The sequence below is a fragment of the Hyperolius riggenbachi genome, chromosome 3, assembly GCF_040937935.1.
Source record: "Hyperolius riggenbachi isolate aHypRig1 chromosome 3, aHypRig1.pri, whole genome shotgun sequence".
NCBI classification, from domain to species: domain Eukaryota; kingdom Metazoa; phylum Chordata; class Amphibia; order Anura; family Hyperoliidae; genus Hyperolius; species Hyperolius riggenbachi.
Window position 1 is genome coordinate 510,493,473 of NC_090648.1, and position 72,089 is coordinate 510,565,561.

Sequence of the window (72,089 nt, forward strand, 5' to 3'; positions counted from 1 at the left end):
CGCTCTCGCAGGAAGTACTGTGAGAGCGTGATTGGACAATGTCGCTGGCTGGCTGGCTGCAATTCTGGAGGGGGGGGGGAGCACGGAAGGGGGGGCTCTAGGTAAGGGAGGGGGGAGGCTTCCCCCCCTCCCCGCCGCTCTGTTCTCACTTTCCCCCCTTCATGCGCTTTGCCCCCCTCCTTTTCAACACTGGGGCCCCCAGGAGGCGGGATGGCCAATGCCCCCCGAGGGAAAAATTGGCACTCCGGTGGCTCAGTCCGAGCCTTTGTATATATATATAAAGAGTACATGCAATCTACTTTACTACATATTATATGCCTGTTTGTGTGATACTGAGATTCACCCTTATTTGATTCACTTTTACTCCGAAGCAGGGATGGTCGTAGTCAGCCAACTTCACTATGCTGGAACTACGCGTAGTTTTATGCAATTACGCTTCGCCAAACTACGGCTTCGAAATCAAATATTCACTTTGTATGCATTTCGTAGAATACGCGTTAAAATACGCAATTACGCGTAGTGCGAACCGTAATGTATGCGTATGCTTAAGCCTGTATGCAGAAAATTTTACGCATTAATTCCTCTTTAGATGCTTATCCCGTGAACTCCTCTATGCGTACATTCCCCTTTCTAATGCGTAAATTTGTAAGCATACAATCGTACGCGAAAAAATAGACGCGAGTAATGCATACGTAGTTCACTACGCAATACACATGTTAACTACGCATAGTAAGCGTAAGCTACGCATAGCGGTACTTCGCTACGCGTAAATTTGTAAGCGTAGTTCTGCAACTTCACCTACAAACTACGATGCGTAGATGCAAACTACGATGCGTAAATTCGCACTGGCGTAGTTTCTGCTCATCCCTGCTCCGAAGTTTTCTCCTAGAAGATAAATATAATATAAAATATATAAGTATAATATAAATATATACTGTTTTATAACTATAATATGTAACGATAATACAACTTTTTAATCATCATTAATTGAAAAGTAGGCAAAAGGAGGGGGGGGGGGGGGGGTCAGTTGGCACTGCAACTCAGGACAGCTGGCGCTGAAATGGTGCAGGCAGGGTTCACACACACTCTATTCCTGCTGTGGTACAAACTGCGTGCTCAGATAAGAGTGAGAGGCAGTGTAGACAAAAATGAAGAAGATGAGAAAGGCAATCGGCACTACAAGTGCTTTATTCCAACAGCGACGAGGCACAGTATTGCCGTACAAAACAATGTAGTTAAAAGAGGTCATACCATCTAGTAGACTGTGCTGGTGCGGTGAGTGCTGGGGACAGGCCTAGCCTCCGTGGAAGCGCATTTATAGCGCGAAACGGCCGTCAAAGTAAACCTGAGATAAAGAAAAAAGAGAAATGATACATACCTCGGGCTTCCTCCGGCACACTTCAGGCTAATTGCTCCCTTGCCATCCTCTTTTGGCCACTGGATTTTCCACTACGGGTCCCAATACTTCAGGCAGTCAGGAGGACATAGTGCCCATGCACGCCCCATAGCACTCCCATGGCTGGGAGCTTTCTTGAGCCTACATTTGTTGTTAGGTGAACAGAGGCGCCAGAAGGATAAAAGTACATAAAATTTAAAAAAAAATTGCTGGGAGGAAGTGGTGGACTCGCCTCCGTTAAAGCAGACACCAAGGACTGTAAATATATAGATATACACATTTATTGAACATACCCCAAAGATGCAATGCGTTTCGCGGGCACAGCCCACTTCTTCAGGCAATAAGCTGGGGATAAACAACAGCAATTCAGTTATAGCAAGCAGAGCGCCTCTGTTTACCTACCAATATATTTGAGTCCACCCCAGGTGGAGGGGTGATCTACCCCCTTTCTTCCTATCTACAGAGAGCGACTTCTTAATCCTGAGTGAGGACAGGTCTAATCTCCTCACCTGCCTAATGAGTGGTTACCTATGTGGTAACCCGTGTTTGTGAGTATTACCATCTCACTGTTTCATTTATCCAATCAATTTTGACATACTACACCATATTGGGCTCTCGATTTCTCTTCAACTCTATATTTGTTGTGTTCCATTTAGCTTTTCCAACCAAGGCATGTGCCTGAAGCCTAGTGGATGTCAAGAGGCCCAGCTGCCACCTTTTTTGACTCCTTGGCCCCTCTCCTACCTAAGTTTACTAGAAACACCATGAAAAGCCAAAACAGCTAACTTGCCTCGGGCTCCATTTGGTCTTAGTCCCTCTTTGCCATGATGCCATCATCACAGTGCCTATTGAAGCTGCAGTGACATCATCTTGGTACCAGAAACTGTCAAGTCATCACTTCATGCAGACAGGGCCGGGCCATGGCAGAGGCAAGAGAGGCTCCAGCCTCAGGGCGCCGTGTATGAGGGGTCGCACAACTCACTCCAGTGGTGCAGTATAGCTGGGTACGTTGGAAATATGAGATAAGTGTATGTGTATATACTTACAAGGATAGGTTGCAAAACCTGCAACCACGTCATAGCCTGCAGGAACTTAAACCGTCCCTGCTTGGTATCCCAGGTCTGTTGCCGCAGACAGGGTCGGGCCGAGACATAGGCGAGAGAGGCTCCAGCCTCAGGGCGCAGTGTAGGAGGGGGGCCGGGCCGAGGCAAAGGCGAGAGAGGCTCCAGCCTCAGGGCGCAGTGTAGGAGGGGGCGCACAACTCACTCAGCTATCATTCCCCTATTGTGTTTGAAGCAGAGAGAAATAAGAAGAGGGGATACATGGCAGTGACTGCAAGCCAGATAACTAGAGATTAAGGTGTTGGGGGCCCTGGAGTGCCTCTTAGTGTAATAGCAATCAGTGTGTGACGGCTGGGGTGAGAGGGATGGAGGGGCGCACTTTGGCGTCTCAGCTTTGGGTGCTGGAGGACCTTGTCCCGGCTCTGCACGCAGGTGCTGGAGCGTGAAAGGCAGCCACAGACTTAGCAGGCCCTTTTCCTGTTCAAATAATGGCAATCCAGGATTTCCAGCAGTTGGGCGCTATTCTCCGAGCATCCTGCTGGGGGAGCTCATTTGACATGTTTCGGGTGATAGAAAATCTGTTGCTTGAGAGAACTTGGTATTCTTATCTAATAGCAGAGTCTCAGCTGTTCCCTGCACACACAGCCATCTTTCTTCATACAGTATATCTCTGTGCCGATTAACCATTCTTGGGTCAGCTTAACTAGCATTTCTTGGCTGAGCCACGTCAGATGACTTCGCACATATCGCCAGAATGTGATCTGAGTCTCAGTAATAAGCGGGATAAATACATTAGAACGACAGTGTAAGTGCCACAGCATTTCTGCTGTCACATGTAATGTACAGCCGAGGATCTCAGCATTGCTACTGCTACCCCAAAGACCCCAAAGACGTGTCCCAAGCAGGGGTGTAACTGTCTGATGAGGCTGTAGGATGATGTCGTTTATAATCCGTGATATAATCATGCCTCATCCAGTTACCAGTGATAATAAATATACAGGGATGGATTTGTATTTTTTACCATCATCAAAACATCAAAACATCAAAATGAACTTCCGCACACTCATGCAAATCCTCATGCGAATCCACTTACAAAAATCATGCAGCAATCAATGCTGTTCCTACAGCTAAGTTAAAAGCTGGGATCTTCGGTACAAGAATAAGTCTCTTGCGAAGTCCAACACCTCTTGCGTATAGGTAGCCCAGTGTCGCATGTGTCCTAACTCTGGTCCTGTAACTACCGCCCAAGGCCACTGTCAGAAGCTGTCCCCCCTTCAGTATAGGTAGCCAGTTGACCCCTCCCCCTCCTCCAGTATAGGTATTCTGATGACCCCTCCCCCTCCAGTTTAGATAGCCTGATGAGCCCTCCCCCTTCCCTCTAGTATTAGAAGCCAGATGACCCTGTATAGATAGCCTGATGACCCCCCTCACTCCAGTATAGGTAGCCAGGTGACCCTTCCCCACTCCTAGTATAGCCTGCTGCTCATCCTCCACTGATCCTGTGGTGCCCTAGGCCATAGCCTATGTGGCCTTGGCTTAAATCCGACTCTGTGTATATACAGTATATATATATATATATATATATATATATATTAATGGATCTAGCATAGTGCCCATTACCAGTACATGAACAGTTAACATTCCTTTACTACTGACCATTTTCTTATATGGAACATTCTTTAAAGTACGTGTAATATATAGAGATCTCGCGAACCTCAGATTTTCAGTTCGCGAGCCTTCGCGGAAGGTTCGGTTCGCGTAAAAGTTTGCGAACCGCAATAGACTTCAATGGGGAGGCGAACTTAAAAAAATAGAAAAAAATTATGCTGGCCACAAAAGTGATGGAAAAGATGTTTCAAGGGGTCTAACACCTGGAGGGGGGCATGGCGGAGTGGGATACATGCCCAAAGTCCCGGGGAAAAATCTGGATTTGACGCAAAGCAGCGTTTTAAGGGCAGAAATAACATTTGAATGCTAATTTGCAGGCCTAAAGTGCTTTCAAACATCTTGCATGTGTATACATCAATCAGGGAGTGTAATTAGAGTGCTGCTTCACACTGACACACCAAACTCACTGTGTAACGCACCACAAACAGCTGTTTGCGTAGTGACGGCCGTGCTGGACTGGTGCGCAACATGGCCAGAGTGTAGGCCGTGGCGTTTTTCAAGCCCATATGGTCGCCGGGCTGTGGTAGCTCAATGATAGAACAACAGTGACTGTCCAGCTGATCAAATTTGGTCTGACCACAATGAAGCAACGACCTTATTATCTTTTGTGTGCCACCCCCACCTGAGACACTCAAATAGCCGGTGGTCATTGCTTCATTGTGATGCGCAAGCCCCTTCACCGCGGCAAGGTAATGATCACGAAGGGGGATGGGCACATGTACATGCCTTTTGTTTTTTTGTTGCAGCCGCCCGCAGTGCAGCCAGAAAAATTAGCCAGGCATGTACATGCACCAGAAAAATTAGTGTAGCGTAAAAATTCAGGAATCCGCCTAGAGTCCTGGACCCTGTTGGTAGTGGCGGAGAAGGCAAACAGCCTGTAGTGTGTGTGGGGACTGACTTAGTCTTCGGTCGTGCAGTAGCCCTCCGTGATCCGTTCCTCATTCATTTTGATAAAGGTCAGGCACTGAACACTGTCATGACTTAGGCGACTTCTCTTCTCAGTAACTATGCCTCCAGCTGCACTGAAGGTCCTTTCTGACAGGACGCTTGCGGCAGGGCAAGAGAGAAGTTGTATGGCAAATTGGGACAGCTCTGGCCACAGGTCAAGCCTGCGCAACCAGTAGTCCAAGGGTTCATCGTCGCTTTTCGCAGGGTCTACAACCACACTCAAGGCCAGGTAGTCGGCTAGCTGCCAATCCAGGCGTTGGTGGAGGGTGGATCCGGAAGGACTATGGCGAGGAGTTGTACTAAAGAACGTCCGCATGTCCGACATCACCCTGAGATCGCTGGAGCGTCCTGTCCTTGCCTGCGTGGACTTGGGAGGAGGAGGGTTACTGCCAGTGGTACCTTGATTGCGTTGTGCAGCCACATCACCCTTAAACGCATTGTAAAGCATCATCGACAGCTTGTTCTGCAACTGCTGCATCCTTTCCGCCTTGTGTTGAGTTGGTAACAGGTCCGCCACTTTGTGCCTGTACCGAGGGTCTAGTAGCGTGGCCACCCAGTACAGGTCATTCGCCTTGAGTTTTTTAATACGGGGGTCCCTCAACAGGCTGGACAACATGAAAGAGGACATCTGCACAAAACTGAATGCAGATGTACTCTCCATCTCCTCTTGCTCTTCCTCAGTGACGGGATGCAACTCCTCTTCCTCCACCCAGCCACGAACAATACCATGGGAATGTGGAGCAGCAGAAGCCCCCTGTGACGGCTGCCGCGGTTGTTCTTCTTCCGCTCCCTCTTCCTCCTCCACAGAAACACCTTCCTCATCATCACCATCATCAGATGATACAATCGAAGTCATCACCATCATCAGAGTCTGACTCCTCTCCTTCCCCACACGACTCCTTTTCTTCCTCCTCCTCCCCCTTCTGTGCTGCCGCAGGTGTTGTGGAAACATCGGGTTCGGGTGTAAATGGCTCCCACGACTCCTGCTGCCGTAACTCTTCTCGTTCACGCTCCTCCACAGCTGTATCCACCACTCTATGCACGGCACGCTCCAGGAAGTAGGCGTAGGGGATCAAGTCGCTGATGGTGCCCTCATCACGACTCACCAGTTTGGTCACCTCCTCAAAGGGCTCCATGACCCTGCATGCATTTCGCATCAGTGTCCAGTTGTTGGGCCACAACATCCCCATCCTCCCAGATTGTGTCCTTGTACTATAATGATACAGGTACTGGGTGACGGCTTTCTCCTGGTCTAGCAGGCGAGAGAACATCAGCAGGGTGGAATTCCAGCGAGTCGGGCTATCGCAAATCAGGCATCTCACCGGCAAGTTGTTTCTACGCTAAATGTCCGCAAAGCATGCCATGGCCTTGTAAGAGCGCCTGAAATGCCCACACAACTTCCTGGCCTGCTTCAGGACGTCCTCTAAGCCTGGGTACTTGGACACAAATCTTTGCACGACCAGATTCAGCACATGTGCCATGCAGGGTATGTGTGTCAGATTTCCCAAATTCAACGCAGCAATGAGATTGCTGCCATTGTCACACACCACGTTGCCGATCTCAAGCTTGTGCGGGGTCAGCCATTGCTCCACCTGTTTGTTAAGAGCAGCCAGGAGAGCTGCTCCAGTGTGACTCTCCGCTTTCAGGCAAGACATGTCTAACACTGCATGACACCGTCGCACCTGGCATGCAGCATAGGCCCTGGGGTGCTGCGGCTGTGTAGCTGGAGAGGAGATCGCGGCACCAGCCAAGGAGGAGGAGGAGGATGAGAGGCCTGCCTGCAAGCCGTGGAGGTGTGACAAGTCGGTCCGCTGCGCAGTCAGGTACTCCCTGCTTGCTGCCATCGGTCATCAGGTTGAACCAATGGGCTGTGTATGTAATGTAGTGGCCCTGCCCGTGCTTGGCAGACCAGGCATCCATGGTCAGGTGGACCCTTGACCCAACGCTGTGTGCCAGAGATGACACCACTTGCCTCTCAACTGCACGGTACAGTTTGGGTATGGCCTTTTGTGAAAAATAATTGCGGCCTGGTATCTTCCACTGCGGTGTACAAATGGCCACAAACTTACGGAAAGCCTCCGACTCCACCAGCTTGTATGGTAATAGCTGGCAAGCTAATAGTTCCGCCACGCCAGCTGTCAGACGCTGGGCAAGAGGGTGACTGGCAGACATTTGCTTCTTACGCTCAAATACTTACTTCACGGACAGCTGGGTACTGCTGTGGGCAGAGGAGAAGGAACCGCTGAAGGGAAGAGGCGGTGTGGAAGAGGGTGGCTGTGAAGGTGCAAGGGAGAAAGTGGATGAAGACGATGCACCTGAAGGAGGAAGAGGAGAAGGAGGGTGGCTTGTCTTTTGAGGGGTGCTGCTTTTCCTCAGATGTTCTTGCCATAGCTGTTTGTGCCTTCTCTCCAGGTGCCTTCGTAAGGCACTTGTCCCTACGTGAGAGTTGGCCTTTCCACGGCTCAATTTTTGCTGGCAGAGACAACAGATGGCGTTGCTCCGATCTGAGACACACGCGTGAAAAAGTTTCCAAACCGCTGAGCCCCCCTGGGGTGATGGCGCTACGGTGGCATCAGCAGCTGACGTTGAAGGGCATGTTGGCTGGCTGGCCATAGCTGGCGATACATGGCGCCGGACACTGCCCCCAGCTGTTTCTGAGGACGAGCTCCCTCTGCTTCTATCATGGAGTCGTCTCCTCCTTCTCCTCTCTGACTCCTCCTCTGAACTGTCCCCCTGGTCATCTCCTCTACCGGGAACATACAGTATGTGGTATCCGTATAATCGTCATCATAATCCTCCTGGCCAGCTTCGCTTTCCTCAGACACCTCCTCAACTGCACCAACTTCAGGTGGTTCATCATCCACCTCCTCAAACGTTACGTCCATACTATCGCCACCTAACTCAGACGTATGAGGTGGTGTACCTGCGCCTTCTTCTTGTTGTTGCAGTAGTGGGTGTGAATCAGTGATTTCACCACCACCACCAAATAACTCCTGCGAAGTGTCAAATGCAGCAGATGTGGTGCTTGTTGTAGCGCTGGTGGCTGCGGGAGATGAGGTGTTCTGTGTTAAATAGTCAAGCACGTCCTGATCTTGGGAAGTGATGGCACGTGCCTTCTTCTGAGCACTGTATCACGAAATCACAGCAACACCACCTCGCACAGACCTGCCGGTGCCTGGTGGCCTTCCTCTGGGTCTGCCTCTACCTCTTCCTCTACCTGGTTTGTCCATTTTGTCCATCTCGGGGGGATGCTAGGTATATGCAGTGAGCTGGGTTCACTCAACACAACAGGTAGTTAGATGCAGTGAGCTGGGTTCACTGAACAGTAAAGGTACTTAGATGAAGTGAGGTGGGTTCACTGAACAATAAAGGTACTTAGATGCAGTGAGCTGGGTTCACTAAACAATAAAGGCACTTAGATGCAGTGAGCTGGGTTCAATGAACACAACAGGTAGTAAGATGCAGTGAGCTGGGTTCACTGAACAGTAAAGGTACTTAGATGCAGTGAGCTGGGTTCAATGAACACAACAGGTAGTAAGATGCAGTGAGCTGGGTTCACTGAACAGTAAAGGTACTTAGATGCAGTGAGGTGGGTTCACTGAACACAACAGGTAGTAAGATGCAGTGAGGTGGGTTCACTGAACAATAAAGGTACTTAGATGCAGTGAGCTGGGTTCACTGAACAATAAAGGTACTTAGATGCAGTGAGATGGGTTCAATGAACACAACAGGTAGTAAGATGCAGTGAGCTGGGTTCACTGAACAGTAAAGGTACTTAGATGCAGTGAGCTGGGTTCACTGAACACAACAGGTAGTAAGATGCAGTGAGCTGGGTTCACTGAACAGTAAAGGTACTTAGATGCAGAGAGCTGGGTTCACTGAACAGTAAAGGTACTTAGATGCAGTGAGGTGGGTTCACTCAACACAACAGGTAGTTAGATGCAGTGAGCTGGGTTCACTGAACAATAAAGGTACTTAGATGCAGTGAGCTGGGTTCACTGAACAATAAAGGTACTTAGATGCAGTGAGCTGGGTTCACTGAACACAACAGGTAGTAAGATGCAGTGAGCTGGGTTCACTGAACAGTAAAGGTACTTAGATGCAGTGAGGTGGATTCACTCAACACAACAGGTAGTTGGATGCAGTGAGCTGGGTTCACTGAACAATAAAGGTACTTATATGCAGTGAGCTGGGTTCACTGAACACAACAGGTAGTTGGATGCAGTGAGCTGGGTTCACTGAACAGTAAAAGTACTTAGATGCAGTGAGGTGAGTTCACTCAACACAACAGGTAGTTAGATGCAGTGAGCTGGGTTCACTGAACAGTAAAGGTACTTAGATGCAGTGAGCTGGGTTTACTCAACACAACAGGTAGTTAGATGCAGTGAGCTGGGTTCACTCAACACAAAGCTAGGTATATGCAGTGATGAGGTTGGTTAAGTAAACACAACAGGTACTGGGTAGATGCAGTACTGGGCAGTACAATGTGCAGCTCCCTGTCACACACACAGGTAGTCACTGAATGTGCTGGGCTGCTGGCAGTGGCACACACACTATTAATTAGCAAGGCTGTGCATGCAACAAAAGTGTCAGTTTGACACACAGAAAAAAGAAAAAAGTACAGGATGAGCTCTGAAAAGAGCTATTGAGGGGTGCTATAAAAGCAATAACAATCAGCCAGGAGAAAGCTAAGCAGCCAAGAACCTAACTAATCTGTCCCTAGAAGAACAAGTCTGCAGCAGCTGTCCCTAGTCTGTCTCTAGCAGGCACACGAGTGAGGCTAATGGCCGCCGCAGCCTGCCTTATATAAGGGGGGGGGGGGGGGCTCCAGGGCTTAGTGTAGCCTGAATGGCTACAATGTGCCTGCTGACTGTGATGCAGAGGGTCAAAGTTGACCCTCATAGTGCATTACGGGCCGAATTAGAACTTCCGCAAAAGTTCGCTTGGTGCTGGCGAACGCGAACCCCCAAAGTTTGCCTGGAACCGTTCGCCGGCGAACCGTTCGGTGCATCTCTAGTAATATACCTTGCTGGGCAGATGACCATAGCCTTATAAGCAAAGGTGTCGCTAGGATCCTAAAAGATCCTGGGTACTTTTGGGCACTCCAGACTTAAAATGGGTGTGGCCATGCACCATAATGTGGGTGTGGTCATGGGTGGAGCCAAATTTACATGAACTTACCAGCGGTTTAAGTAGACCTTATGCAAAATGTTGGATAAAGCCTCATCTCCATTAATACAAAAAATAAAAAAACAGAAATGCAGCATATCACATGAATAGGCAGTGTCACTTAAACATAACTGTAACGATTGTGGAATTCTCTCCGTGATCAGCGCACAAGACGTGTGCGCTGACACTGTGGAAATCCTCCACAAACGTATAATTGCAGGAACCCAGCAAAAGGTGCTACGCAACCGTAGAGGGAAATTCCTGTCGGCAGATGGCGTTGTGGAGTGCAGAGGAACCAATCCTCTGTACCTCCCTAAATGCCAGACAGGAATTGTACGAAGCGCAGAACCCAATCGCAAGAGAAGCGATTGCGAATGAGAACGAGCAAAGGGACAGGTTGTATGTGTGTGCACCAAACTAGTCGTCAACCCGCGACGGTGCACACACCACAGCAGATAAGAAGTAGGAACGCGATCGCGAGAGGTGCGATCGCCAGACGTGACACAAGGCTACAGCAAGGCAGAGCACGAGAGTAGCAAAGGCACAGCAAATCATACAATGAGGAGATACGGAAAATAACAAACGCTAACTGAACGCGAACACCGCACTCATTCGCAACAGTGCACGCGTTCATGCGCGGTCTCCACGTGATAAGCACAATAGAGACAAGCATGCCTAACTAACCATCGACAGACAAACATGAAACAGAGGACGCGAGCGCTTGCTTAACGGTTACCTCACCGAGCCTCCAGCAAGCGTTCGTAGCAGACAAGACAGACACACGAAAACAGGGACAAGCGAGAGCTAGGATCCACAGCACTAGCGAAAGTGGCTAGCGCGATCCAGGAAGACAGAACAGAAGGATCCACAGTACTAGCGCAGTATGCTAGTGCGATCCAGGGAGGCAGAACAGAAGGATCCACAGCACTAGCGAAAAGGGGCTAGTGCGATCCAAGGAGACAGAACAGAAGGATCAACAGTACTAGCGCAGGATGCTAGTGCGATCCAGGGAGGCAGAACAGAAGGATCCACAGCACTAGCGAAAAGGGGCTAGCGCGATCCAAGGAGACAGAACAGAAGGATCCACAGCGCTAGCGCAAGGCGAGTGCGATCCAGGAACACAGATCAGAAGAGATAGCTGGTAGCAACCGCTGCACCAGCTATACTCCAAGAACAGAGATCAGAAAGATTTCCTGTCGACCACCGCTGGGACAGGACAATCGCAACAGAACAAACAAAACAGATAAGCAATCCTAACTGCACTAGAGAAACCTGCCTAGCGCAGTTTCAGGAATTACTCTAAGCTGATCTTCAAACAAAGAGTAAGGCTGACACTCCTCCAGGAGTGTTTCACAGGAAGGAATCCTTATGACCAGCCAAGCATTGTGGGAAACACATAGTACTTATAGTACACGCCTCCAATGAATGTGGCCAGGCAATTTGCATGACAACGTATGCAAATTCCTCAGCAAGCACAATCTGCAAAACTGACAGAAGCTCTCCTTTCCAGAGTCCTGCAGCATGCAAACCTAAACAATGGTCAAAAAGCTGCCTGCCTGCACAGGCAGCTGAGCAAATCATTACAATAACTAGGCAGAGTTACCTGGCTTCTGTGCTGGCTAGGATGGCTTTCTGCTGGGCAGGCTGGCCTGATTCCAGGTTATCTGGCAGTTCCCCCATAGCGTTCCCTAACCATCTAGTGGACCGCCTCCCATGTTCCTACAGGCCTCCAATTGAGACACCACAACTCTCAGCATGCCCCCATAGAAGAACCACAGCTCCCTGCATGCCCCCATAAAGGCATCACAGCGTCCAGCATGGCACCACAGCACCCACACAGCATCTGGTGGTGGAAATTATATTTATTTCTTCATCAGAAAGATAAACAGATATGGAAAAGTATTGTATATTATTATATTTTAATATGCAATTATATGTTATATGATTAATTGTTTTAGGAAGAATGATATAATACGTTTTATATTTCAATGAGTATATTAGAAGCCCTGTGTACTTCAACAAGCATTACATTACTCTGTAAGTCACAGATTGTTTGGGTCAACATGCCCTATTTCTTGTTTGGGAAAGAACACACATTCCAAACTAATTAGCAGAAGGGGACATTATCAGAAATGCATCATGAATGACATTGTTTAGTCTCAATGTCTGGGGTAAAAAAGTCAACCAGCAGACAAGATGGCTGGTGATGTCCATTTTAATCAACTGCGTCAGAAATGACCTAATCAGAATTTATAAACAATAATATTATGATTTAGGTATTCAAAACATGATAAAGCATTGACGCATGGAAGCTTTAGCCAATCAGGATTTGGGATTTAGGGAAATTTCAGATTAGGCAGCCATATTGCATCCAATCCCTATAAAAGTAGGAGCTGAAAGCTCATAGTTTGCAGAAGCCCAACAATCTCCTGAGAAGACACATGAGGCAGAAGATACCTTCCCACACGTGGTTCTAGATGCTGAAGAGATGACAGAGAAGGGGTAATATGCTTAATATTCTGGTGATTTACTTTATTAATTTTTCAGCATTAAGTTTTGTTAAGATGTTAGCCAGTAGTTTTTTTAGAAGTTATTTTTATGCCATTTCTTTAAGAAGATTACTACAAGTTTTACACAGCTACTAGATACACAGCTATTGATACAGATGAGACTACTTTTGATCTTATTCTACATAACACAACTGTTATATTCTTTTTTGAATGTACTTAGAAGATTGATGATTGCTTGGCTATAAAGCATTGATGAGATGGAATACTATTAGAAGGAAACACTACTTGGAACTGTTCATATTTTGTATATATGCTGTATGATAAGCAAATACATGTTTTATATAAAATCATATACTGAGTGCTCTGATTCATTTCAAGGTATACCGTCAATCTATAATTACTGTTATAGAGGGTTCAGACCCCGCTGTGCTGGATTTATATGATAGCAACGCTTTAAGGGCTGGTCCTTTACTGAGTTAGCAATCATGAAAATGGCAAAAACCGCTCAGGTTTTTGACAGTATGCCCACAGAGAGGCACCTCAGCACCCAGCATAGCCCTGATTGATGCAACACAGCTCCCAGCATGCCCCTCAGTGAGACAACACAGCTGCCTGTGCCTGGGGGACCTCAGGGGCACCCCAGAATAGATCCGGGGCACGTGCCACTGATATTTGGGGCTAGCAACACCCCTGCTTATAAGGAAAGATGTCCGTAGACCACTTAGGATTGGCTGGGACTGTGTCTTTGTCTGCATGGCTATAAAAGAGGGAAACAGTAAATTCGGGCGCCTGAGGCAAGTGGACAAAAAGGGCGCCGCCTTTGACTGCCATATTAATTATCGTTTGACGGGCGCCCACCGGGAAAAAGGGCGCCGGAGAAAAATAACGTTTTACAAGCGGCGCCCGGAGACTTTTAATGTTTTATAACTGCTTCTCATGATTACACATTATTTAATGATTTATAATTTTTTTAAACATTTTTAAACGAAAAACATCACAATATTTTTTTAAAAACGTTATTAATGCTTATCACAGGGGGGTCTTAGGTTTAGGCACCACCAGGGGGGTCTTAGGGTTAGGCACCACCAGGGAGGTGGTTAGGGTTAGGCACCACCAGGGAGATCTTAGGTTTAGGCACCACCTGGGGGTCTTAGGTTTAGGCACCAGCAGGGGGGTCTTAGGGTTAGGCACCACCAGGGGGGGTCTTAGGTTTAGGCACCACCAGGGGGGGTCTTAGGGTTAGGCACCACCAGGGGGGTGGTTAGGGTTAGGCACACCAGGGAGGGTCTTAGGGTTAGGCACCACCAGGGGGGTGGTTAGGGTTAGGCACACCAGGGAGGTCTTAGGTATAGGCACCACCTGGGGGTCTTAGGGTTAGGCACCACCAGGGGGGTCTTAGGTTTAGGCACCACCAGGGGGGTCTTAGGTTTAGGCACCACCATGGGGGTCTTAGGTTTAGGCACCTCCAGGGGGGTCTTAGGCTTAGGCACCACCAGGGGGGTCTTAGACTTAGGCACCACCAGGGGGGTCTAGGGGTTAGGGGTAGGTACAGGGAGGGTTCTGTATGAGAATAGGGTTAGGTATAGATTTAGTAAAATTTCTTATTAATCTTTTATAAAACGTTATTATACATTTCACTTTTTAAACAGGGAAGATTAACGTTTTTACAATTGCCGATTTGATACACATTATTTAATGATTTATAACTTTATAAAATATTATTTTTAAACGAAATATAGCAACTTTTTTTTTTTAACGTTATTCATGCTTATCGTTTAAAACCCTGCGCCCTTTTTTCCTGACGCCCTTTTTTAACGTACAAGGGGGCCAACATCCTATATCACCAGCTTCGTGATAGGACTGCTTTGTTGACGGTAAACTGTGCTCATGTCCCCGTACCTGAGATGCCTATCAGGGCATATGGGGCCCCTCAGGACAATTTGTGAACTTATCTGATCAAGCTAAAAGACATCTGCACATTTTACCATCACTCTGTAGCTAAGCATTTATTCATTCAATGACCACTATCGCAAAAATCATAACATTTAAAATACATGTAAACACATACAAATAAGAAGTACATTTCTCCCAGAGTAAAATGAGCCATAAATTACTTTTCTCCTATGTTGCTGTCACTTACAGTAAGTAGTAGAGATCTGACAGAACTGACAGGTTTTGGACTAACCCATCTCATCATGGGGGGTTCTCAGGGTCATTTTAGGTTTAGTTTCAAAAGCACTTAGTGAATGGCAGTTGCTCTTTACTACAACTACCAAAAAAAAGTGTACAGTGAGCAGGGAGGCTGGCCAGCATCATTGTATAAATCATTTTCAGGGATTGTCTTTATAGGGAATAAAGGCCATGCTGAGAATCCTCCATGAAGAGATGGACTAGTTCAAAACCTGTCAGTTTCTACCACCTACTGTAAGTGATAGCAACATAGAGAAGGAATGTATGGCTAATTTTACTCTGGAAGAAACATACTCCTTACATTTGTATGTTTTTACATGCACAATTTTTCCGCAAAAGTGGTCCTTTAAATTTCATTTTTTACATCTACATGTTGTCTGAGAGTTATTTTATGTGCTCGGAAACTGCAAACCTACTACAGATAAAGTGCTTTGGGGACAAATAGGTGTTTTGTTTACAAGTTTTGTGAATTCGCATTACAGAGGCCCCCAAACAAATTTAAGGTGGGTCTCCTCCCTACAATCACACCCCCCTCCTCCTCACACCTATGCCCAGCAAGGAGGAGGGGCCTGGACTTCTTCCTTCCTCCACCAGCCCTCCCCCCTCACCCCGTGGTCCCTGGCCCTGCTACTCAGACCTCTAGATCAGCACATCAGCAGTGACAGAGCTAATCCATTCCTCCGTCCAGTCTCTCCAGTGCTCCCTCCCGCCACTAGGTGTCACTGTCCTCTCTGCTCTCTTCATTTCCTGCACCCTCTGTCTGACCCTGCAGGTACCAGGGCATAAGCTACGTACACAAGCTAGATTACATTTGGCAGAGGCCGTGTCTAGAATGTAGTCTGTATACAGTGACAAGACAAGACAAATAACATTTATATCTTACTTTTCTCCTGGCGGACTCAAAGCGCCAGAGCAGCAGCCACTAGGGCGCGCTCTATAGGCAGTAGCAGTGTTAGGGAGACTTGCCTAAGGTCTCCTACTGAATAGGTGCTGGCTTACTGAACAGGCAGAGCCGAGATTCGAACCCTGGTCTCCTGTGTCAGAGGCAGAGCCCTTAACCATTACACCATCCAGCCACAGCTGGCCCTTGATGTTGGATGAGAGCTGGTCGAGGGCATGAATCTTCCTACCTAGCAAATAGCATGTGATAGCATTGACAGACAGCAGAGAACAGGAAGCAGATAGTCAATAGGAGGAGATCCCTCCTCCTGCTTCTCACTCCATTTGAGCAGATGCACTTGCGGACAGGACTTCAGAACGGTAAAGCAGGGGGAGGCGTTCAAAAAGGCTTTTCTGGATCACTTTAGATGTGTTTAGATCTATATAGTGATACACAGATGAGAGACCTCTAGTGGCAGGTAAGCACATCTGAAGGGATGCAGGAAACCTCTCTAATACGCTATCACGGGACACTGGTACAGCTAATGCAGACCAGTCTGCACAGCTTGCCGCAGAAACCTGCTACATACCAAACAGGCCTTGGTGAACTAAAGCAACATTTTTCAGTAAATTACCAAACTTCTACCGCACCTGTGATCATCTTTGTGAATTTGTAAAAAAAAATAGTCTAAAATGAATGCGGTATTTTATCGAACTGATTTTCTTTTTATGGAACAGCCCTTTGTGAATTGCAGCCATAAGCTGTATCCTATGTCTTCTTCACACATATAACAATAAAATGATAATCCTACCTAATAAAACCCCTGTGTCTTTGCGTCCCATGTCCGTGTGTGTCCCTGTTCTTGTGCTACTGCACATATGCCGCAGGGACAGCCTGGGGGCCTAGCCGGGTGGGCGTGTGTGCGCGGGCGTGTGCACAGCGAGCAGGCATGCGCGCTGACAGGTGGCGGTGGTGACACACCTAGAGCCCGTTATTAAACGGGCTAAGGTCCCTAGTCCTATGTAATAAAAGCACTGTCTCTGTGTCATCCTGCCCCTGTATCAGTGCTTCCAGACTTGACAGTTTGCTGTCTGTGAACCTCATTGCATTGTGGGAAATAACAGCTTTTTCCAACTGCCAAGCAAGTGACATCTCCCTGTGTGCATATACTTCGGACAGCGGTGGGGGCCAGGTGAGCAGGACGCATCGGTATGCGCGTTGCCGGGGTTTCGCGGTCGTGGCCTAGCGGCAGCGCCCGCTTTTCGCAGGCAGGCCTTTTTACTAGTACTGAAATAATATCTGGAAATGGAAAACATGTTTTTTTTCTGTGTCCTGATATGACAAAGCATTGCTACCAATACAGACCTCAGGGGTAAATAACTGGCTCTGGGGCCCCTGTGCTACATTTGGAGGGAAGCACACTGTTCTGCCTTTGAGGAGACGAGATATCAGTCGCCATCTGCAGAAATCTCTCGTCTCCTCGAGCAATAATCTCATGTCTATACATTCCCTGTCGCATCCTCTGAGAATCCTGACAGAAAAGCCTGCTCCATTTCTATCCTTCCCTCTGATTGTGGAGCTGAGAGACAGATTTATCAAAGCCAGCGCAAGGAGGATCAGCGCAAAACAGATGCAGCAGCGGATCAGATGCTAAGAGGAAGGATTCTGACTGCTTGCGCTGAGCATTTCTGCAGCATCTGCTCTGCTTTGTTTTTTTTCTTGTAGTGGTTTTAATAAACCTACCGGTGAGTAAATCTGTAAGTGTGTGTGGGCACCCTGTTTCGCTTTCCATAGTGGATATATAACACTTCAATATATGGGGGCTAAATTGTGGATGAACAGTTACAAGATTATTGTTATTTATTTCAGTCTCTTTACATTACGCAACTTCGGTACATCTCGGTAAAACTTACAGCTGCAGCTTACCAAAGACAAATACTTGAGGTGCTAATAATAACCCGAACAGACAGGGCCGTCAATAAGACAAGACAAATAACATTTATATTGCGCTTTTCTCCTGGTGGACTCAAAGCGCCAGAGCTGCAGCCACTAGGGGGCGCTCTATAGGCAGTAGCAGTGTTAGGGAGAGTTGCCTAAGGTCTCCTACTGAATAGGTGCTGGCTTACTGAACAGGCAGAGCCAAGATTCGAACCCTGGTCTCCTGTGTCAGAGGCAGAGCCCTTAACCATTACACCGTCCAGTCCCACAATAGGACATCACAAGGGAGAGACGTGTATGAGGCCCGAGGGATTCTTGGGCCTGGCCGGGGACCCTACCAGGAAGTAAAGTGAAGCACATGAAGGCACCTACGGATTTTGACTACTCTGCGTCTGCCGCCTGCACCGCCACCGACCTCTGCCTGTATTTTGACTACTCTCTGCCTGCCGCCTGCACCGACCTGTGCCTGGATTTTGACTAGTCTCTGACTGCCGCCTGCACTGACCTCTGCCTGGATTTTGACTACTCTCTGCCTGCCGCCTACACCGACCTCTGCCTGGATTTTGACTACTCTCTGCCTGCCGTCTGCACTGACCTCTGCCTGGATTTTGACTACTCTCTGCCTGCCGCCTGCACCGACCTCTGCCTGGATTTTGACTACTCTCTGCCTGCCGCCTGCACTGACCTCTGCCTGGATTTTGACTACTCTCTGCCTGCCGCCTACACCGACCTCTGTCTGGATTTTGACTACTCTCTGCCTGCCGCCTGCACTGACCTCTGCCTGGATTTTGACTACTCTGTGTATGCCGCCTGCACCGACCTCTGCCTGGATTTTGACTGCTCTCTGCCTGCCGCCTGCAACAACCTGTGCCTGGATTTTGACTAGTCTCTGACTGCTGCCTGCACTGACTTGTGCCTGGATTTTGACTAGTCTCTGCCTGCTGCCTGCACTGACCTCTGCCTGAATTTTGACTAGTCTCTGCCTGCCGCCTGCACTGACCTCTGCCTGGATTTTGACTACTCTCTGCCTGCCGCCTGCACCGACCTCTGCCTGGATTTTGACTTCTCTCTGCCTGCCGCCTGCATCAACCTCTGCCTGGATTTTGACTACTCTCTGCTTGCCGTTTGCACCGACCTCTGCTTGGACTTTGACTACTCTCTGCCTGCCGCCTACACCGACCTCTGCCTGGATTTTGACTACTCTCTGTATGCCGCCTGCACCAACCTCTGCCTGGATTTTGACTACTCTCTGCCTGCTGCATGCACCAACCTCTGCCTGGATTTTGACTACTCTCTGCCTGCCGCCTGCACCGACCTCTGCCTGGATTTTGACTACTCTCCGTCTGCCTTATTTGTACAGTTTCAAAAAATTTTTCAAGTTTATTCATAAATGTAATTAATGTGTGTTCTGGCCTTTTATTTATATGCAGAATGTCTACCAAGCTTGTATTCTGACATATTTTGGCGAGTTATGATTTAAGAATTGGAGGCCTAAAATACTTGAAAAAAATGTACCGCTTTTGACTCCAATTCCAGACAGAAATTCACCGCCAGGGAGGTTAACTAACTGCATATTCCCGGTTAATGGGAGAGGGACCGTGGACATGCAGGGCCAGGTTGGTGCATGCTCAACACTCCCAGAGTACCGGGGCTGACTGTAGGAGAATGGAGTGGCCCAGGAGGACGGCCAGAAAGCCCATAGCCTACAGGGGGCTGGAGGAAGACGCCGGTAAGTATAAATCCATATGTTTGCTTGATCTCAGGTTCTCTTTAAGTTCTGTAGAGATTTTTTTTTCTTTAAATCTAGCAAAACCTCATGTTGCGTTATTGGTATCGTGAGCAGGGCGATGAGGGAAGAGCTCAGGTGTGAAAGTGTAGACAGCTTTTGAAGCCATAAAATCAAATTCTATTTACCCATTGATCTGCGTTTATTATGCAGTCTACGTCCTGACTGCATTGCAAGCATTCCAAAATAAACATAACTTTTAAACATTTCTAGTGTAATTAATCTTATCTCAGTCAGCCTGGCTTCATTTGCTACATTGCTGGGGAGGGGGAAGCTTGTTATTTCCCCTCCCACATTCTTGCTCCTCACTGATTGGCTGAGGGCAGTTTAGTGATAAGCTGCTGAGATATGATCTATGCTGTGCTCACATGTGTTTACAAAGCAAGCTAGCTATGACAGTGCAGGTTCTAGGAGAGAAAAAGAGTTAAGGGAGGAGATGACCTCAGAATTGGCTTCAATCAGAGGCAGTTAAGATGGAAAATGCCAGGAACAATTTACTTTATTTATATATAAAATTCACTGAAATAAAAGCGTGGACAGTACAATACATATAATGTAAGTAGAAGTATTTATCTACTTTTCTATGTGTTTTTTTTATTCCTGGGATAGTATGGCCGTCCTTTGTTGCTTTAAGTTCCCATGATTCCTCCAGAGACCAGACAGAGGGTTTATACTCTCCATTAGGAACTTTCTGTACCTCGTTCCCCGTAGCCTCTCAGCCTCCTCGTTTCCCACAGCCAGTCAGGGCCTGAGTTTTAGTATTCCAGTCAGCTTCCAGCCGCTTTCTCTCACACAAACCATTATTGTCCGAGGTCTAATTGACTTCATGTTGAATCACTGCGCTTTTCATGCTTGACTGAGCTTGCCCTGTGTGAGCGTTGGCTGGGAGCGCAGGAAGCCTAAAGCGTGCGGTTTAAGGTCGACCTTTGGTGAGCCGGGAGTCCCCCAAGGTGTCAGCTGGTAGCCAAATGAAATGATAAGGCTCTCCATTTTTTTCCGCCTTTCACCGCATTTTTCCGTTTAATTAATGACCTCTTAAGCTTCCCCGTGATGTAGATACTAAAGAGATGGAAATCCTGAAGTCTCGGCGGTTACAGCGGCGTAACAGATTATACTGGAGTGTCCGCGAAATCGCTCATCACCTTCACCCTATAGAGATGTCACTGGCTGGATTATTAAAGAGCACATGTAGAGTGAAACTGCATAGGAAGTAACCTTAGATACTTTGCAGTAATGAGATTGAAATTAATCGGTATGCTCAACGCGCCACCTGACCCAGCGCCAGCCCGTGCCCAGCTGCAGTGGCCATCAGGGCTGATTTCTCTGAAGGCTGTGTAGGCAGTGGTCTAGGGTTCATCTAAAAAGTTCAGTGCAAAGTAGATTCAAAAGTTCATCAATTCACCGGTGTGCTGTATGTCTCTGTGCCCAACACCAAGACCATTAAACCCTGAGTGCATAACATTGGGCATAAGTACTGTCCCAGCAAGCACATATATTAAAGCAGATCTGAGATGAAAAACTAACTATAACAAGTAACTTGTCTATATATCTTATCTAAAGTTTAGATAGTTTACACAGCAAATATGGCTGCAAACAGCTTCAACAGTTTATGATTATTTATTCCTGTGATACAATGACAGCAGCCATGTCCTGCTTGTGATTACTGTTGCACACAGGCAAGCTTATTTGCATCTCCACCCCTCAACCTGTGAAAACTTCACTCCCCTCTGCCTCTGAAATCTCTGGCTAGTAACCTCCTCCTCCTCCTGCCCAGACTGAGCTCCCATAAGCCCTTGCTACCTGAGAGGACTGAGTGCCAAGGCTCTCTGAAAAGCCGTGGGCAAGGCTTGTTTAGTTTATAGGGAATTAGAGTATTAAAACAAAAAAAGTATTTGGCTTGAGGAATGCCCTATAAACTATAGAAAAGGAGCACAATTTTGCAATGAGTAAAAGTTCATCTTGGATCCACTTTAACTACAAGGTCTTTTTGAAAAACAATTTTTTTGGCTTTGCCGTTCACCGCTAAAGTTGGCACGAAATTAATCACATGGCAATTAAGCAAAATCACGAATGATTACAATTACAGACAAAATTTCCCCTGAAATTTCGCAGTACGATTTTGCATCATAATTGCAAATTTCGCTGCAAAATTATGTCTATGCAAAATCTGTGCTCATCACTAAATTTCACTTCACTTGTCACAATTAATTAAAACAAACAAGAACAGAACTTATGAATCCTCCCAGCTCCATTGTGCCAGCCTGCTATACTCCAGGACTATTGAGATAACTGTGTGAATCTGTGTTTCTCAGGGGAACATGTGCTTAATCTCTTTGCACCTAGATCTTGTTTCCCACTTATGGACCAGAGCAGTTTTGTCATTTTAGCTATGTCCCTATTTAATCAGCAATAACGTTATCCCGATTTATGACACCTAAATTAAATATTTATTGCTTTTTTCAAAACTAACTAGGCATTCATTGTATGGCAGTTTTTTCCCTCTAACAATTTAGTTTTCTATGCATTTTAAAAATAAAAAAAAAAATAGAAAAAAACACATTATTTCTCAGTTTTACCAATTCCAGTTTAAAAGGCTGCCATATTTATTTCCTTTTAAACAATACCATTTGTCCAGCAGTTTTCCTGATCCTGTGTCTCTAATACTTTTGGTCATAGACCCTGAAAAAGCATGCAGAAGATCAGGTACTCTGACTCAGCTGATACAGGTTTTACCTGATTAGCCATATGCTTGTTCCAGGGTTTTGACTCTATGAATGCCAGATCAACAGGGCTGCCAGGCAACTGGCATTGTTTACAAGGAATTAAATATGACAGTCTTCATATCCCTCCCACCTCGGGTTCCCTTTAAATTACATTCCTGTGACAATTCATGGTGAAGACATTTGATTCTGAAATAATGCTACGGTGTGTATTTTTCACTATGAACTGAGAAAATAAAAGTATTTTTTAATGTTAAAAATCAGGGAACATATATTTGCTTTCACCAATTAGTGCTGCAGCAGATAGTGCTGGAGGTGTGCACAGGAGCAATGCCCAACCGTGCACAGCTGAGCTTCTGCTACACAACATATCTACGTCCTCAGGGCTTAGATGAATTCACAGAGGACGTAGATATACTGTAGTGGTGGAAGAAGTGGTTAAGGGACTCTACACTTGGGATCTTTCACACGGTCAGGCAACTGACAGGCTGTGAATTCACCACCTGTCAATGTAATTTGGCAAATATTTTGTGCCCATTAATTTTCGAGAAAATAATGTAAAATTTGATTTTCAAGCAAATAAAAATACCATCGTAAATATTTTCTTGTTTTTCACAAATTTTCAAAGTAAAAATAAAATTTTTCCCTATTTTTGCAGTAAACATAGTGATTTTTTCAATACATGCTTTTTTTTGCAAAAAAAAATCTCAAAAACACACCTCCAGATCTGCTGGAATGCAGTGATGTGTCAGCTTGTCTCAAATTCACAAATTTTCACGATAAAAAGACTGAGTTTTCACATTTTCGCAGTAAAAATACATTTTTTCCCTGTTTTGTGGTAAAAATATTGATTCTTCAATACAAGCCTTTTTTTGCAAAACAATTCTCAAAAACACACCTCCAGATCTGCTGGAATGCAATGATGTGTCAGCTTGTCTCACAGTTAGTTATCCTATGGGATACCTGTGTTTAGTAAACAAGCTGAAGTAAAGATTGCCCATAAGCAATGGCAAAGTTTCATCATACATGACACCTGGAAGGAATTTGGTTGCTGTGATCACTATTCCCTATAAATAAAGCTTGAATTGAGAAGAAGTTGGAAGGCACCATTGCTGCGGTCCCCCTTTTAAAATGCGATGTATCTGCTTGCTTTAGGTTTACTTCACTTGGCTGGCTGCACAGCGGCGGATTCTACACCTGACAGGTGCTCAAGTCTGGCATCTGGCTTCTGCTGGCGGCTGGAAATGGCTGGAGCTAGCGATAAAACAGTGCACAAATGGCACATCAATCCTTGGCGCTTATGAAGCTGTACCCCAGCACAGTGCAGAGAAGGTAAGGTGAAAATGGCATCCAGTACCAATAACTGTAAACGCTTACCATCCTGCTTACAACCCAGATTGTGTAAGGGTTCATAGAGGAACTTTCTCTACAGTGCAATCTGCTGCTCCTCCTCTTCCTGCTCTAAAGGTACGCACAGACAGACAAAAGAAAAGAGATGGGGGGATAATGCTCTAAGGTTAGACTGGGTAGCTTTACCAAAGAATTTAAAAGTTGTAAAAAAAAAAATTACTTAGAGGTTAATTTTACTCCAGTAAAAGCATCTAGAAAAGTGCAGATCCAATGCTACCTGCCCTTTCCCCCAAATATTGCCCTCTGCCATCATAATGGGTCTGAGGAGCAGGCAGGCACTGCTTTCTTACCAAAATGTAATTTGTAAGGACAGCTAAACACTCTCCCTCCTGCTCTATTGTTAGAGCACTTGGTAGTGCAACTGAAAGCCAACAATCATCAACTGGCAGGAAGTGTGCACAGGTTATCAATCCATTTTATCTGCATACATTGTATGAAGGGATTCGATCAGATAGATCCCTCTATGATCAGATAATGATCTGAGAGGGATCTATCTGTTGGCCACATTGACCAGTGTATGGCCAGCTGTAGACCCGAGCTAACTACATGAGCTAACAATGAGTCACAACTCCATCCACAATAATTGGCGACATTAACCCCCAATGAAGTCTTTGCCCGCTTCAATCCAAACAGTCAGACCGTTGTGTAGGACCTCTGAGGAAGCTGAACTTACCGAAGAACGTAATATGTAATGACGATTTTGACATCCAGTTAATTTTGTATAGTCCATTTGTAATGTTACATATTTTTTTGCGTAAGGAGAAGAATGGGAATAAGTCAATTGTCTTCTTTTTTTAAAAAGACCTTGTAGTTTTTGAGAAAATTGATTTAAAAAAATGCAAAGGGAAAAAGGTTTTTTTAAACTGTAATTTTTCTGAGATTAAAAAGCATCTTTCCTTTGCATTTTTAAAATTCACTTTCTCAAAAACTACTTAGGGTCTTTTTGGAAAAAAAAAATTCAAAAATAGGTAGTTTAAAAAACATTTTTCGCTTGCATTTTTAAAATCAATTTTCTTGTTTCATCTCGTTACCAGTATTCTCCTTAACATACATAGGAATTTTGGTGACGATAGATTTGGGGTTCCTTTGTGGTCCTTTTGGTAAGCTGAAGTGGAGAGAGGTCAGAGAAGGTGGCAGGTGGGCCCCTTGCCATCCACTAGGCCCCAAGCACCTGCCTAGGTTGCCTGGTAGATGACCCTGCTCTGCTGATTATGTTTACAAAGAAATGAATTAAAAGATTTTTCCTGAAATGTTGCATTACAAAATTAAAATGTGAAATGTGTACTCATGACTAAGGGTAGATTGTAAGCCCATCTTTGGGTGTATAAGCACCATTGATGAGCCTATACACCCAAAGAGTACCCCCCTCCACATCTAACACTAACCTCCCTCTAGTGTTGGGCGAACAGTGTTCGCCACTGTTCGGGTTCTGCAGAACATCACCCTGTTCGGGTGATGTTCGAGTTCGGCCGAACACCTGACGGTGCTCGGCCAAACCGTTCGGCCATATGGCCGAACTAAGAGCGCATGGCCGAACGTTCCCCGAACGTTCGGCTAGCGCTGTGATTGGCCGAACGGGTCACGTGGTTCGGACCCGAACGCGCTCTGATTGGCCGAACTGTCACGTGGTTCGGGTAAATAAATACCCGAACCACGTCATATCTCCGCCATTTGTCTGTGGGTTTAGCTTTGGGTAGGCAGGCAGGGTAGTTCGCGCTCCAGCCACGCTAGCCAGGGTCCCCCCCAGTCATTGTGTGTCACTGCTGGGAACAGTAGTACACCGCTCGTTCAGCCACACTATATAGCATTCTGTGTACTGTTCTGTGTCTGCTGGGAACAGTGGTACACCGCTCGTTCAGCCACACTATATAGCATTCTGTGTACTGTTCTGTGTCTGCTGGGAACAGTAGTACACCGCTCGTTCAGCCACACTATATAGCATTCTGTGTACTGTTCTGTGTCTGCTGGGAACAGTAGAACACCGCTCGTTCAGCCACACTATATAGCATTCTGTGTACTGTTCTGTGTCTGCTGGGAACAGTAGTACACCGCTCGTTCAGCCACACTATATAGCATTCTGTGTACTGTTCTGTGTCTGCTGGGAACAGTGGTACACCGCTCGTTCAGCCACACTATATAGCATTCTGTGTACTGTTCTGTGTCTGCTGGGAACAGTAGTACACCGCTCGTTCAGCCACACTATATAGCATTCTGTGTACTGTTCTGTGTCTGCTGGGAACAGTAGTACACCGCTCGTTCAGCCACACTATATAGCATTCTGTGTACTGTTCTGTGTCTGCTGGGAACAGTAGTACACCGCTCGTTCAGCCACACTATATAGCATTCTGTGTACTGTTCTGTGTCTGCTGGGAACAGTGGTACACCGCTCGTTCAGCCACACTATATAGCATTCTGTGTACTGTTCTGTGTCTGCTTGGAACAGTAGTACACCGCTCGTTCAGCCACACTATATAGCATTCTGTGTACTGTTCTGTGTCTGCTGGGAACAGTAGTACACCGCTCGTTCAGCCACACTATATAGCATTGTTTACTGACACTATATAGCAGACTATATAGCATTGTGTGTACACCGCTCAGCCAGACTATATACCATTGTTTACTGACACTCTGTGTACACCGCTCAGCCAGACTATATACCATTGTTTACTGCCACTCTGATTCTGCTGGGAACAGTAGTACACCGCTCGCTCAGCCAGGCTATATACCATTGTTTACTGACACTCTGTGTACACCGCTCAGCCAGACTATATACCATTGTTTACTGCCACTCTGATTCTGCTGGGAACAGTAGTACACCGCTCGCTCAGCCAGACTATATACCATTGTTTACTGACACTCTGTGTACACCGCTCAGCCAGACTATATACCATTGTTTACTGCCACTCTGATTCTGCTGGGAACAGTAGTACACCGCTCGCTCAGCCAGACTATATACCATTGTTTACTGACACTATATAGCAGACTATATAGCATTGTGTGTACACCGCTCAGCCAGACTATATACCATTGTTTACTGACACTCTGTGTACACCGCTCAGCCAGACTATATACCATTGTTTACTGCCACTCTGATTCTGCTGGGAACAGTAGTACACCGCTCGCTCAGCCAGACTATATACCATTGTTTACTGACACTCTGTGTACACCGCTCAGCCAGACTATATACCATTGTTTACTGCCACTCTGATTCTGCTGGGAACAGTAGTACACCGCTCGCTCAGCCAGACTATATACCATTGTTTACTGACACTATATAGCAGACTATATAGCATTGTGTGTACACCGCTCAGCCAGACTATATACCATTGTTTACTGACACTCTGTGTACACCGCTCAGCCAGACTATATACCATTGTTTACTGCCACTCTGATTCTGCTGGGAACAGTAGTACACCGCTCGCTCAGCCAGACTATATACCATTGTTTACTGACACTCTGTGTACACCGCTCAGCCAGACTATATACCATTGTTTACTGCCACTCTGATTCTGCTGGGAACAGTAGTACACCGCTCGCTCAGCCAGACTATATAGCATTGTGTTTACTGCCACTCTGTGTACACCGCTCAGCCACACTATATAGCATTGCGTACTCTGCCAGTCAGTGTGTATATTGCTGGGATCAGTAATACTCCACTCACCGTCAACCACTATATGAGCTCAACATGAGTTCCCCAGAGACCTCCGCTGTGAGCAGCACTCCCAACAACAGCAACAGCCAACGCCCCACGCAAGCTATAACATCCACCCCAGCAGCCAGTGGTCAGCAGCAGCCCTCCCCGGAGGAGAACGTTGTGTCCATCAGTCCGTCGCCAGAGCGATTAATGAGGGCTGCCATTGAGGAGATGATGGGGCCTGATGTGGAGGAGGAGGTCTGGCTCAGGCCAGCATCCCAAGTTAATGTTGAGGACGATGAGGGGTCTGTGTCTGGGGATGTTGGGGTGGCAGAGGTGGTGGGTGGGTCAGACTCAGGAGAAGAGTTGTATGATGAGGATGATGATCGGGACCATCTGTATGTGCCTCAGAGTCCGACCCCGGAAAACATGTTGTATCGTGTGTTTAGGTACTAAAATCTGCGTTCCCTCCCAGTAGTGTTGGGCGAACAGTGTTTGCCACTGTTCGGGTTCTGCAGAACATCACCCTGTTCGGGGTGACTATATAGCAGACTATATAGCATTGTGTTTAATGCCACTCTGTGTACACGGCTCAGCCACACTATATAGCATTGTGTTTACTTCCACTCTGTGTCTGCTGGGAACAGTAGTACACCGCTCACCCGCCACTGTATAGCATTGTGCTCTGTGTCACTGCTGACAATAGTGGTACACCGCTCACCCACCACTGTATAGCATTTCTGTACTGCCACTGTACTGCTGCCAGTCAGCGTGTACTTTAAGGATAAGTGAAATGAGGAAGAAATCCGGTGAAAGAGGGAGGGGCAAGGGAAGAGGTGTTTCCCCTGACGGTTCACGTACAGGCCACAGGGGAGCACCCAAGAAAACCCACTCAATACTGCCCATGTTGTCCAGGACAACAACCCTCACAGATCCAAAAGAACAGGACCAGATAATTACTTGGATGACCTCTCAAGCGTCCAGCAGTGGGTTAAGCAGCACCAGCACATCACGCACGAGGTCCGAGTCCTCAGCCAGTTAAAGTCTGGGCTTTCTTTGAAGACTGCACTGAGGATGTTACCATGGCGATTTGCAAGGTGTGCAAGACCCGCCTGAGCAGGGGGAAAAGTATTAACAACCTCTCCACCACCAGCATGAGCCGCCACATTCTATCCAAACATCCCACTCTGTGGGCAAACGCGGCAGGACAGGGTACCACCAGCAACACTGCCTCCCTTGGGTTCACCAGACTCACCACCAGACCCGCCTCAGCAGCAGCAGTAGCCCAGCCATTGCGTGGTTCACAACATTCACAAACATCAGACGATGCTGACACTGTCACTTTCCGGACTAGTGCTCTTGAGGTCTCCCAGTGTTCATCAAACACAACAACCAACAGCCCTTCGGTGTGCAGCGCTACGGTTGAGTTGTCTGTCTCTGAGATGTTTGAGCACAAGAGGAAATTGCCAGCAAATGACCCCCGGGCCGTGGCAGTAACAGCCAGCCAGCATAGCCAAGCTTCTGGCCTGCGAAATGCTGCCATATCGAGTGGTGGAGACAAACAGCTTCAAGGGCATGATGTCAGTGGCCATCCCACGTTACGTGGTTCCCAGCCGCTACCACTTTGCGCGCTCTGCAGTGCCTGAGTTGCATGAGCACGTGGTCAGCTAAATAACCCGAAGCTTGAAGAATGCCGTTGCCTGCAAGGTTCACCTCACCACTGACACCTGGACGAGTGCGTTCGGCCAGGGTCGATACATCTCCCTTACCGCGCACTGGGTGAACCTTGTGGAGCCTGGCAGCGATTCCTCACCTGCTACGGCGCGGGTGTTGCCCACGCCGCAAACAGCTGGATAACAACAGCAGCACCTACCTCTCTGACTCCTTCTCCTCCAACGCATCTCAAAGCTGTACCTCATCCGGAAATGCTAACCCAGCACCAGCAGCAGTAGGATCGTGGAAGCAGTGCAGCACAGCTGTTGGCATGCGTCAGCAAGCGTTGCTGAAGCTGATCTGCCTTGGGGATAAGCAGCACACAGGGGAGGAAATTTGGAGGGGAATAAAGGAACAGACGGATTTGTGGCTGGCACCGCTGGACCTGAAACCGGGCATGAAGCTAGACACCTGGCACGAACTGGCAATGTACGCAATAGAGGTGCTGGCTTGCCCGGCAGCCAGCGTTATGTCGGAACGCTGTTTCAGTGCTGCCGGAGGCATCATCACAGATCGGCGTATCCGCCTCTCCACAGAAAATGCAGACCGTCTGACTCAAATTAAAATGAATCAATCCTGGATTGGAAACGACTACGCAACACTCCTGGACCCCAACCAAGTAACATGACCGATGAACATCTGGGATGGTTTAGCGTTTCCGGTCCCTGTTTATTGAACCTCTCATCTGTATTACATTTATGACTGCATGGCGGCAAAAAGCATTGCTGCTATATCCGCACGCTTTTTGTCCTCATGCAAGGCCTGGGTTGTTGTGTCTCACAAAGCGTGGCCTTCTCCTCCTGCGCCTCCTCCTGTTCCATCACGTGTGCTGCTGCTGCTGCTGCTGCTGCTGGGTTACCGTTGCCGGTCCCTGTTTATGGAACCTCTTATCTTTATTACATTTATGACTACATGGCGGTACAAAGCATGCTATCCGCACGCTTTTTGTCCTCATGCAAGGCCTGGGTTGTTGTGTCTCACAAAGCGTGGCCTTCTCCTCCTGCGCCTCCTCCTGTTCCATCACGTGTGCTGCTGCTGCTGCTGCTGCTGGGTTAGCGTTGCCGCGTGGTCCCTGTTTATTGAACCTCTTATCTTTATTACATTTATGACTACATGGCGGTACAAAGCATGCTATCCGCACGCTTTTTGTCCTCATGCAAGGCCTGGGTTGTTGTGTCTCACAAAGCGTGGCCTTCTCCTCCTGCGCCTCCTCCTGTTCCATCACGTGTGCTGCTGCTGGGTTAGCGTTGCCACGTGGTCCCTGTTTATTGAACCACTTATCTTTATTACATTTATGACTGCATGGTGGTACAAAGCATGCTATCCGCACGCTTCTTGTCCTCATGCAAGGCCTGGGTTGTTGTGTCTCAAAGCGTGGCCTTCTCCTCCTGCGCCACCCTCCTCCTGTTCCATCACGTGTGCTGCTGCTGGGTTAGCATTACCGGTCCCTTTTCCTGGAACCTCTTATATGTATTACATTTATGACTGCATGCCGACAAAAAGCATGTTACCTGTGCAAAGAAAACAGACATTTCCCGCATTTAAAAGACAGTTTTCCCTTTGAAACTTTAAAATCGATTTTCTCAAAAACTATAAGCTCTTTTTGCTAAATTTTTTTTTCCTCTTGTACCCACTCCCAAGGTGCACATACCCTGTAAATTTGGGGTATGTAGCATGTAAGGAGGCTTTACAAACCACAAAAGTTCGGGTCCCCATTGACTTCCATTATGTTCGGAGTTCGGGTCGAACACCCGAACATCGCGGCCATGTTCGGCCTGTTCGGCCCGAACCCGAACATCTAGATGTTCGCCCAACACTACCTCCCTCCCCACTATATTACTGCTGTATACCAACCCAAGGAGCTCAGCTGTATTGTGGCTGAACCCCTACCAATCCCCTTACACTAACGTACCTGCCCTACTAATATTTGCTAACATCGATGGTTACATCGTAGCTGAACTCACAACCACTCCACTTGTCCCCAAAATAAGTGCCTGGCGCCCCTTAGCCGCGGTGCCAATATCATCGGCTTCGAAATGAAAGTTTGAGTGAGGTTTGGGAATAGTGATCAGCACAAATTTCACATAATCCTAATTTTGCACGGTAATTCACAATTGTAAAATCGTAATTCATTTTGTTTGTAAACATAATCAGGAACCGTAATTTTGCTTTATTTTCACGTAGTTCCGTGCCGACTTTAGCGGGTAATAGCAGAGCCCTCCATACATGCTATCATCAACAGGGCTATGTGTGTTCAGAGGAACAGTGGGAACAAGGCAAACAAATCATTTTTTAAAAAGGCCTTGTAGTTTTTGAGAAAATGGCTTTTAAAAATGCTAAGGAAAACCGGTTCCTAAACTGTCATTTTTCTGAGTTTAAAAACCATGTTCCTTTTGCGTTTTGAAAACCCTTCTCCTTAAAGGACTTCCGAGGTGAAAATTAACTGATGAGAAAAACAATTGTATCCATCCTCCTTCTCCTAAAAATGACTTTTTAAAATATGCCACAGTTTTATTTTGTATTTAAATCTAGTTTTTCAGTTTTTACTGCTTCGTTGTCTCTGCTCAATGACACCTTCACTGACGTATGCCAGAGCTAAAATCTATGAATTATTGACCCTTTTAATCTCTTTCATGTTTTCAGAAGCCATTTACTGACAGGAAAATATTTTATGTCTGTAATTACTAATCAGTGAGGGTTACGCTATAGTCTGACCCACTCCCGACCCGGGCAGAAACTGCCACTTCCATACCTGAATTTTTAACTCTTTCAGACAGAGAAAGAATAAAAGGAACGCAGCCTAGTGATTTGTGTGCTTGGCACTGTACATACACATGTCTATCTCACCATGTCACATGCCACTTCAGGTATCCTTTAACATTAATAGCAATTTTGATAGCATATACGGGGGCTTTGCTATGTTAACCACTAGTTTACCACTTAAGTACCAGCGGTCTCTGCTCCCTTAAAGAGAAACTCCAACCAAGAATTGAACTTTATCCCAATCAGTAGCTGATACCCCCTTTTGCATAAGAAATCTATTCCTTTTCACAAACAGACCATCAGGGGGGCGCTGTATGGTTGATATGGTGGCACAACCCCTCCCACAAGAAACTCTGAGGACCATGGTACTCCTGGCAGTTTCCTGTCTGTGAACCTTGTTGCATTGTGGGAAATAGCTGTTAACAGCTGTTTCCAACTGCCAAAAAAAGCATGCAGCAGCTACATCCCCTGCCAGCAGTAAAAATGTCACCATGTGATAAATGTCCGAATGTAAATCAGGGATTTAAAATATTTTACAATGGGCAAACACTGACTAAATCCTTTATACATAATTATTGTAAAAATGAAGCACTTTTCTATTACATTATTTTCACTGGAGTTCCTCTTTAAAGTGAACCTCTGGACTAAAAATCTACTCAGCAGCACTGAAAAGGCCTGGTGTTTCTTTAACAGTTTCACAGCATCAGAACTTTGTTTTTCTTATCAAAGCATCATTTTTAGCTGCATTTTTAGCTTAGCTTCACCCATCAAAGAAAACTGCCTGGGCTTTTTTTCCCTGATGCTGTGCAAAGCATGATGGGATTTTCTATGTTGTTATTCACGTTGCCTAGCAACTGGAAGGGGAGAACGGCACACAGGACAGTTGGAACTGTGTCTCATGCTCCCTGTCACCTCCTTTCAACCAAAAAGATGGCTGCCGTCATGAAATCAAACATTTGCCTGTTGTTTTAAAACAGTGTGGGTAAGAGATTATATTACCTATCTATTTTAATTAACATGGCTAATGTAACTTAATGACAGTATGTTTGTTTAGGCTGGAGTTCCTCTTTAAGGACCAGAGACCGCTGGTACCAGAAATGGTGGAACACAGATGAATAACGATGAATCATCGCACATACCCGCCGCAATCGCCATCACCGCCGCACGGCGGGAACCTGGGCCACCCACTCTGCCGTCTCTATGACAGCAGAGTTCCTGTGAGACGGTCAGGAGCTCCTGATCCTGCCTATCCATGTAAGCTGATGGGAGCCGCTTACGTTGATAGACAGGGTCATGAGCCAATGAAAGTAGCTCCTAACCGGCTCACAGGGCTCTGCCGTCATAGAGACAGGCAGAGTAAGTGAGCTGCGGTGGGAAGACAGCGGTGAGATCATCGGGAGGGTCGAAAGTGGCAAGAACGTGCGGCGTCGGTCGATTGAAATCTACGCCTGCCAGCCAGGTAGCCGTCAAAACAGGGCGTAGATTTCAATCATTGTGGTCTTAAAGTAGTTACGTTCACATGAAATTTTGCGGAAATTACGCACGCAGAATTACGACTGGATTACACAAAATAATCAGTTGAATGTCCAAATCGGAATTATGTATGGACGTAATTGTGAAAATGTTCGTACTTGGGAGATTACAATCATCCCTATTGAAGAATGGGGGAGTTGGGGAGGGATTGGGTTGGGTGGTTTTGCTTGAAAACAGTCCATACATTTTAATGGGAAATACAGATACACAGCTCGATCTTTTGGCCTGTAAACCTGTAGTGACAATGAAATATCAATTGGAATGTATCAGTTGTTCTGTTGTCGCTTCACAGGTTCCTGACGTTGCTTTTGCACCTGCTGAGAGCAGCGGAAGTTTTGCTTGCAGATGACAATTGTGCCTCAGACACAGATGTGTTTACACAGTGCAGCTGTGACTACTGAATATGATCCCATAAGCTCTCAGCATATAGGGAAAAGGCTCTCCGCTAACTTGGCTAACAACTCTGGTTTAGCTTGACAAGACAGATTTTTAGGAAGCGCTTAGCAAAGTGTGGTATTTTGGGGTCAGACGTAGCAACAGAATTCACCAGGGTTTAAAGGACACCTGGGCCCATATGCAATTAACTTTTTCACCTCAGTTTTCTACCAGGAGATAATTTTTCAATTTAAATTTAAAATAACTTTTCAACACTTTGCACTTGAAAAAGTATCAGAAAAAAGGTAAATAGTACTATCAAAGTTATTTTGAGTATTTGTTTGCTTGCTGGTGGTTTAAAGTGGATCCGAGAAACTTTTACTCATTGCACAATTGTGTTTCTTTCATATAGTTTATAGGGCATTTCTCAATCCAAATCCTCTTTTTTGTTTTTTTGTTTTAATACTCTATTCCCTAGAAATTAAACAAGCCTCGCCCACATAACCCTTTTGTGCCTTGGCACTGTAGCAAGGGCTTATGGGAGCTCAGTCTGGGCAGGAGAAGGAGGGGGCTACTAGCCAGAGATTTCAGAGGCAGAGGGGAGGAGGGAGGAGAGGGGACTGAATTTACACATAGGCAAGCTGATAGCATCTCCTGCCCTCAGCCTGTGACAATGTGACAAACAGAACATGGCTGCCCTCATTGTATCATAGGAATAAATAATCATCAACTTTGGAAGCTGTTAGCAGCTATATATGCCGTGTAAACTATTTAAAGTTTAGATAAGATATATGGATACTTTACTTGTTATAGTTAGTTTTTCATCTCGGATCCTCTTTAAACTGCATTTTATCGACAAGTTTAAAAATATCACCTAGGAGAAAACGCAGGTGAAAAAGTGAATTGCGCATGGGCCCTGAACTGAGAGATATGGAGGGTGCCATTTTTATTTCCTTTTAAACAATACCAGTTGCCCAGCAGCCCTGCTAGTCTATTTGGCTAAGTGTGAATTTTAAGCAGGAGTATCAGTGTAGTGTACAATCTTGTTCATTTAGCTCCCATGCGGAGTAGTAATTACTTTTTTCAACTTTTCATCACTATCATGTCACCAGGAGTGTTTGCTCATCCAGATAGAAGTGTTTTATCATCTAATAACTTTTCAGGAGAGCTGTTGCATTTTACTTCAAATCCCACTGCCTAGTGCCTAACCTGCTTAGATGAAACACTGTTTTTTTTTTAGCATTTGCAATGGGAATAATAATAAAAAGAAACACAGGCAAGTATGATTGGTACTTTATGTACCCATGTTTATCTTATCATGCAACATGCCCTTTGAAGCCCTTTTGGCCTTGATTCACTAACCAGCTTTAAGTGAGTTTGGACATCTTAAGGGTTAAGACGTCCAAACTACGGCGCTAAGTACTTATCGCGCATAAAACGTTGCACTTTGCATGTTAACTCGGGGCGCCAAAAACGTTGCACGGGTGTGCGTGAAATGTCGCATGCGGTGTGCCGAAAACATCACATATGGTGCCCAGAGTTTTTCCAGAGTAAAATGAGCTATCAATTACTTTTCTCCTATGTTGCTATCACTTACAGTAGGTAGTAGAAATCTGACAGAAGCGACAGGTTTTGGACTAGTCCATCTCTTCATAGGGAATTTTCAGGTATGTATTTATTTTCAAAAGCACTTAGTTAATGGCAGTTACTCTTTCCAACTGCCAAAAAACTGTGTAGCAAGCAGGAAAGCTGGCCAACATCATTGTTTAAATCCTTTTTAGGGAACATCTTTATAAGGAATAAAAGCCTTGCTGAGAATCCCCTATGAAGAGATGGACTAGTCCAAAACCTGTCGCTTCTGTCAGATTTCTACTACCTACTGTAAGTGACAGCAACATAGGAGAAAAGTAATTTATGGCTCCTTTTACTCTGTAAAAAAACATCTATATATATATATAATAGAGTAAGTGCCTCAACCTTCAAGCAAGAAGAAGAAGTAGTGCTCTGCCCCCAGGGCGTGCCTCAACCTTCAAGCCAGAAGAAGAAGTACTTTGCATGAGAAAATTTATGCGTGCTCAAACACCAAGTTTAAGGCCTCTTTTCCACGGACTGTTGAGCTGTGTGCTCAGCAAACAGTTACCAGGCAGCAGTGAGCAGATACCAGGCAGCAACAAGCAGTTACCAGGCAGCAGTGAGCAGTTTTGAGAGTTCGAGAGGCATTTCACTGCCTATCAACAGTCCATGGAAAAGAGGCCTTACCCTAGCAAGTCTGGCTTTGCAAATCTGGCCTAATTGGCTATTCATGAGGCAATGCTCATGCAAATGCATGCACAAACCAATACCGCAAAGTGGTCACCCTGCTACATGCTACATTAGCACTATCCAGGAGCGCCACGGGGAGGATTCCCAATGCCCCCTTTTTATACAACCGGGGGGATCGCAGGGTCCCAGGCTCTCTCACTGCCTGGGAACCACAGCCGCACCCAGGAGGGAGAGGCTGGGTGGCGCAGACGACCCCCCCCCCCCCAAGTGTGGCCAGCGCCGGGGAGAGCCGTCTGCACCCAGCTCCCAATATTAAAAACAGGCACTTACCTTAACGTCCATTGCGTTCTGCTACATGCGCATTAACTTGGGGGCACCACATGAGAAAGGAGAGAAGCATGGGTCACCCTGAGCTTTAGAGCTCGGGGCTGGCTCACATACAGCACTCCAGAGGGGGGGGGGGGGAGGAATGGCGCAGACAACTAACTCCAGGGTTCACACCACCGGAGCAAGCCATCCACCACCTGCCTCCAAAGGATACAAACTGCACAAAATGCTTTCCATGAGACAATTAATGCGCATGTTGCAGAACGCAATGGACGTTAAGGTAAGGGCATGTTTTTAATATTAGGAGGTGGGTGCGGACGACTCTCCCCGGCACTGACCACGCTTGGGGGGGGTTGGCTGCGCCACCCAGCCTCCCCCTCCGGGGTGCCGCTGTGCTTCCCAGCCAGTGAGAGAGCCTGGGACCCCGCGGCCCCCCGGTTGTATGGGGGCATTGGGAAGCCTCCCCGTGGTGCTCCTGTATAGCGCTAATGTAGCATGAACTAATTCCCCCAGGGCGACCGCTTTGCAGTATTGGTTTTTTGACCCTGCATAGTTTGGCATGCGAAAGCAAATGCATATTTGCATGAGCATTGCCTCATGAATAGCCAATTAGGCCGGATTTGCAAAGCCAGACTTGATAGGGTTAAACTTGGTGTTTGAGCACGCATACATTTTCTCATGGAAAGCCTACTTCTTCTTGCTTCAAGGTTGAGGCACGTACTCTATTAGATAGATAGATGCGGCGTATGCTACGACGCGGGTTGGCTAGTACATTTTAATTGTCTATGTTTGCACATATTTTACATTTTACACCGTAGTGCCCCTTTAAGTACATGAGTACAGTATTAGAGGCAGACCCTAAATATATATTGTAGGGAAATATACTGTATGTATGTATGTATGTATATATATATATATATATATATATATATATATACACACACACACACACACACACACACACACACACACACACACACACACACGATCAAATGATGTTACTGTATTGTTATATGTAGTTCTAACTAGAGTTCCCTTTTAAGTTACCCTGTAAACCCCCTGCACCTCCCCCGCCACTTCCCTAGGAACCACTGTGAAGTCCTGAGGTGTTTCTGCGGCGCGCGGAGGGTTAACTCCGCAGCTGTCAGACCGAATCATGAGCTCAGGGAAGCGTTTGTGTACGGGGGTGGCTGCTGCTTCATCTTGTTGCTAGGCGATGATTTCCAACGGCAGTGGAATGGGGTGGCGCAGGTGAGCGGAACTGCGTGAGATGTGCAAATATTGGCTGATTTGGGGTTGTTGTAGCAATCAGAGATGCTTTGAAGCATGGAAGTACATTCAGTCATGTCTGCTGAGGATGAGGAAGGCCTTTCAGATTGTAAACTGATGCATATGTAGCCTCAGAGGGAACAGCCCGCTGCTCAGATACTGCAGCCAATTCTCAAGGAAGCGCAGATGTCAAATATGCAATTTGTGGAATTTTAGAATCTCAGTTGTAAATTTCAGCTACAGTCCCCCCCCCCCCCCCCCCCATTCACTTATACAGCACTGCTTATTACTGTAATTTAAAGGAAGACCACATTTAATTGAAGGATGATGCTCAGAGCTGGCTCTAGACTTTTTGCTGCTAGAGGCATACTTGTAAGGATGCTCTCCTGCCTCCCCCCTCCTCACTCACTATCAGAATCCTCACACAGCACAACAAGCTGCTTTTCCCCAATGCTGCTCTCCTGCCTCCCCCCTCCTCACTCACTGTCAGACTCCTCACACAGCACAACAAGCTACTTTTCCCCAATGATGCTCTCCTGCCTCCCCCCTCCTCACTCACTGTCAGACTTCTCACACAACACAACAAGCTGCTTTTCCCCAATGCTGCTCTCCTGCCTCCCCCCTTCTCACTCACTGTTAGACTCCTCACACAGCACAACAAGCTGCTTTTCCCCAACACTGCTCCCCTGCCTCCCCCTCCTCACTCACTGTCAGAATCCTCATACAGCACAACAAGCTCCTTTTCCCCAATGATGCTCTCCTGCCTCCCCCGCCTCTCTCACTGTCAGACTCCTCACACAGCACAACAAGCTGCTTTTCCCAAATACTGCTCTCCTGCCTCCCCCCTCCTCACTCACTGTCAGACTCCACACACAGCACAACAAGCTGCTTTTCCCCAATGATGCTCTCCTGCCTCCCCCCTCCTCACTCACTGTCACACTCCTCACACAGCACAACAAGCTGCTTTTCCCCAATGCTGCTCTCCTGCTTCCCTCCTCCTCACTCACTGTCAGACTCTTCACACAGCACAACAAGCTGCTTTTCCCCAATGCTGCTCTTCTGCCTTCCCCCTCCTCACTCACTGTCAGCCTCCTCACACAGCACAGCAAGCTGCTTTTCCCCAATGCTGCTCTCCTGCCTCCCCCTCCTCACTCACTGTCAGACTCCTCACACAGCACAACAAGCTGCTTTTCCCCAATGCTGCTCTCCTGCCTCCCCCTCCTCACTCACTGTCACACTCCTCACACAGCACAACAAGCTGCTTTTCCCCAATGATGCTCTCCTGCCTCCCCCCTCCTCACTCACTGTCACACTCCTCACACAGCACAACAAGCTGCTTTTCCCCAATGCTGCTCTCCTGCCTCCCCCCTCCTCACTCACTGTCAGACTCCACACACAGCACAACAAGCTGCTTTTCCCCAATGATGCTCTCCTGCCTCCCCCCTCCTCACTCACTGTCACACTCCTCACACAGCACAACAAGCTGCTTTTCCCCAATGCTGCTCTCCTGCTTCCCTCCTCCTCACTCACTGTCAGACTCTTCACACAGCACAACAAGCTGCTTTTCCCCAATGCTGCTCTTCTGCCTTCCCCCTCCTCACTCACTGTCAGCCTCCTCACACAGCACAGCAAGCTGCTTTTCCCCAATGCTGCTCTCCTGCCTCCCCCTCCTCACTCACTGTCAGACTCCTCACACAGCACAACAAGCTGCTTTTCCCCAATGCTGCTCTCCTGCCTCCCCCTCCTCACTCACTGTCACACTCCTCACACAGCACAACAAGCTGCTTTTCCCCAATGATGCTCTCCTGCCTCCCCCCTCCTCACTCACTGTCACACTCCTCACACAGCACAACAAGCTGCTTTTCCCCAATGCTGCTCTCCTGCCTCCCCCCTCCTCACTCACTGTCAGACTCCACACACAGCACAACAAGCTGCTTTTCCCCAATGATGCTCTTCTGCCTTCCCCCTCCTCACTCACTGTCAGCCTCCTCACACAGCACAGCAAGCTGCTTTTCCCCAATGCTGCTCTCCTGCCTCCCCCTCCTCACTCACTGTCAGACTCCTCACACAGCACAACAAGCTGCTTTTCCCCAATGCTGCTCTCCTGCCTCCCCCTCCTCACTCACTGTCACACTCCTCACACAGCACAACAAGCTGCTTTTCCCCAATGATGCTCTCCTGCCTCCCCCCTCCTCACTCACTGTCACACTCCTCACACAGCACAACAAGCTGCTTTTCCCCAATGCTGCTCTCCTGCCTCCCCCCTCCTCACTCACTGTCAGACTCCACACACAGCACAACAAGCTGCTTTTCCCCAATGATGCTCTCCTGCCTCCCCCCTCCTCACTCACTGTCACACTCCTCACACAGCACAACAAGCTGCTTTTCCCCAATGATGCTCTCCTGCTTCCCTCCTCCTCACTCACTGTCAGACTCTTCACACAGCACAACAAGCTGCTTTTCCCCAATGCTGCTCTTCTGCCTTCCCCCTCCTCACTCACTGTCAGCCTCCTCACACAGCACAGCAAGCTGCTTTTCCCCAATGCTGCTCTCCTGCCTCCCCCTCCTCACTCACTGTCAGACTCCTCACACAGCACAACAAGCTGCTTTTCCCCAATGCTGCTCTCCTGCCTCCCCCTCCTCACTCACTGTCACACTCCTCACACAGCACAACAAGCTGCTTTTCCCCAATGATGCTCTCCTGCCTCCCCCCTCCTCACTCACTGTCACACTCCTCACACAGCACAACAAGCTGCTTTTCCCCAATGCTGCTCTCCTGCTTCCCTCCTCCTCACTCACTGTCAGACTCTTCACACAGCACAACAAGCTGCTTTTCCCCAATGCTGCTCTCCTGCCTCCCCCCTCCTCACTCACTGCCAGACTCCTCACACAGCACAACAAGCTGCTTTTCCCCAATGCTGCTCTCCTGCCTCCCCCTCCTCACTCACTGTCACACTCCTCACACAGCACAACAAGCTGCTTTTCCCCAATGATGCTCTCCTGCCTCCCCCCTCCTCACTCACTGTCACACTCCTCACACAGCACAACAAGCTGCTTTTCCCCAATGATGCTCTCCTGCCTCCTCCCTCCTCACTCACTGTCACACTCCTCACACAGCACAACAAGCTGCTTTTCTCCAATGCTGCTCCCCTGCCTCCCCCTCCTCACTCACTGTCAGAATCCTCATACAGCACAACAAGCTGCTTTTCCCCAATGCTGCTCCCCTGCCTCCCCCTCCTCACTCACTGTCAGACTCCTCACACAGCACAACAAGCTGCTTTTCCCCAATGATGCTCTCCTGCCTCCCCCCTCCTCACTCACTGTCAGACTCCACACACAGCACAACAAGCTGCTTTTCCCCAATGATGCTCTCCTGCCTCCCCCCTCCTCACTCACTGTCACACTCCTCACACAGCACAACAAGCTGCTTTTCCCCAATGATGCTCTCCTGCTTCCCTCCTCCTCACTCACTGTCAGACTCTTCACACAGCACAACAAGCTGCTTTTCCCCAATGCTGCTCTTCTGCCTTCCCCCTCCTCACTCACTGTCAGCCTCCTCACACAGCACAGCAAGCTGCTTTTCCCCAATGCTGCTCTCCTGCCTCCCCCTCCTCACTCACTGTCAGACTCCTCACACAGCACAACAAGCTGCTTTTCCCCAATGCTGCTCTCCTGCCTCCCCCTCCTCACTCACTGTCACACTCCTCACACAGCACAACAAGCTGCTTTTCCCCAATGATGCTCTCCTGCCTCCCCCCTCCTCACTCACTGTCACACTCCTCACACAGCACAACAAGCTGCTTTTCCCCAATGCTGCTCTCCTGCTTCCCTCCTCCTCACTCACTGTCAGACTCTTCACACAGCACAACAAGCTGCTTTTCCCCAATGCTGCTCTCCTGCCTCCCCCCTCCTCACTCACTGCCAGACTCCTCACACAGCACAACAAGCTGCTTTTCCCCAATGCTGCTCTCCTGCCTCCCCCTCCTCACTCACTGTCACACTCCTCACACAGCACAACAAGCTGCTTTTCCCCAATGATGCTCTCCTGCCTCCCCCCTCCTCACTCACTGTCACACTCCTCACACAGCACAACAAGCTGCTTTTCCCCAATGATGCTCTCCTGCCTCCTCCCTCCTCACTCACTGTCACACTCCTCACACAGCACAACAAGCTGCTTTTCCCCAATGATGCTCTCCTGCCTCCCCCCTCCTCACTCACTGTCAGAATCCTCATACAGCACAACAAGCTGCTTTTCCCCAATGCTGCTCTCCTGCCTCCCCCCTCCTCACTCACTGTCAGACTCCTCACACAGCACAACAAGCTGCTTTTCCCCAATGCTGCTCTCCTGCCTCCCCCTCCTCACTCACTGTCACACTCCTCACACAGCACAACAAGCTGCTTTCCCCAATGCTGCTCTCCTGCCTCCCCCTTCTCACTGTCAGACTCCTCACACAGCACAACAAGCTGCTTTTCCCCAATGATGACCTCTTCACCTCACTCTCCTCTCACTTCTCCTTCTACTCTGACTGCATGCTGTAAGTGTAAACACAGTATAAACATACTGTCCCTGTAATCTCTGTGCCTGTTGCAATTGTTTCATCTTGCTCCATGAGAGAACCGGCCCCGATGACAATACTGAGATGTAGAGTCATCAATTCCTAGATGCAATAGGGCCCTGGATCTTTGTGCCGACCCCCCCCCCCCCCCATCCCACAGATAGCATTATTAGGAGGCCTTTGTACTGCCTATACCTTGACTTGAAGAGTAGACATCAGCAGCACCACTATGATGTATTTAAGCTCTTTATTGACAAAACAGAATTTATGATCTTCCCACCCCGGCCATCCATGAACCTCCCAGATCTGCAGGTCACTGTTAACCACACTACCATTCGCCCTACCTCCCTACTTCCACCTTCGTAACATCTGTAAGATTCGCCCTTTCCTGACCTCTGCCACCACCAAACTCCTCATCCATGCCCTCATAATTTCCCGCCTCGACTACTGCAATGCCCTTCTGTCTGGACTCCCTAAGACTAGTGTTGGGCGAACATCTAGATGTTCGGGTTCGGGCCGAACAGGCCGAACATGGCCGCGATGTTCGGGTGTTCGACCCGAACTCCGAACATAATGGAAGTCAATGGGGACCCGAACTTTTGTGGTTTGTAAAGCCTCCTTACATGCTACATACCCCAAATTTACAGGGTATGTGCACCTTGGGAGTGGGTACAAGAGGAAAAAAAATTTAGCAAAAAGAGCTTATAGTTTTTGAGAAAATCGATTTTAAAGTTTCAAAGGGAAAACTGTCTTTTAAATGCGGGAAATGTCTGTTTTCTTTGCACAGGTAACATGCTTTTTGTCGGCATGCAGTCATAAATGTAATACATATAAGAGGTTCCAGGAAAAGGGACCGGTAATGCTAACCCAGCAGCAGCACACGTGATGGAACAGGAGGAGGGTGGCGCAGGAGGAGAAGGCCACGCTTTGAGACACAACAACCCAGGCCTTGCATGAGGACAAGAAGCGTGCGGATAGCATGCTTTGTACCACCATGCAGTCATAAATGTAATAAAGATAAGTGGTTCAATAAACAGGGACCACGCGGCAACGCTAACCCAGCAGCAGCACACGTGATGGAACAGGAGGAGGCGCAGGAGGAGAAGGCCACGCTTTGTGAGACACAACAACCCAGGCCTTGCATGAGGACAAAAAGCGTGCGGATAGCATGCTTTGTACCGCCATGTAGTCATAAATGTAATAAAGATAAGAGGTTCAATAAACAGGGACCACGCGGCAACGCTAACCCAGCAGCAGCAGCAGCAGCAGCACACGTGATGGAACAGGAGGAGGCGCAGGAGGAGAAGGCCACGCTTTGTGAGACACAACAACCCAGGCCTTGCATGAGGACAAAAAGCGTGCGGATAGCATGCTTTGTACCGCCATGTAGTCATAAATGTAATAAAGATAAGAGGTTCAATAAACAGGGACCACGCGGCAACGGTAACCCAGCAGCAGCAGCAGCAGCAGCAGCACACGTGATGGAACAGGAGGAGGCGCAGGAGGAGAAGGCCACGCTTTGTGAGACACAACAACCCAGGCCTTGCATGAGGACAAAAAGCGTGCGGATAGCATGCTTTGTACCGCCATGTAGTCATAAATGTAATAAAGATAAGAGGTTCCATAAACAGGGACCACGCGGCAACGGTAACCCAGCAGCAGCAGCAGCAGCACACGTGATGGAACAGGAGGAGGCGCAGGAGGAGAAGGCCACGCTTTGTGAGACACAACAACCCAGGCCTTGCATGAGGACAAAAAGCGTGCGGATAGCATGCTTTGTACCGCCATGTAGTCATAAATGTAATAAAGATAAGAGGTTCCATAAACAGGGACCGGCAACGGTAACCCAGCAGCAGCAGCAGCAGCAGCAGCAGCAGCACACGTGATGGAACAGGAGGAGGCGCAGGAGGAGAAGGCCACGCTTTGTGAGACACAACAACCCAGGCCTTGCATGAGGACAAAAAGCGTGCGGATATAGCAGCAATGCTTTTTGCCGCCATGCAGTCATAAATGTAATACAGATGAGAGGTTCAATAAACAGGGACCGGAAACGCTAAACCATCCCAGATGTTCATCGGTCATGTTACTTGGTTGGGGTCCAGGAGTGTTGCGTAGTCGTTTCCAATCCAGGATTGATTCATTTTAATTTGAGTCAGACGGTCTGCATTTTCTGTGGAGAGGCGGATACGCCGATCTGTGATGATGCCTCCGGCAGCACTGAAACAGCGTTCCGACATAACGCTCGCTGCCGGGCAAGCCAGCACCTCTATTGCGTACATTGCCAGTTCGTGCCAGGTGTCTAGCTTCATGCCCGGTTTCAGGTCCAGCGGTGCCAGCCACAAATCCGTCTGTTCCTTTATTCCCCTCCAAATTTCCTCCCCTGTGTGCTGCTTATCCCCAAGGCAGATCAGCTTCAGCAACGCTTGCTGACGCATGCCAACAGCTGTGCTGCACTGCTTCCACGATCCTACTGCTGCTGGTGCTGGGTTAGCATTTCCGGATGAGGTACAGCTTTGAGATGCGTTGGAGGAGAAGGAGTCAGAGAGGTAGGTGCTGCTGTTGTTATCCAGCTGTTTGCGGCGTGGGCAACACCCGCGCCGTAGCAGGTGAGGAATCGCTGCCAGGCTCCACAAGGTTCACCCAGTGCGCGGTAAGGGAGATGTATCGACCCTGGCCGAACGCACTCGTCCAGGTGTCAGTGGTGAGGTGAACCTTGCAGGCAACGGCATTCTTCAAGCTTCGGGTTATTTAGCTGACCACGTGCTCATGCAACTCAGGCACTGCAGAGCGCGCAAAGTGGTAGCGGCTGGGAACAACGTAACGTGGGATGGCCACTGACATCATGCCCTTGAAGCTGTTTGTCTCCACCACTCGATATGGCAGCATTTCGCAGGCCAGAAGCTTGGCTATGCTGGCTGGCTGTTACTGCCACGGCCCGGGGGTCATTTGCTGGCAATTTCCTCTTGTGCTCAAACATCTCAGAGACAGACAACTCAACCGTAGCGCTGCACACCGAAGGGCTGTTGGTTGTTGTGTTTGATGAACACTGGGAGACCTCAAGAGCACTAGTCCGGAAAGTGACAGTGTCAGCATCGTCTGATGTTTGTGAATGTTGTGAACCACGCAATGGCTGGGCTACTGCTGCTGCTGAGGCGGGTCTGGTGGTGAGTCTGGTGAACCCAAGGGAGGCAGTGTTGCTGGTGGTACCCTGTCCTGCCGCGTTTGCCCACAGAGTGGGATGTTTGGATAGAATGTGGCGGCTCATGCTGGTGGTGGAGAGGTTGTTAATACTTTTCCCCCTGCTCAGGCGGGTCTTGCACACCTTGCAAATCGCCATGGTAACATCCTCAGTGCAGTCTTCAAAGAAAGCCCAGACTTTAACTGGCTGAGGACTCGGACCTCGTGCGTGATGTGCTGGTGCTGCTTAACCCACTGCTGGACGCTTGAGAGGTCATCCAAGTAATTATCTGGTCCTGTTCTTTTGGATCTGTGAGGGTTGTTGTCCTGGACAACATGGGCAGTATTGAGTGGGTTTTCTTGGGTGCTCCCCTGTGGCCTGTACGTGAACCGTCAGGGGAAACACCTCTTCCCTTGCCCCTCCCTCTTTCACCGGATTTCTTCCTCATTTCACTTATCCTTAAAGTACACGCTGACTGGCAGCAGTACAGTGGCAGTACAGAAATGCTATACAGTGGTGGGTGAGCGGTGTACCACTATTGTCAGCAGTGACACAGAGCACAATGCTATACAGTGGCGGGTGAGCGGTGTACTACTGTTCCCAGCAGACACAGAGTGGAAGTAAACACAATGCTATATAGTGTGGCTGAGCCGTGTACACAGAGTGGCATTAAACACAATGCTATATAGTCTGCTATATAGTCACCCCGAACAGGGTGATGTTCTGCAGAACCCGAACAGTGGCAAACACTGTTCGCCCAACACTACTGGGAGGGAACGCAGATTTTAGTACCTAAACACACGATACAACATGTTTTCCGGGGTCGGACTCTGAGGCACATACAGATGGTCCCGATCATCATCCTCATCATACAACTCTTCTCCTGAGTCTGACCCACCCACCACCTCTGCCACCCCAACATCCCCAGACACAGACCCCTCATCGTCCTCAACATTAACTTGGGATGCTGGCCTGAGCCAGACCTCCTCCTCCACATCAGGCCCCATCATCTCCTCAATGGCAGCCCTCATTAATCGCTCTGGCGACGGACTGATGGACACAACGTTCTCCTCCGGGGAGGGCTGCTGCTGACCACTGGCTGCTGGGGTGGATGTTATAGCTTGCGTGGGGCGTTGGCTGTTGCTGTTGTTGGGAGTGCTGCTCACAGCGGAGGTCTCTGGGGAACTCATGTTGAGCTCATATAGTGGTTGACGGTGAGTGGAGTATTACTGATCCCAGCAATATACACACTGACTGGCAGAGTACGCAATGCTATATAGTGTGGCTGAGCGGTGTACACAGAGTGGCAGTAAACACAATGCTATATAGTCTGGCTGAGCGAGCGGTGTACTACTGTTCCCAGCAGAATCAGAGTGGCAGTAAACAATGGTATATAGTCTGGCTGAGCGGTGTACACAGAGTGTCAGTAAACAATGGTATATAGTCTGGCTGAGCGAGCGGTGTACTACTGTTCCCAGCAGAATCAGAGTGGCAGTAAACAATGGTATATAGTCTGGCTGAGCGGTGTACACAGAGTGTCAGTAAACAATGGTATATAGTCTGGCTGAGCGGTGTACACACAATGCTATATAGTCTGCTATATAGTGTCAGTAAACAATGGTATATAGTCTGGCTGAGCGAGCGGTGTACTACTGTTCCCAGCAGAATCAGAGTGGCAGTAAACAATGGTATATAGTCTGGCTGAGCGGTGTACACAGAGTGTCAGTAAACAATGGTATATAGTCTGGCTGAGCGAGCGGTGTACTACTGTTCCCAGCAGAATCAGAGTGGCAGTAAACAATGGTATATAGTCTGGCTGAGCGGTGTACACAGAGTGTCAGTAAACAATGGTATATAGTCTGGCTGAGCGAGCGGTGTACTACTGTTCCCAGCAGAATCAGAGTGGCAGTAAACAATGGTATATAGTCTGGCTGAGCGGTGTACACAGAGTGTCAGTAAACAATGGTATATAGTCTGGCTGAGCGGTGTACACACAATGCTATATAGTCTGCTATATAGTGTCAGTAAACAATGGTATATAGTCTGGCTGAGCGAGCGGTGTACTACTGTTCCCAGCAGAATCAGAGTGGCAGTAAACAATGGTATATAGTCTGGCTGAGCGGTGTACACAGAGTTTCAGTAAACAATGGTATATAGTCTGGCTGAGCGGTGTACACAGAGTGTCAGTAAACAATGGTATATAGTCTGGCTGAGCGGTGTACACAGAGTGGCAGTAAACACAATGCTATATAGTCTGGCTGAGCGAGCGGTGTACTACTGTTCCCAGCAGAATCAGAGTGGCAGTAAACAATGGTATATAGTCTGGCTGAGCGGTGTACACAGAGTGTCAGTAAACAATGGTATATAGTCTGGCTGAGCGGTGTACACAGAGTGTCAGTAAACAATGGTATATAGTCTGGCTGAGCGGTGTACACAGAGTGGCAGTAAACACAATGCTATATACTCTGGCTGAGCGAGCGGTGTACTACTGTTCCCAGCAGACACAGAACAGTGAACAGAATGCTATATAGTGTGGCTGAGCGAGCGGTGTACCACTATTCCCAGCAGACACAGAACAGTGAACAGAATGCTATATAGTGTGGCTGAGCGGGCGGTGTACCACTATTCCCAGCAGACACAGAACAGTGAACAGAATGCTATATAGTGTGGATGAGCGAGCGGTGTACCACTATTCCCAGCAGACACAGAACAGTAAACAGAATGCTATATAGTGTGGCTGAGCGAGCGGTGTACCACTATTCCCAGCAGACACAGAACAGTGAACAGAATGCTATATAGTGTGGCTGAGCGAGCGGTGTACCACTATTCCCAGCAGACACAGAACAGTGCACAGAATGCTATATAGTGTGGCTGAGCGAGCGGTGTACCACTATTCCCAGCAGACACAGAACAGTAAACAGAATGCTATATAGTGTGGCTGAGCGAGCGGTGTACCACTATTCCCAGCAGACACAGAACAGTAAACAGAATGCTATATAGTGTGGCTGAGCGAGCGGTGTACCACTATTCCAAGCAGACACAGAACAGTGAACAGAATGCTATATAGTGTGGCTGAGCGAGCGGTGTACCACTATTCCCAGCAGACACAGAGTGGCAGTAAACAGAATGCTATATAGTGTGGCTGAGCGAGGTACACAGAGTGGCAGTAAACAGAATGCTATATAGTGTGGCTGAGCAAGCGGTGTACTACTATTCCCAGCAGACACAGAGTGGCAGTAAACAGAATGCTATATAGTGTGGCTGAGCGAGGTACACAGAGTGGCAGTAAACAGAATGCTATATAGTGTGGCTGAGCAAGCGGTGTACTACTGTTCCCAGCAGTGACACAATGACAGGGGGGACCCTGGCTAGCGTGGCTGGAGCGCGAACTACCCTGCCTGCCTACCCAAAGCTAAACCCACAGACAAATGGCGGAGATATGACGTGGTTCGGGTATTTATTTACCCGAACCACGTGACCGTTCGGCCAATCAGAGCGCGTTCGGGTCCGAACCACGTGACCCGTTCGGCCAATCACAGCGCTAGCCGAACGTTCGGGGAACGTTCGGCCATGCGCTCTTAGTTCGGCCATATGGCCGAACGGTTTGGCCGAGCACCGTCAGGTGTTCGGCCGAACTCGAACATCACCCGAACAGGGTGATGTTCTGCAGAACCCGAACAGTGGCGAACACTGTTCGCCCAACACTACCTAAGACCCGAATAGCCCCACTGCAGTCCATCATGAATGCGGCTGCCAGAATTATCCACTCCTCCCATCGCTCCACCAGGGCGGCTCCCCTCCGTGAATCCCTCCACTGGCTTTCTATCCAGTCCAGAATCAGGTCCAAGATACTGTGTCTGACCTACAAATCCATCCACAAATCCTGTCCAACCTACATTTCTGATCTTACTCAGAGGTACACACCTAGCCGCTCACTCCGCTCCTCCAATGAACTTCGCCTAACCGCCCCCGCATCACCCAGTCCCATGAACGCCTCCAGGACTTCTCAAGAGCTGCTCCAACATTATGGAACTCCCTACCTCCACCCATTAGGGCAGCCCCCTCCTTCGACATCTTCAAGAAGGCCCTCAAAACTCACTTTTTCACTCTGGCCTACTACCCCTCACAAATACTCTAAACCCACAGCTGAACTCTGGTCCCCTACCTCTTGTGTCCCCACCTCTCCCTCTAGATTGTAAGCCTTTGGGCAGGATCCTGCTCCTTTTGCGTCCTACCTGATCATGCACCTCCATTACTGTGCACCCATGCTATGCATCTGAGTGAACCTAACTTGCCTAATCTCCATGCTTTTTTTTCTAAGGACACTGTAGGAGGCAAGCCTCTCTTCTGCATCATGCTGTGTACATTTACCAGCTTGCCATCAAATTGTACATTTATTTCCCTCAACCAGCCTAGTGCTTCACATTGCCTTATATATTGTACCAGCAGCCTGGGAGAAAATCTCCCTCCTTACTCCTGGCTAGTCCGTTCTGGAATGCAAACAGACACCATCCTACTCTCTTGTTTTCAAGTCATAAGGAGGGGCGGGCAGGACAGGAGTCACACAGACACACTCTAGATCCCGAGTTGACACTAACATTAGGGAATGTCATACAAAGTGTTGTAGACAAAAGGTTTGTAGATTCCTTATTTGAGGCTAAGCAGCAAAGGCTTTCATTAGAATGTTTTATCTCCGTTCCCTAAGTTTTCAGTCTCTAAGGATAGAAAAAATAAACCTTTTTTTCCCTCAAAGCGCCTGCCATAAATCTGGCGCTCTAGGCAATTAGCTGGTCAGCTGGTCTCTAGAAGCGCCTCTGGGGATGGGTGAGATTAGGCTTCGGTAATGGAGGGTTCTGTGAATAGTGTTAAGTTGTAATAATATATCGGTATTATTTACCAGTATTTCATTACAATACAATACAATAAAGAAGACATTGAGAGCTCAATATAGTGTAGTAGGTACTGGTAAAGGATGAATATGGAAAGCAAGTGGATAAATACCCACAAACCAGCGTCACCGCAAAGGCAACTGTGTGAGGCGCTTAGTGGTATTCTGATCTGCAGCTGTTATATACTGCTATTTTTACTACCTGATGAAGCAGGGTCACGCCTGTGAAATGCGTTGCACAATACCCGGAAGTGCATTAATAACATTTTCTGTAACTGTTCAAATAAACTGTTCTTTCTGTCTGCTCGGAGGAGGTAAGTCCACCACTACCTCCTCTCTATATATATATTTTTAAGAATTTTAGTCCTTTTTATCCTGTTGGCACCTCTGTTTGTCCATGTACACTATTTTATTACAGTGATTTACACCTTTAAAACGTAGTGCATCAGGATTGCGATTTGGAGAAAATCGAATCACACTAATGGAAGACAGCACTACAATTTACATGTTAATCGTGGTGCTGTAACGATCAGCAAATAGATACGGCGATAGATACGATAGATACGATTTTAGTATTGAATCGCACCTAGTGGAAAATGGCCCCCAATATGCGTGTTTGGGGAATTTGTAATCATTGCTAGTTCTGACCATTTTCCTCCAAAGCTGTCAATAAGAAGTAGCGGAGTTTTAGACAGAAAACAACAGCAACAGAAAGCAGGTGATGTCACCCTGCACTTTATTCTGCATTGATGGTATAAACTTAAGACACAAAAGCAATCTCTCTCCCTTCCTTTGTTTCTCATATCTTGCAGAACACGGCGACCTTTCTTCCAATGCGAGAGACTCGTTTTGTGGAAAAAATCACTTATTTTACTATCTGTTAATGTTCTCCAAACTACCTTTATCGAAGCTCACCTCCATTCTTTATTATTCCCCTGTGTAAAAACACAAATTAATGGGTGGCCTAATCTAGACCAGACCACTATTATATCCACCTCTTTCCTCCAAAAGCTAAATAAAAACAATGCACATAATGTAGAGAGTTATGGGGTGCTCTTAGCTTTTAAAGTTCATTTTCCTAAAGGATAATTACACGGTTTTGGTAATGAATAAAGTCATTAAGTGTCCCCATCCTATTCAAACTTTGTATTAAAAAAACGAGGGCTTCAAAATGTAGAAATTTCATGTAGAAATTTCCCAAATTTACCAAGGTCAATGTCCTCCCTATCTAATACTTTACCACGACGGACACAAATTTGCCAGTAAAACCCCATATACCTGTTGGATTAATGCAGGAGTGCCCACACTTTTTCGGCTCGCGAGCTACTTTTAAATTCGCTGAGGCCAGGAGATCTACCGACGTTTCAAAGGCAACCGCCCACCCCCCCGGAACCCCGCTGGGTGCCTTCAGTATAGGTTAGCTGGGTGCCATCAGTATAGGTTAGCCTTAGTGTAGGTTGGGTGCCTTAGTGTAGGTTATCTTTAGTGTAGGTTAGCTGGGTGCCTTAGTGTAGGTTATCTTTAGTGTAGGTTAGCTGGGTGCCTTAGCGTAGGTTAGCTGGGTGCCTTAGTGTAGGCTAGCTGGGTGCCTTAGTGTAGGTTAGCTTGGTGCCTTAGTGTAGGTTAGCTGGGTGACTTAGCGTAGGTTAGCTGGGTGCCTTAGCGTAGGTTAGCTGGGTGGGTGCCTTAGCGTAGGTTAGTTGGGTGGGTGCCTTAGCTTAGGTTAGCTGGGTGGGTGCCTTAGCTTAGGTTAGCTGGGTGTGTGCCTTAGCTTAGGTTAGCTGGGTGGGTGCCTTAGCTTAGGTTAGCTGGGTGGGTGCCTTAGCTTAGGTTAGCTGGGTGGGTGCCTTAGCTTAGGTTAGCTGGGTGGGTGCCTTAGTGTAGGTTAGCTGGGTGCCTTAGCGTAGGTTAGCAGGGTGGGTGCCTTAGCTTAGGTTAGCTGGGTGGGTGCCTTAGCGTAGGTTAGCTGGGTAAGTGCCTTAGCGTAGGTTAGCAGGGTGTATGTGCCTTAGTGTAGGTATCTAGGGATAGGAGCCCGGGTGCACACCACTTACCTCCCTCCAGCTCCAGCTGTGGCGTCCTGGCTTCACTAAGGGAGGCTCCGGTGAGCGTGAGTGGAGGCGGAAGTGTTGTCTCCAGTGCCGCCCCCCAGTCATGACACTGCGTTGGCCTCTCAGCCGCGCCTCTCTCCTCCCCGCGAGCGGCCAGCAGCAGAATCTGACAGGACGTGGCCAATCGGCCGCGTTCTTAAGCTGCTGGCTGCAAAATTCAATGGGACGCGGCCATAACCAGTAGATCACGATCGACCTATTGGGCAGCCCTGGATTAATGTCACTCTCAACAATTACAACTCAGTCATTAACCACTTCACCCCACAGGCTATTTTACCCTCACCACCAAGAGCCATTTTCACCTGTCAGTGCTCTTCCCATTCATTTGACCATAACTTTATGACTACTTACCACACCTAAATGATCTATATTTTGTTGTTGTTGTTTTTTTGCCACAAATTAGGCTCTTTTGTGGGCAATGCTTGTTTTCAGTAACTACTTTATTTTCTATGCAATTTGTAGGGGGAATACAGGAAAAAATACACTTTTCTCCAATTCCATCCTCTATAGTTTTAAAATAAACAATGCTACTGTAAATAAAACCCACACAATTCATTTGCCGATTTGTCCTGGTGTTCACAATGTTTAAATGATGTCCCTACTCCCTAGTACAATGTATGGCGACAATATATTATTTGGAAAAAAGGGCACATTTTTTTCTGTATTGTGTTTTTTGTACCCCATCAATAATCACAAGCCCGTAGTTGCTAAAAGAACAGTAATATACCCTCATGGCATACATATCAAAAACATATTAAAGATGATTTATGTTTTTTTTTTCTTAACAGACATGCTTTTGTTTTCTAATGTGTGTTTGTTAACTGTGGGGAGGGGGAGAATTAAATAGGTTCTAGAAATAATGAAATATCGAAATGTGTTTATTAATGTGTTTATTTATTTATTTTTACCTCTGATATACTTTTTGGCCACCAGATGGCACTAATCACTCTCCTGGAAGTTACCAGGAAGTGTTTAAAGTGTAACTGTTGGGCATAAAATCAATTCCTTATTTTTATCTGGTTAACAAGTGTCACGGACGGTTGCGGGGCCGCAGACGCGTCCTGGAACCGCCCGTGAAGAAAAAGCGATCGCATCTCTGCATCGATTGCGCTTCAGATCAATAGGACCAAGATTTGATGTGTAGTATCCCTCTGCCTAGGAACAGCTGGGGGATCTGTCTTAGCTGAGTAAGAGCCTGGGGGAGGTGTTAATTAGCTTGGACATATTCCCTGTGGAAGGCACAATTCCCCTTTCTGTTCTGGGAACCAGGTGACACATAGATGTTAATTAGTCAGCAGAGAACTCACTCTGCCTTTTGGGAAAGACAGGATGAGCTCCCAGCAGGGGGCTATTCAAAAATCTGCTCTGCTCAGACTGGCCGGAGCCACATGAGAAAGCATGGAGTTTAGGATTTTGAGCATGTTTAAGCAATACCGTTCAGGTGAGAAATGTGGAAGTTATATCATTCTGCTGGTCCGGATCTTGTGAGTGTTTTGATATTAAATTTGGGCCACTGGCATAACCAGATCTCTGGGAATTCCACCGTTTTTTAACCGGGCATGCAAACATGCCCAAGTTTGATATCATATTAATCGGTAGGTTCTGGGGATCGAGAATATGTAATTATTATTTGTGTGCCGGCCGCGCAGGTCTGCCTAGGGAACATGTCATGATTATGAGGTTGCTAAAGCCCCTGGCCAGATGTGATTACCATAGTCCGGCCTGGGGGCCGACTCTGGAAGCCCGCCTCTGATCTCAGCTCCATTAAAAGTGAATAAGCTGCCTGGGAAAGGAGTCCTCCACCCTGAAAACATCTTGAACTCATCGGTGCCAGCTTGAGGATATGCTGGCATCCACCTGGTCTGAACTCTGAACTTTGATTGAAACCCAGGACTCTGTTTTTCCCACAAAAAGGACATCTTTCCAGGAACTAAGTATTTTTCTCCCTTCTTTTATTTTTTATACTGGCTATTAATGTTTTAATAATTGTTGATTTTAATAATTGTCTGTATATATTAATTATTTATATTGCGTGAATAAACGACTTTCTCCAAGTCATTCACTGTCCGCTACCCTGCTTATCAGCACACACAGAACTGATCCCGGGTCTCTGAAGATACGCTACTGTTTGTTTGTTGTTGGCTAGACAGAATACCGTGTGTTTAACCGTTTTATTCGCAGGACTAGTCAGTCAGTTAGTGGGCTCCACGGTCCCATGGTAACCGCGGTGGTGGCAGTTTACTCTGAACCAGTGGGTGAAGTTGTAATCACCCGTATCTCACAGGCTCCCTTCTGGTGTGTCTGCGGCTAATTCTTAACGGTTCCTGCGCATTGACTGCGACCAGAGTTCGCACGATCTGTGCGCTGGCACCGTTTAGAAGGCTAGTTGCGGTCAGCCACTAGGGCTCCTGTGACAACAAGTAATAAGGATGCTAACCAGGCAATCCAAAAGTTAAAATCACTATTACTTTTCTTGTTGATAATGATCATTCCCCAATTTACCTGACTTATTTTTCCCTACTAAATTTGGTAGGCACACAAGAAAGTTGCAGGGCATGCTGGGTTGTCCTTTTTTTGCTTCTCTATTTCCCCTCAGACTTAACTAATGCAGCCTGATTGGCTGAAGTCTCTTTCCCTCCTGTTTTCCCCTCCCACACCTCTGTTCCTCTCTGATTGGCCAATATTTATCATGCTGAGACAATGCACTTTCTATAGAGTGCAAATCAGGCAGAGGAGACTAAGGGAGGAAATGACATCAGGATTGGCTTCAAAATAGCCACACTTAAAATGGGGCATGCTAAGAAGGATTTTCTCTTTTTATACTGTGGAAAAATCACTAAAATCAAAACATATGTTATGTAAGTAGAGCAAGTATTTATCTACTTATATATGTGTTTTTTTTCTGAGATCGTATGGCTGACACAGCTCCTCTTTAAAAACACACGATTGGTCCGCACGATGGCCAGGGGCCCCAGCTCCTCTTTAATCATTTTTGTAATTACACTTTTTACTTTCACTTTGATGGATGAACATGCTTTGTGATTCGAGGCATGTTTATTCATTTTCATTTTATTTGTATTGGCTCAGGGATCACATGTTCCCCTTCACCAATTGCCAATATGTAAATCCCACCATGAATGAGTGTCAAGAGCCTGCACATGTGCACACACCTGCTGCAACTACACTGGATGGATATCTCCATCCAAATCGATTTACAGCGACTCAATCTGGACGGATATATCAATCCAGATAGAAGGAAGTGGTTAAGGGAATACTGAGGTGAAAATAAACTGATGCGATAAACAAATCATCCTTCTACTTTTAAAAAATGGCTTTTTGAGATACCCCATGATTTTATTTTATGTTTAATTCTTCTTTTTACTTTTTGAATGTTTGATTGTCTCTGCTCAATGACACAGTCTTTGAAGTATGCCAACGCTAAAATGTATGACCCATTGACCTTTGTATCTCTTCCCTGCTCTCAGAAGCTTGTAAGAAAAAAAAAGTGTAGATCGAGAGCCCAATATAGTTTAGTAATTCTGATATTCAGATGTAAATTATTTAGTACGTGAAAATATACTCACAAGTGTGGGTTACCACAAAGGCAACCACTGGATAGACAGGTGGGGAGAATTATAACCTGACCCCACTCAGGTTTAAGAAGTCGCTCTCTCAGGGGCGTAACTAGAAATCACCAGGCCCCCCTGCAAACACACACACACATGTGTAATGAGAACAATTGTGCGGAGAATAGAAAGCTTTTTCTCTCCATGCCCACACTCCTCAAGCATCACTAAAGGACACAGCACATGGAGAGGGGTAGAAAGGCTGGGGGTAGAACAGGGCTGTACACAAGATCCTGCTGCACACTGAATAGGGACTGTCTACAAATCTTTGTCTGCAAAACTTTGTATGATTCCTTATCAGTGGCTGAGCAGATGCAGTCATTAGAACAATTGTGCAGAGAGCAGAAAGTTTTTTGTCTCCAAGCCCTTAGTTGTCAGTCTCTCAGGACAGCCCCCCCTGTAACTTCTGCCCCCTCCCATGACTTCTGCCCCCCCCTGCGGCTGCATCCCTTGCAGGGTCTATTGTTACGCCCATACGCTCTCTGTAGATAGAAAAAAAGATGGGGTAACACCCCTCCTCCACCTGGAGTGGACTAGATAATGCTGAAGTTTTTGAACAGAGGCGCCAAATTAGAGTAAAAACGTCCAAAATCAGTTTAAAAAAGGGGGAAGCGGCGGACTTACCTCCCTCAAGGAAATACAGACAAGGATCCGCTATTTTATATCAATAAATCACATTTATTATAAACACTCCAGAAGCTGTTTGCTGACAGGCAAGAGTTTTATGGCTGTTATTCCGCATCAGTGAGGATTACAGCCTGACTAGGTCCCGAGTGGAGAGAGACTGTCACTTGCATACTTGAATGTTAACTTTTTTAGGTCAAGAAATAATAAAAACGTAACACATCCTAGTTATTTGTGTGATTGGCAATGTACAAAAACATCTTTATTTTCACCTCGGTACTTCTTTAGGACATATTATGGAGAATGAATGCTGTGCAGACACGTTCTTCGACTATACGTACTGTCAGGCAAGATGGAGGAGGGCGATGGGCGGCACACGAGTGAGTAGGCGCTAATTTTTTCCTCATCGTTTAACAAGCCAGTGGGACGGATCATTAAATGACGTCAGCGGAGAGCTGTACACGTGCTTCTAGATTGTATTCCGTGGTGGAGCTGAAGTACCATCTCAGCCAAAGGTTATCTAACATGTGTAGTGGACTTAAATATATATACACACATATATCAGTTCAGGTGTGCTTTAACCTTCTGAGTACCACAGGCTTACAGCTAGTGAGGATCGTAATCTAACTAACTACGATTATGCGTAAAATTTTCCGTAAATCATAATTCAGTACAGCGCTGTACAAGAGATCTTGGTCATTTTTTTTCCAGCCTGCCAGCCGTGATTTTGTCTGGCAGGCTGTTTACCCAGCGGGGATGCGCGATCCCTGCTGCTAATCTCCGCCTCCTACTAATCGACACCTTCCCGATGCCTATTGGTGTTAGGTGGTCAGGAAGTGGTTAAAACGTGTGTGAAGAGGCATCTCGTCCAAAACAAAGATTTCAAAATCGATGAACGAAACGAAGATCTCCGAGAAAAATCAAAGTGCTGAAAAGATATTCTAGAGGTGAAGTAAAAAAAGTTAGTATATAAAATAGATAAGAGAGATTAGGCTTGATCCACTAAGACAAATAGCATGCCTTATCAGAGTTAACATGCCTTATGAGAGTTAACATGCATTTTGAGAGTAAGCACACCATCAGACTTAACACACCTTAACAGAATTAACATGCATTATCAGAATAGCATAGCGAGCGCTCCGAACTTATGCCTGCTAATTGGCAATGATGAGAGCGCCACTCGTCCTGCCCTTAGCCCCTGGCCTGCGGGTCCAATCACTTAAAAGGACATTATCCCCGCCCTTTAATTGGCCCAATAGGCTACTTGACAGGCAGCCTATTGGGCCAATCAAAGTGCAGGGACAATGTCCTTTAACCAGCTGAGCGGTCTGGACGAGCTCAGCTCGTCCAACACCGCCAGCGGCTGCCGCTCAGGCCCTGCTGGGCCGATTTTAATGAAATAAAAAGCAGCACACGCAGCCGGCACTTTGCCAGCCGCGTGTGCTGCCTGATCGCCGCCGCTCTGCGGCGATTCGCCGCGAGCAGCGGCGAAAGAGGGTCCCCCCAGCCGCCTGAGCCCAGCGTAGCCGGAACAAAAAATTCCGGCCAGCGCTAAGGGCTGGATCGGAGGCGGCTGACGTCAGGACGTCGGCTGACGTCGATGACGTCACTCCGCTCGTCGCTATGGCGACGATATAAGCAAAACAAGGAAGGCCGCTCATTGCGGCCTTCCTTGTTTATTCTGGGCGCCGGAGGCGATCGGAAGATCGCCTCCGGAGCGCCCTCTAGTGGGCTTTCATGCAGCCAACTTTCAGTTGGCTGCATGAAATAGTTTTTTTTTTTATTTAAAAAAAAACCTCCCGCAGCCACCCTGGCGATTTAATCAGAACGCCAGGGTGGTTAAAGTGATTGGACCCGCAGGGGCTCAGGGCAGGACGAGTGCAGCTCTCATCATTGCCAATTAGCATTAGCATTAGTATTTACATGAGGTGGCTGTTTAGTTGGTCAGCACGTGCGTACGCAATGATCGTGCAAACAACAAGTTGTGCAGTTCGTCAAGTTGGGCGGTTGGTCGTGCATTCATTATATAATTAGAGTATTGTACTGTGTTAGCCATCAGGATGAGATGAGACACAGAGGAATGTCATAGCGCACAGGATATGCCTCTGTGTTTTCTTAAAGGACATCCGAGGCGGAAAAAAAAAACTGAGATAAACAATTGTATCTGTCCTCCTCTTTCTAAAAATGGCTTTTAAAGTTATCCCGCAGTTTTATTTTACACTTGCATCAACTTTTTAAGCTTTTACTGTTTCATGGTCTTTTCTCAATAACGCATTAATTGAAGTATAGCCTGGGCTAAAATATATGTACTATTGACCTTTTGTATCTCTTTACTGCTCTTAGAAGCCATTTACTGCCACAAAAGGGTTTATAGCTGCAATTCCTAATCAGTGAGAGTTACGCTAGAGTCCTACCCGGTCCCGTCCCGGACAGGAACTGTCACTTACATACCTGATTTTTAACTCTTTCAGGCAGAGAAATAAAAAAGGAACACAGCATAGTTATTAGTGTGCTAGGCACTGTACATACCCATGTCTATCTCATCATGTCACATGTCACTTCGGGTATCCTTTAAGATTAAATACTCACCTCGGGTTCTCTTTTAAAAAATAGCTTATTTAGTAAAACACCCCATTTTCTAAAATATGTCATAAAAATCACACTTTCTGTTTAATGCATATTGACAGGTATGGCTCAAACAAGTAAACCTGAACGCAAACTCTTTCATGCGTAATCGGCTTACTTTAATAGTTTTGGACAGAGTTTAATAGAGTTAACTCTTTTAATGAAGCGGCAGATAGCATCAGACTGTGTAACGAGGCAGGCCGCATTGTTATTAGCACGCCATAAAAATATCATTATTCCGTCAGCACGCTTGGATGCACCAATGGGAGCGTACACTTATCTTTATTTCATCCAGCTTGCAGGTTATTGCTCATATTTATTCATATTTATTTTTTTCAGTTGTGTCCTCGAATTGTCCAGAAACGTGAATTTATTTTCATAAACCGACAAGCAGGAAATTGGGCATTTATTGTTAACTGGTTCCAGAGAGACAAGTTAGAGTATTCCGAGGTAATACTGCTGTCCTTGCGGCTTGCAATCTATCCTGGATGCTGCACACCTGAGACCGCTGTAAGGCCAAGACATAATGTAAACAAGAACTGCAGTCTGCTTAATGTGCATGCTTTTTTTTTCTTTTTTTAAAGAATTCTAGAATAAACGCAAAGAAAAATGATATATTCATTCATCCTCCAATATTCCCAGCAAGTCTAGGGCTCAGACACACTGTAAGAGTCTGTTTCCACTACACGCAGATTGGATGCAGAAAAACTGACTCCAATGATTGCCTATGGGCCTGTTTCCACTAAACACAATTTTTCGGATGCAGATTTTCCCATAGGCATTCATTGGAGTCAGTGTTTCTGCATCCATTCTGCATCCAATCTGCGTGTAGTGGAAACAGGCCCTAAGGCCTCACTCACACCTAAAAACCAAAATGCAATTGCAAGCGTTTTGCGTTTTTGTGGGTTTTTTTTCCCCTCCCGGCGCTCCACTGCACGTTGCGTTTCTGGTAAAAGCGCTTTTCTAAATGCTTTTCCAGAGCGGTTTTGCAATTCACTCCGTGACGTCAGTCAGGAAGTTAACTCTTTGACCCATAAAAGAATAAATACAATGTATTTATTCTTAAAAACGCTCACGCAATCACTGCATAAAGCGATTTTGTGAGCGTTTGCGTTTTTCTATACCTTCCATTGAGGAAAAATCGTCACAAAAATGCTACAGGCTCCTCTTTGCTGCACACACAGAGCACAAAGCGCGCTGATATAAACCTTCTCATAGAGATTCATTGCACAAGCATTTTGTGGGCGATTTTAAAAATCATCTGCGCTTGAAAAAAGGCAGAGAATGCCCTGTGTGTGTGTGAACAAGCCCTAAGCGCTTTTCTGAGCATTTTGGGATTATCAGCGCTTTCTGAGCGCTTTTAAAAAATCGCCTCCATTCACTTGCATTAAAATCACGGTAAAATCGCTCACATACATTTTTCGTGATCACGATTTTACAAGATTGCAGCAATTTTTATGATTTTACCGCAATTTTAAAGCAGATGAATGGGAGCAAGTTTTTTGAAAAGCGCTCATCACTGATTACCGAAAAGAAAAGCGCTTATAGTGTGTCTGTGCCACTCCGCCCTGCTTCACGATCAGTCTGCATTGACAGGTGACCTCCACCACACCCAAAAGGACCTCACTCTCCAGATGACTAGCAATGGCTTAGGGATATTATCTGTTAACCCCCGACCATACACAATCAATATCAATCTGGGATTCCTCAGAATCATCAGTAGCAATAATCACTCCAGGTTCGTCAATATCACTAGGTCTCAAGACAAAAAGCTCCTTATAGGCTGAGACCTTCCAGCCCACCCACCCTCAGGTCTTCAAGGTTTTTGCTTTCTGGTCATTGCTTTGACAAGGTTATTAATGTCCTGTATCTATGCAACCTTTAGCCAGATCCCGGTTTTCCCAGAACCCTCTGCTGCACTGTCTTACTAGATCAAAAGAACAAATGAAACAAGGACTTCTGGAGGTGAACAACTTATAAATCACATGGTGCACTGCCCCAGATTTTCCACTGAGAATTGGTTCAACATTATGAACTCTGATAGTGTAGATGTATTAAAACAATCTACAGACAGTCACACACCTACAGAAAGACACACACACTCATACCACAGCTGAGATGCACAGACATGACCCACAGATTCACACACATCATATTATTATTATTATTATTATCATCACAGTCGCTTATGTCGCCCTTAGCAATCACTGACTGATGGATAGAGTGTTGTTTCTAGGAATATATGATTGAACAGATGATGTAATCTCAAGCTACAGCAAACAGGTTCCACCTTATCAATCTACGGGTATCTGTGTCAGGAAACGGGACAATAAATAAGGCTAGACAAGACAAATAACACTTATATAGCGCTTTTCTCCTGGCGGACTCAAAGCGCCAGAGCTGCAGCCACTAGGGGGCACTCTATAGGCAGTAGCAGTGTTAGGGAGACTTGCCCAAGGTCTCCTACTGAATAGGTGCTTGCTTACTGAACAGGCAGAGCCAAGATTCGAACCCTGGTCTCCTGTGTCAGAGGCACATTACACTATCCAGCCACTGATGCTACGCACATGCAATGAGGGTGCGGGGGAAATTTGGGTATTGGAAATAGCCACTGGTAGAATATCGGTAAAATTACCAATATACTATAAGTAGGCAGTGGTAATTCTGATATACTGTATTTTAATTGTGCTAATGCTAGCCCTGCTTTCACATGAGCCTGCCCTCTAATGATCCCTGACCCTAACTAACCCTCTCAACGATGCCCAACCCTAACCAACCCCCAGCCAATGCCTAACCCTAACCAACCCCTCACTGATGCCTAACCCTAACTGAGCCCCCACCACCGATGCCTAACGCTAACCAACCCCTCACCGATGCCTAACCCTAACCAACCCCTCACCAATACCTAACCCTAACCAACCCCTCACCAATGCCTAACCCTAACCAACCTCTCACCAATACCTAACCCTAACCAACCCCTCACCGATGCCTAACCCTAACTTACCCCCCCACCAATGCCTAACCAACCCCTCACCAATGGCTAACCCTAACCAACCCCTCACCGATACCTAACCCTAACCAACCCCTCACCGATGCCTAACCGTAACTGACCCCCCCCCCACCAATGCCTAACCCTAACCAACCCCTCACCAATGCCTAACCCTAACCAACCCCTCACCAATGCTTAACCAACGCTGACCCCCCTCCACTGATGACTTATGCTAACCGATCCCACACCCATGCCTAAACCTAACCTCCTCTGCTAACCCTGTTCTCACATGAGCCTGCCCTCTAATGATCCCTGACCCTAACTAACCCTCTCAACGATGCCCAACCCTAACCAACCCCCAGCCAATGCCTAACCCTAACCAACCCCTCACTGATGCCTAACCCTAACTGAGCCCCCACCACCGATGCCTAACCCTAACCAACCCCTCACTGATGCCTAACCCTAACTGACCCCCCCACCAATGCCTAACCCTAACCAACCCCTCACCAATGCCTAACCCTAACCAACCCCTCACTAATACCTAATCCTAACTAACCCCTCTTAACGATGGCTAACCCTAACCATCCCCCAGCCAATGCCTAACCCTAACCAACCCCTCACCAATGCTTAACCAATGCTGACCCCCCCCACCGATGACTTATGCTAACCGACCCCACACCCATGCCTAAACCTAACCTCCTCTGCCACAATCACGACATCTGCGCCACCTCCACCGCTATAACTGTAAAATATTGTGCGCTGTGGAATACTGGGCAGTGTGGGCACCTCATAGGCGCCTATGTTGGTTGCACCTTTAAAGGAGGCCCTATAAAATAGCAGCGCTGGGGCAGCACGCTATGCAAACTGCGGCTAAAAAAATCCCTGTCATCTACAGGTGCTCCCTGGGTGTAAAGGTAGAGTTGTTATCTTTTTAAGAAAAAAAGATCCCTTCTTAACAAATTGTTGGGCTGAACATCTGGGAATGAACATCAGGCAGGCCCTTTTTTTTTGGGAGAGGGGAGGGGGGGAGTGTTACCAGGAATCAGGAGCAAGCTATGAAAGATTACGGGTGCATACACCCATCCAATTTTGGCAGACCATTTTTACCACCACCATGTAGTATGAGGGACCACAGATTTTGAATACCAAGTGGGTGTGTGCGTAAGCTTACATGCTAAATGGAAATTATAACATTTCAAACTTGGATATGTGTATCACATTTAAAGGAAACCAGAAACCGCGCAAAATAAAAGTTTTATACATACCTGGGGCTTCCGCCAACCCCATGCGCATGGATCGCTGCCACGCCACCGTCCTCAGTCTTCTGTATCGCCGGTGCCGGTCCAATAAGTTCAGCCAGTTGCAGCCAGTCTGTGTGAGAAGTGCGCCCCAAGTATGTATGAAACGTTTATTTATTATTGTCTCTGGTACACTTCAAGCCTGCACAATTGTATTTAAACTATTATCAAGTGCTTTATTTGTAAAAACAGGAGACACACACTATTGCATTGCGCAAGGGGACAACCTCGCTTACTCAGAATGCTACAATAGTTCAGTGTTTTTCAGGCAATGGTTCAATGTTTTGGAGCTGTTGTCACTCTCTGGAGACCAGAAAACAAAATAACACCAGCATTGTTCCCTTTAGACATCAATGGTGTTCCAATTTGAGACTTACTAAAACCATAACCTTTTTACTAAAACCATAACATGTTTACCTATTTGCCTGGACTGCTCTTGAACCAATGAGAGTCATTTTCGGTCAATGCTTGTCAACAACGGGACAGCTTGGAATTTGTAAGTTTGCCATCGGGGTTCAACTGCCTGTATTTCTATAACTCCTGATAACTACTGAACTTGAACTATTCAGGCTGCTGGAAATCTGATGTTACCAACAATAAACACTTGCCTACCCAAGCTACAGGAGTGGATGGGTGGTCAACTGGCTAAAATCTAATATTGGTCAAACTGAACGTTTTTGAAATTGAAGCTCAGTGCCTGGCAACAAAACAGACGCTAACGTTTCAGAGACACAATAATCAAATAAAATAGTTTAAAACTATTTAAAAGAGGAGGTGGATATGAACTTAGCTCCTCTCAGGGAAAACACTCAAGAGTGAGATAAATAATTATAGCTTTAACATTCCAAAGAAACAACTTTCATAGAATGCAATGCATTTCTCAGGGCTAGGTTACAACTTCATCAGGCAAATATTGAGAGCCAAAACTCAAAAAGAGCTCTAAGCCCAGCAGCACCGAGTCACAGAGTCACTGTTACTGTAGTGAAATATAGTAGTAGGCAGGCAGGGCTGGATTTAGGCCAAGGCCACCTAGGGCACCACGGGAGGAAGGGCACCAAAGCAGCAGGCTAATCTGGTGCATTTGCAAGCTCGCAAATGCTGCAATGCAGGGAGATCAGGCGAGCGTCTGACTGACCGCGGTACTCTGCTGCTAGCCGCCTGTGCAGCCGCCACCTTGCTCTTTGTGTATGTTTGCATTGTGGCCGGCGGCTATGGACTTGGGCAGCACTGGAGATGGAAAGGAAGAGGAAGCTTCTGCACTGGAGACAAGCGGAGAAATGAGTGACACTGATGGCTGCTGCAGTGTGAAGGCGAGCTGGCTACCGATACTGAAAGGGAGGGAGGGAAAAGGAGGGATTAAGGGAGTCATCTGGCTACCTATACTGGAGGGAAAGGGGGGAGATGGTCATCAGGCTACCTATACTGGAGGGAAAGGGGGGAGGAGTCATTTGGCTACCTATACTGGTGGGAGGGTCCCTAGGCTACCTATACCAGAAGGAAGGGGGGAGGGGTCAGCTGGCTACCCATACTGGGGGGGGGCATCTCGCTACCTATACTAAAGGGGGGCGGCTGAGGACAGTGGCCTTGGGTGGTAAAGAGTACAAATCCAACTCTGAATGCAGGCATGGGCCTATGCTCCAAACAGCTTGCATGCATCTTATTGGACGCCTTGCAAGCCTCACTACGCGCACTTCCTCCTTCAAGGAGGAAGTGCACAGTGGTGAGGCTTGCAACGCGTCCAATAGGATGCATGCAAGCTGTTTGGAGCACAGGGAGGAAGACGGGCTTATGGGTAACTAACCCCTTGTCATTCAGCCACACAGCTGAGGCAATTAGGCCTCATTTAAATCATGAATTCAAATCCTTAGGGACTCATAACTACTCGTGAGCCCATGCCTGGTAGAATGCAGTAAATTATCCCCTTTGACAGTAATTTGTAATGGTCTCAACTAATTTTCCTGGTCTCAGCATCAGAAACACTTCCTATATCTATATATTGCTGTATATTGGTATGCAGCCCCACCCTCCCAGTGATGTCACAGCCTAGGCTGTTTAGCTATGTGGAATTCTGCTCTCAAAGCATTCTGGGAGACCAAGAAATGGGTAAACACTGATTAAATCATTTATAAATGACCACTGTAAAACAAAAACAAAAAAAAGAAATAAAAGCAATTTTATTCATTGTTATTTTCACTACTATTCCCCTTTAAAACTCAGATAGGCTGCAATTACCTTATGTGTAGAATGGAGAGAAGCAAAGGTAGAGAAATCCACGAAACTGACCATACAACAGGGCCAATTGGCTCGTATCCAAGTGAGGAGGCATAAAAAAAAAAAAAAAAAGGGAGACGACTAAATATACTAAATATAGCAAGAAATATTCGACAGCTTGGGTTGGGTACTTAGCCTTTTACCGTTTTGAAGTGTCACATTTGGGTGAGTTGACACGGCACCAGATGTCATCACAATATGTAAATCCCCCTTGCTGCCTACAGAGGTCCCTCCACTCCTCCCCGCCACAATCGTTCCTCTCTTTACAATATTTGCCCTGCTAGATGTGTTTGTTCTGAATTAGATTTTCAAAAAGCCGCACGGTGCAAAAACATCTTGCCAGAGTCGGCTGATTATTCCTGAGACTCATCGCTGAGCTGAAGAGAGATTCAAACAGCAGGAGAGCTTTCCTCTCGCTCAGGCGTTCTGCCAGGGGAAGAACTGCCAGAATCCAGGAGACAAATACCGTCTCCCCCCCACCCCCCTAAACACTCACAACTTATCTTAAACGAGTACTGGGACGACAAGTGAAGGTTTCTGAGCCCCTCCGCCATCACCATACTGAAAACTGTAAATAAACTGCTAAATACAATGTAAATACAGCAATGTGTTTCTGCGGAACGCCAGTTACAGACGTTGAGACAACGCAGCCTTCACTGTGATCAGGCTGGGATCCAGTATTATATTAAAATGAGTAATTGAGTTCATTAGATCCTGCAGCTGTCTGAACACTACTGTAAAGAAGGCCTCGGGTTTATCTTCTGTCTGATGATAGCGGCCGTTTCTGAACGCGGCACGACACAACGACGTCTTTCTTACCGGAGATCTCATCCTTGTGTGTTTACATATACCCTGTGTGCAGGGGCGTAACAATAGGGGATGCAGCCCCTGCACTCACAGCCTGCTCTAGGGCCCACTCGGGCATTTTGGTGTGCCAGAGGGGTTGCAGCACGAGGGGAGAGCATGGCCACCTACATCGGCAGGGAGGGGGAAGGTCCGAGCCCCTCCCTCACCTCCAGCTGTCCCCTCAGCACTCCACTCCAGCATGAATCAGTGGAAGCAGGCGGCGGCAGAATCACACACCTCCATCCACCGCGGAGATCCGATCTCTAAGTGCTACATGCTACTTCCTGTTTAAACAGAAAGCAGCATCAGTCACTTAGAGACGTGTCACTGCCCTGAAGGGTGGCTTCAAAACGTCAAATGATCGATTTATAGCAGAAACAAAATTTATAAATTGGGTCAAAACTGTGGACAAGGGACAAAAACTTTTTATATTGGTATGAGGCTGATGATATTTGAACTCTTTCTCAGCCTATATAGCTGAACTTGCGAACTCAGAATTTACGCTACCTCTGTGTCAGACCAACTCCCAGGTCTGTGAGCATGGAGTAAACAAGGATCCTTATCTCAGCTAACAACCTCTCACAACATTTAAATTATCTGTTTTAATTAAGGCATCTTAATGACATGTATTTATGCTTGGAAAATAAAAACTGTTTTCTTTTTTGATGTTGCATGTTTATAGCTGTCTGTACCACCAGCCTGCAAACTAACAGGATGTAAGCCAGACGAATGCTGCAAGGCCGAAAGCTTGCTTATTCTTATTCATTTTTAGTTAGCCAATAAATGGTATCATTCTGATTTAAAACTTCTTGCTTTTAGAGACGGGAGAGGAACCTTGGATGGAGGTGTGTGATCCTTCCGCCGCCTGCTGCCACTAATTTATGCTGGAGTGGAGTGCTGAGAAGACAGCCGGTGGTGAGGGGTGAGGGCCGTCCCCCCTCCCCTCCAATGTAGGTGGCTACACTCTCCTCTCATGCTGCGACTCCTCCTGCCCCCCCAAAATGGCCTTGAGCGGGCCTAAAGGGGGGGGGGCTTCCAAACTTTTGCAGAGGGGCCCGGTGATTTCTAGTTACACCCCTGCCCGTGTGAATTATTATGAGACAAACATTTGTATCTATCCTCCTACTACTATGTCTTTTTTAATTTGAATCCTGTAGCATTACTTTCTGTGTATCAGATAAAAGAATGTTTAAAGTGTACCTGTAAAGAAGAAACTCTCCCCTAGGAGGTGTTCCCCTCGGGAGAGGGAAGCCTTTGGATCCTAAAGAGGCCTTATTTTTCACGAAGTGGTCGGCACCCAGTTTACACGTTTTAATTTAAGTACCATCCCTTGCCGTTATTCACTTCCCAGAGTGACCGCTATAGGCCTAATTATAGCCTTTTTCTTGCAGTACAGCAACTTAGCAGAGCAACTCATTTCACTTAATTATACTATCTAAATTAGAAAAACAGCTTCAGGAAAGCTGGAAGAATCCACAAACAGAAGGGAAATGCATTTCCTCTCCGGGCGCCCCGAGCCATCCTTCAAGGCTGCCTCCCTTCATCAGACGGGTATCTGGAAAGGCATATATCACGCGACCAGGCCTTATTGTATCATAAATGACAAGGTGAGGGGGCCGAGGTGTTTAATACACTTCCCATTAAATGCTCTGTCTATCAGCCATCCAGTAGGCATACTGGGAAGAATTGATTTTGCAATATTACGCACTTAAGACATGTTCTTAATGCACCATTAAATTACCATCTGTAACTGGCTACATTCCCCGACGCGCTCGATGTGAAAGAGGCTTCTGGGACGGATGAAATGTGGCCTTCCTATTCTAAGGAGATCAGCAAGAAATACGTTCTATCGCATTCTCCCAAGCTCACCATCCACAAAGAGCTTCTGAGAAGAACACAGGGATCTTTCATCGAGGCATTTTTGATGCATTTGGTTGGCGTAACAGCCAGAGGCTTGGCTAGGGTTTTCAGCATCCAGGGACAAAGACAGTTTTTGTGCCCCCTCTGGGGGTGGTCACGCAGTGGAATGTGGGTGTGGTCATGGGTGGAGCCAAATGTACAAATTCTGCAGAAGAAGGCAGTATAGGTAGCCAGATGTGCCCCCCTTCCCTGTCTATTTAGCCAGATGTGCCCCCCTTCCCTGTCTAGGTAGCCAGATGTGCCCCCCTTCCCTGTATAGGTAGCCATATTTGCCACCCTTCTACCTCCCCATTTAGATAGCCGGATGTCCCCCCCCCCCCTTTCCCTGTGTATATTTAAAGTTTGCCCACCCCCAAAGATAACTAGATGTGCCCCCTTCCCTCCCTCTGCAGAGTGTGAGTTTAAGCTACAGCAGAAGCCTCCTTGGCTTCAATGTTCCAGCGACAGATGGAGTCATCTCTCCTCTGCAGTATGCCCAACGTCTTCTCCTTGGTGTCATGTGACAAGAGACACCGCTGTTAACAAGGAGAGGACTCTGGGCACGCTACAGAGGAGAAATGATGTCCTCCGCCGCTGAAATGCTGGAGCTGGTGATGAGCCTTCTGCTGTTACAGAGGGAAGGAGGGAGAGAAGCGGGGTCACTTCGGGCAGCCAACAAGCTGCCTCTCGTGCGCCCTCACAGTGCTGCACCCGTGGACAAATGCCTGCCGCCATGCTACGCCTATGGTCACAGCCGCCCACAACTGACCCTGGGACAAAAAAAAGGTTCATATTGTTTTTATTAGCTGTGATGTGAGAGTACTTGGTTAGAACAGTGGTAGAGACATCACTTCATTTTTACCCCCCAAAAATCATTCCAGCTGGGGCTTTAGTTCCTCATTGTTCTTGCTGATACTCTCGCCTCCAACTGCTCTGCTTCTAATTTTTAGAATTGAGATCCAACTGACTTCATCAGGCCAATCACTGTGCTGGGTGAAGATAAACATCTATCAGGGAGCGGAGGTGATTGGCCTGAAGAAGTCGGTTAGATCTCACGAAACGCGTTGCCTTGTGCTCATTCAATTATTTTTCTTACAGTACCGTAAGTGAATTCTTGTCTGAGGTAAGCCACTTCAAGTTGTTTTTATATCCAGCTTTTTTATACTCTTGGACAGCGGGCGCCTCTCCACCGCGTGTTGTTACTATCGCGCCCCTCCTAGAGGGAGTCCTTCCCGGGCCCCTCGGCTCCAGGTCCTTTTGCAGAGTGCGACCTGTACAGGCAGCGACCTGGACCCGTTTGGCGGTGGTATCCTCCTCAGGTGCAATTGATGGTTGCTGATCTTGCAACCTACCTTTGTGAGTACTGGTCTACTTTTCTTACACATCCCTGCAAATCTTGAACATACTACACCATGCTCCCAGTATCTCTGTGCTTTTTTCTTAGGATTTTCCTACCCACCACTGTTCCTTTCTTTATGCGATTTGAAACCACCCATTAATATAGTGACAAGAAGATCGCTTGAACTGTGTCCATGTAACCAGAAATGTGTGGGCACTGGGAGATCAGTATATTAATTTTTGTTCTTTTTTTTTGCTGTTTCTAGTGAACGTGTGGTGGCTCATGCACTCACGTAGAGTTTGTTCTGTTTCTCACATGGTACAACACTCTACTGCTTCTTCTCTGTATAAATCTTCGCTCTGTAGTTCTTGCCTATTTTGCAGACATTTCTGTACATTGTTCTCATTTTTTTCATCTTTATCCTGCAATATCTTTTATCTCTTCTAATAATTCATTTTTGAAGCCTCTCTTTTGTAATGTAAATACCTCAGTCTACAAACCTGGGCTGAGCTTTGTTTTTCAAATTGTTTCTCGGAGTTTGAGCACTTCAAACATCTGATTATTGTACAAAAATGGCTATCAAAGACGGAAATAAGGAAGAGAAACAATGGCCTCAGTATTCTTTGCAAAGTTTTCAGCTGATATTAAATATGGGAAGGTTTGGTTGTTACAGATTGCTTACTATGCCAGATGTACAGTTTTTTTCATGAATCATTCTTTGTTTTGAAGCCACCAAGGCCTTTGTCTGCTCACTTAGTCATAGATTAAAGGCATAGACAATCATTTCAGCCATCTGTCTGCTGTTTGTTCAGGTGCCTCCATCTTCTGAGCCATCAGACCCTGGCGACAAGTAGTAGGCCGCACACAGGGATGGGGCTACCGAAGGGGCAACCTGGGTAATTGCCCAGTGGCCTGACTCGGCTGTCGGGCCCACCCAGGTCTTCTCCCAACTTTATTGTGGTCCCTGGGGCCCCTGCAAATTTTTCAGCAGTGTAGTGACTCACCTGCCCCGGCTGGGGTGCTTCTCCTGGCTTTGTGCATTCCCATCTTCATCGTAGGAATCCCTGCAAGGATGAAGACGGGAACGCCCAGAGCCACGGACGAAGGCCTCTTGCACACTACATGCAATTCCGATTTTTTTATCTTATCCGATTTTGGATTCCGATTAAAAAACGTACTGCATGCTGCTAAGATTTTTAATCGGAATCCAAAATCGGATGTATAAAAAAATCTGAATCGCATGTAGTGTGCAAGAGACCTGATGAAGGAGCGCACCAACCAGGACAGGTGAGTCCCAACACTGCTGAAAGCTCTGCAGGAGTCCAGGGGACCACAATAAAGTTGGGGGCAGACCTGGTGTAAAGTTAGTGGATTGTAAAAATGTAGACATATTTTTTGAGGAGGTGGACTCTGCTATTTCTTGCAGATGTACACTATTATGTGGAATGATCATTTCTAATTAGCAACTGCGGTAAACCTCTGATTGGCCTAATACTTTTTAGTCTTCTGATTGTCCTAAAATGTCCACGGTAATCCGATTTCTGTGGTGAAATTTAGCATTCTCTGATTGGTCCAATGCTCACCAGTCTTCTGATTGGCTTTACATTTCTGGGTTTTGGTAATGCTGTATTTCACGGTTATCCGATTTCCACAACCCGATCTTGGCGTACCGATTTCCAATTAGAGTAAAACAATGCTCTAAAAATGATGAAAAGAGGGAAGTCGAGGTGGACTTACCTCCCTCTGGTAGTGGACATATACTCAAATGCAGAGTATAAAACTGGTTCAGGTCCATAAAGCGTGTGAGCGCCTCTCACAGAGGCGCTCACACGCTTTATGGACCTGAACCAGTTTTATATGCTCCTGTACTGCCTGATGAAGCGGGACTGTTGACCGCGAAACGCGTTGCAATTTTATGGAGCTGTGAATAAATTGTATATTTTTTACTCTGCATTTGAGTATATGTCTACTACCAGAGGGAGGTAAGTCCACCTCGACTTCCCTCTTTTTATCATTTTTAGAACATTGTTTTACTCTGCTTGGTGCCTCTGTTCGTACATATTTCAGCACGATTAAGTCCACCCCTGGTGGAGGGGTTCTTTCCCCATTTTCCTATCTACAGAGAGCGACTTTTATACCTGAGTGGGGTCAGGTACTAATACTCCCCACCTGCCTGTCAAGTGTCAAGTGGTTGCCTGATGGTAAACCACCTTTGTGAGTATAAGAACCTTTTGACATTACATTATATATTGAGCTTACCAGACAATATTGCACTATTGGGCTCTTG

The 72,089-nt window shown here is 47.0% G+C and overlaps 1 long non-coding RNA gene across 2 annotated transcripts; it reads left to right on the top strand.

The window, feature by feature from the left end:
* The first annotated feature begins 16,961 nt into the window (after positions 1-16,961).
* Positions 16,962-59,753, top strand: LOC137561785 (uncharacterized). Of its 2 annotated transcripts, XR_011030111.1 has the most exons (5): positions 16,968-17,014; positions 19,297-19,489; positions 23,422-23,598; positions 56,824-56,915; positions 59,500-59,753. It is a non-coding gene; the product is annotated as an uncharacterized lncRNA (long non-coding RNA). The 2 variants fall into 2 exon arrangements; XR_011030112.1 differs by lacking the exon at positions 19,297-19,489 and having other exon boundaries at positions 16,962-17,014.
* The last annotated feature ends 12,336 nt before the right edge of the window (positions 59,754-72,089 follow it).